General features: G+C 46.5%; 4 protein-coding genes and 1 long non-coding RNA gene across 19 annotated transcripts in view; 3 read left to right on the plus strand and 2 right to left on the minus strand.

Moving 5' to 3' along the window:
* Positions 1 to 34746: 34746 nt before the first annotated feature.
* upk2 (uroplakin 2) lies at positions 34747 to 43390 on the plus strand. Its single transcript, NM_001135982.1, is given in 5 exon segments — positions 34747 to 34775; positions 35017 to 35166; positions 35257 to 35341; positions 43079 to 43137; positions 43228 to 43390. Coding segments are annotated over 4 exon segments (354 nt in total). The 5' UTR covers positions 34747 to 34775; positions 35017 to 35093; the 3' UTR covers positions 43365 to 43390.
* Positions 42856 to 45889, minus strand: LOC147844440 (uncharacterized). Of its 2 annotated transcripts, none has more exons than XR_015491909.1 (2): positions 45761 to 45889; positions 42856 to 43365 (listed from the first exon to the last, which is right to left on the minus strand). It is a non-coding gene; the product is annotated as an uncharacterized LOC147844440 (long non-coding RNA). The 2 variants fall into 2 exon arrangements; XR_015491910.1 differs by lacking the exon at positions 45761 to 45889 and adding an exon at positions 44843 to 45602.
* Positions 45497 to 50946, plus strand: foxr1 (forkhead box R1). Its single transcript, NM_001103124.1, is given in 6 exon segments — positions 45497 to 45664; positions 45744 to 45848; positions 46581 to 46789; positions 49022 to 49290; positions 50307 to 50539; positions 50685 to 50946. Coding segments are annotated over 6 exon segments (966 nt in total). The 5' UTR covers positions 45497 to 45543; the 3' UTR covers positions 50714 to 50946.
* A 5503-nt stretch (positions 50947 to 56449) lies between these two features.
* cenatac (centrosomal AT-AC splicing factor) lies at positions 56450 to 70122 on the plus strand. 7 transcript variants are annotated; one of them, NM_001327927.2, is given in 11 exon segments: positions 56450 to 56654; positions 62065 to 62228; positions 62305 to 62403; positions 62494 to 62560; positions 63522 to 63584; positions 63770 to 63831; positions 65552 to 65663; positions 65755 to 65785; positions 66996 to 67091; positions 67859 to 67991; positions 69443 to 69992. In NM_001327927.2, coding segments are annotated over 11 exon segments (1050 nt in total). In that variant the 5' UTR covers positions 56450 to 56537; the 3' UTR covers positions 69549 to 69992.
* The window catches only part of arhgef12b (Rho guanine nucleotide exchange factor 12b), a 135190-nt gene continuing 134118 nt past the window's right edge, over positions 69692 to 70763 (minus strand). For all 8 annotated transcript variants that reach the window (XM_087254294.1, XM_087254293.1, XM_087254290.1 and 5 more), the window contains one exon: positions 69692 to 70763. This exon is cut by the window's right edge and continues 260 nt beyond it. The gene's annotated coding sequence lies outside the window, so the exon portion shown is untranslated.

Below are 70763 nucleotides of genomic sequence, written 5' to 3' on the forward strand. Positions count from 1 at the left end.
CCTGGGGCCTAACCTGCAAGTCCAGGGAGAGATGTGAACCCCTGGGTAGCTTGCTGGGGTACGAGGCCCCTAGGTGGAGGGCCAGTTGGCACCCTGGGGCCTCTACTGCAAGTCCAGGGAGAGTGGTGGACCCATGGGTAGCTAGCTGGGGTAAGAGGCCCCTAAGTGGAGGGCTAGGAGGTACCCTAGGGCCTCTACTGCAAGTCCAGGGAGAGAGGTGGACCCCTGGGTAGCTTGCTGGGGTCAGAGGCAACTAGGTGGAGGGCCAGGGGGCACCCTAGGGTCTACACAGCAAGTCCAGGGAGAGAGGTGGACAGCTGGGTAGCTTGTTGGGGTCAGAAGTCCCTAGGTTTAGTGCCAGGGGGCTTCCTGGGGCCTCAAGTGCAAGTCCAGGGAGAGAGGTGGACCCCTGGGTAGCTTGCTGGTGTCAGAGGCAACTAGGTGGAGGGTCAGGGGGTACCCTGGGGCCTATACTGCAAGTCCAGGGAGAGAGGTGGACCCCAGGGTAGCTTCCTGAGGTCAGAGGCCCCTAGGTGGAGGGCCAGGGGGCACCCTGGGGCCTATCCTGCAAGTCCAGGGAGAGAGGTGGACCCCTGGGTAGCTTGCTGGGGTACGAGGCACCTAGGTGGAGGGCCAGTGGGCACCCTGGGGCCTCTACTGCAAGTCCAGGGAGAGAGGTGGACCCCTGGGTAGCTTGCTGGGGTAAGAGGCCCCTAATTGGAGGGCCAGGGGGCACCCTGGGGCCTCTACTGCAAGTCCAGGGAGAGAGGTGGACCCCTGGGTAGTTTGCTGGGGTCAGAGGCCCCTAGGCGGAGAGACAGGGGGCTTCCTGGGGCCTCTACTGCAAGTCCAGGGAGAAAGGTGGACCCCTGGGTAGATTGCTTGGGTCAGAGGCCCCTAGGTGGAGGTCAAGAGGGCACCCTGGGGCCTCTACTGCAATCCCAGGGAGAGTTGTGGACCCTTGTGTAGCTTGCTGGGGTCAGAGGCCCCTGGGTGGAGGGCCAAGGGGCACCCTGGGGCCTATCCTGCAAGTCCAGAGAGAGAGGTGGACCCCTGGGTAGCTTCCTGGGGTCAGAGGCCCCTAGGTGGAGGGCAAAGGGGCACCATGGGGCCTCTACTGCAAGTCCAGGGAGAGAGGTGGACCCCTGGTTAGCATGCTGGGGTCGGAGGCAACTAGGTGGAGGGCCAGGGGACACCCTGGGGCCTATACTGCAAGTCCAGGGAGAGAGGTGGACACCTGGGTAGCTTGTTGGAGTCAGAAGCTCCTAGGTTTAGTGCCAGGGGGCTTCCTGGAGCCTCAACTGCAATTCCAAGGAAAAAGGTGGACCCCTGTGTAGCTTGCTGGGGTCAGAGGCCCCTAGGTGGAGGGTCAGGGGGCACCCTGGGGCCTATCCTGCAAGTCCAGGGAGAGAGGTGGACCTCTGGGTAGCTTGCTGGGGAAGGAGGCCCCTAGGTGGAGGGCGAGGGGGCACCCTGGGGCCTCTACTGCAAGTCCAGGGAGAGCGGTGGACCCCTGGGTAGCTTCCTGGGGTCAGAGTCCCCTAGGTGGAGGGCCAGGAGGTACCCTAGGGCCTCTACTGCAAGTCCAGGGAGAGAGGTGGACCCCTGGGTAGCTTGCTGGGGTCAGAGGCAACTAGGTGGAGGGCCAGGGGGCACCCTAGGGTCTACACTGCAAGTGCAGGGAGAGAGGTGGACCCCTGGGTAGCTTCCTAAGGTCAGAGGCCCATAGGTGGAGGGCCAGGGGGCACCCTGGGGCCTAACCTGCAAGTCCAGGGAGAGATGTGAACCCCTGGGTAGCTTGCTGGGGTACGAGGCCCCTAGGTGGAGGGCCAGTGGGCACCCTGGGGCCTCTACTGCAAGTCCAGGGAGAGAGGTGGACCCATGGGTAGCTAGCTGGGGTAAGAGGCCCCTAAGTGGAGGGCTAGGAGGTACCCTAGGGCCTCTACTGCAAGTCCAGGGAGAGAGGTGGACCCCTGGGTAGCTTGCTGGGGTCAGAGGCAACTAGGTGGAGGGCCAGGGGGCACCCTAGGGTCTACACAGCAAGTCCAGGGAGAGAGGTGGACAGCTGGGTAGCTTGTTGGGGTCAGAAGTCCCTAGGTTTAGTGCCAGGGGGCTTCCTGGGGCCTCAAGTGCAAGTCCAGGGAGAGAGGTGGACCCCTGGGTAGCTTGCTGGTGTCAGAGGCAACTAGGTGGAGGGTCAGGGGGTACCCTGGGGTCTATACTGCAAGTCCAGGGAGAGAGGTGGACCCCAGGGTAGCTTCCTGAGGTCAGAGGCCCCTAGGTGGAGGGCCAGGGGGCACCCTGGGGCCTATCCTGCAAGTCCAGGGAGAGAGGTGGACCCCTGGGTAGCTTGCTGGGGTACGAGGCACCTAGGTGGAGGGCCAGTGGGCACCCTGGGGCCTCTACTGCAAGTCCAGGGAGAGAGGTGGACCCCTGGGTAGCTTGCTGGGGTAAGAGGCCCCTAAGTGGAGGGCCAGGGGGCACCCTGGGGCCTCTACTGCAAGTCCAGGGAGAGAGGTGGACCCCTGGGTAGTTTGCTGGGGTCAGAGGCCCCTAGGCGGAGAGACAGGGGGCTTCCTGGGGCCTCTACTGCAAGTCCAGGGAGAAAGGTGGACCCCTGGGTAGATTGCTTGGGTCAGAGGCCCCTAGGTGGAGGTCAAGAGGGCACCCTGGGGCCTCTACTGCAATCCCAGGGAGAGTTGTGGACCCTTGTGTAGCTTGCTGGGGTCAGAGGCCCCTGGGTGGAGGGCCAAGGGGCACCCTGGGGCCTATCCTGCAAGTCCAGAGAGAGAGGTGGACCCCTGGGTAGCTTGCTGGTGTCAGAGGCAACTATGTGGAGGGTCAGGGGGTACCCTGGGGCCTATACTGCAAGTCCAGGGAGAGAGGTGGACCCCAGGGTAGCTTCCTGAGGTCAGAGGCCCCTAGGTGGAGGGCCAGGGGGCACCCTGGGGCCTATCCTGCAAGTCCAGGGAGAGAGGTGGACCCCTGGGTAGCTTGCTGGGGTACGAGGCACCTAGGTGGAGGGCCAGTGGGCACCCTGGGGCCTCTACTGCAAGTCCAGGGAGAGAGGTGGACCCCTGGGTAGCTTGCTGGGGTAAGAGGCCCCTAATTGGAGGGCCAGGGGGCACCCTGGGGCCTCTACTGCAAGTCCAGGGAGAGAGGTGGACCCCTGGGTAGTTTGCTGGGGTCAGAGGCCCCTAGGCAGAGAGACAGGGGGCTTCCTGGGGCCTCTACTGCAAGTCCAGGGAGAAAGGTGGACCCCTGGGTAGATTGCTTGGGTCAGAGGCCCCTAGGTGGAGGTCAAGAGGGCACCCTGGGGCCTCTACTGCAATCCCAGGGAGAGTTGTGGACCCTTGTGTAGCTTGCTGGGGTCAGAGGCCCCTGGGTGGAGGGCCAAGGGGCACCCTGGGGCCTATCCTGCAAGTCCAGAGAGAGAGGTGGACCCCTGGGTAGCTTCCTGGGGTCAGAGGCCCCTAGGTGGAGGGCAAAGGGGCACCATGGGGCCTCTACTGCAAGTCCAGGGAGAGAGGTGGACCCCTGGTTAGCATGCTGGGGTCGGAGGCAACTAGGTGGAGGGCCAGGGGACACCCTGGGGCCTATACTGCAAGTCCAGGGAGAGAGGTGGACACCTGGGTAGCTTGTTGGAGTCAGAAGCTCCTAGGTTTAGTGCCAGGGGGCTTCCTGGAGCCTCAACTGCAATTCCAAGGAGAAAGGTGGACCCCTGTGTAGCTTGCTGGGGTCAGAGGCCCCTAGGTGGAGGGTCAGGGGGCACCCTGGGGCCTATCCTGCAAGTCCAGGGAGAGAGGTGGACCTCTGGGTAGCTTGCTGGGGAAGGAGGCCCCTAGGTGGAGGGCGAGGGGGCACCCTGGGGCCTCTACTGCAAGTCCAGGGAGAGCGGTGGACCCCTGGGTAGCTTCCTGGGGTCAGAGTCCCCTAGGTGGAGGGCCAGGAGGTACCCTAGGGCCTCTACTGCAAGTCCAGGGAGAGAGGTGGACCCCTGGGTAGCTTGCTGGGGTCAGAGGCAACTAGGTGGAGGGCCAGGGGGCACCCTAGGGTCTACACTGCAAGTGCAGGGAGAGAGGTGGACCCCTGGGTAGCTTCCTAAGGTCAGAGGCCCATAGGTGGAGGGCCAGGGGGCACCCTGGGGCCTAACCTGCAAGTCCAGGGAGAGATATGAACCCCTGGGTAGCTTGCTGGGGTACGAGGCCCCTAGGTGGAGGGCCAGTGGGCACCCTGGGGCCTCTACTGCAAGTCCAGGGAGAGAGGTGGACCCATGGGTAGCTAGCTGGGGTAAGAGGCCCCTAAGTGGAGGGCTAGGAGGTACCCTAGGGCCTCTACTGCAAGTCCAGGGAGAGAGGTGGACCCCTGGGTAGCTTGCTGGGGTCAGAGGCAACTAGGTGGAGGGCCAGGGGGCACCCTAGGGTCTACACAGCAAGTCCAGGGAGAGAGGTGGACAGCTGGGTAGCTTGTTGGGGTCAGAAGTCCCTAGGTTTAGTGCCAGGGGGCTTCCTGGGGCCTCAAGTGCAAGTCCAGGGAGAGAGGTGGACTCCTGGGTAGCTTGCTGGTGTCAGAGGCAACTAGGTGGAGGGTCAGGGGGTACCCTGGGGTCTATACTGCAAGTCCAGGGAGAGAGGTGGACCCCAGGGTAGCTTCCTGAGGTCAGAGGCCCCTAGGTGGAGGGCCAGGGGGCACCCTGGGGCCTATCCTGCAAGTCCAGGGAGAGAGGTGGACCCCTGGGTAGCTTGCTGGGGTACGAGGCACCTAGGTGGAGGGCCAGTGGGCACCCTGGGGCCTCTACTGCAAGTCCAGGGAGAGAGGTGGACCCCTGGGTAGCTTGCTGGGGTAAGAGGCCCCTAAGTGGAGGGCCAGGGGGCACCCTGGGGCCTCTACTGCAAGTCCAGGGAGAGAGGTGGACCCCTGGGTAGTTTGCTGGGGTCAGAGGCCCCTAGGCGGAGAGACAGGGGGCTTCCTGGGGCCTCTACTGCAAGTCCAGGGAGAAAGGTGGACCCCTGGGTAGATTGCTTGGGTCAGAGGCCCCTAGGTGGAGGTCAAGAGGGCACCCTGGGGCCTCTACTGCAATCCCACGGAGAGTTGTGGACCCTTGTGTAGCTTGCTGGGGTCAGAGGCCCCTGGGTGGAGGGCCAAGGGGCACCCTGGGGCCTATCCTGCAAGTCCAGAGAGAGAGGTGGACCCCTGGGTAGCTTCCTGGGGTCAGAGGCCCCTAGGTGGAGGGCAAAGGGGCACCATGGGGCCTCTACTGCAAGTCCAGGGAGAGAGGTGGACCCCTGGTTAGCATGCTGGGGTCGGAGGCAACTAGGTGGAGGGCCAGGGGACACCCTGGGGCCTATACTGCAAGTCCAGGGAGAGAGGTGGACACCTGGGTAGCTTGTTGGAGTCAGAAGCTCCTAGGTTTAGTGCCAGGGGGCTTCCTGGAGCCTCAACTGCAATTCCAAGGAGAAAGGTGGACCCCTGTGTAGCTTGCTGGGGTCAGAGGCCCCTAGGTGGAGGGTCAGGGGGCACCCTGGGGCCTATCCTGCAAGTCCAGGGAGAGAGGTGGACCTCTGGGTAGCTTGCTGGGGAAGGAGGCCCCTAGGTGGAGGGCGAGGGGGCACCCTGGGGCCTCTACTGCAAGTCCAGGGAGAGCGGTGGACCCCTGGGTAGCTTCCTGGGGTCAGAGTCCCCTAGGTGGAGGGCCAGGAGGTACCCTAGGGCCTCTACTGCAAGTCCAGGGAGAGAGGTGGACCCCTGGGTAGCTTGCTGGGGTCAGAGGCAACTAGGTGGATTGCCAGGGGGCACCCTAGGGTCTACACTGCAAGTCCAGGGAGAGAGGTGGACCCCTGGGTAGCTTCCTAAGGTCAGAAGCCCCTAGGTGGAGGGCCATGGGGCACCCTGGGGCCTATCCTGCAAGTCCAGGGAGAGATGTGGACCCCTGGGTAGCTTGCTGGGGTACGAGGCCCCTAGGTGGAGGGCCAGGGGGCACCCTGGGGCCTCTACTGCAAGTCCAGGGAGAGAGGAGGACCCCTGGGTAGCTTGCTGGGGTCAGAGGCAACTAGGTGGAGGGCCAGGGGGCACCCTAGGGTCTACACTGCAAGTCCAGGGAGAGAGGTGGACCCCTGGGTAGCTTCCTAAGGTCAGAGGCCCCTAGGTGGAGGGACAGGGGGCACCCTGGGGCCTATCCTGCAAGTCCAGGGAGAGAGGTGGACCCCTGGGTAGCTTGCTGGGGTACGAGGCCCCTAGGTGGAGGGCCAGGGGGCACCATGGGGCCTCTACTGCAAGTCCAGGGAGAGAGGTGGACCCCTGGGTAGCTTGCTGGGGTCAGAGGCAATTAGGTGGAAGGACATGGGTACCTTGGGGCCTATACTGCAAGTCCAGGGAGAGAGGTGGACCCCTGAGTAGCTTCCTGAGGTCAAAGGCCCCTAGGTGGAGAGCCAGGGGGCACCCTGGGGCCTATCCTGCAAGTCCAAGGAGAGAGGTGGACCCCTGGGTAGCTTGCTGGGGTACGAGGCCCATAGTTGGAGGGCAAGGGGGCACCCTGGGGCCTCTACTGCAAGCCCAGGGAGAGAGGTGGACCCCTGGTTAGCTTGCTGGGGTCAGAGGCCGCTAGGTGGAGGGCCAGGGGGCTTTTTGGGGCCTCTACTGCAAGTCCAGGGAGAGAAGTGGACCCCTGGGTAGCTTGCTGTTGTCGTAGGGCCCCCAGGTGGAGGGCCAGGGGGCTTCCTGGGGCTTCTACTGCAAGTCTAGGGAGAGAGGTGGACCCCTGGGTAGCTTGCTGGGGTCAGAGGCCCCTAGGTGGACGGCCGGGGGGCTTCGTGGGGCCTCTACTGCAAGTCCAGGGAGAGAGGTGGACCCCTGGGTCGCTTGCTGGGGTCGGAAGCCCCTTGGTGGAAGGCCAGGGGGCACCCTGGGGCCTATACTGCAAGTCCAGGGAGAGAGGTGGACCCATGGGTAGCTTACTGGGGTCAGAGGCCCCTAGGTGGAGGGCCAGGGGGCACCCTGGGGTCTACACTGCAAGTCCAGGGAGAGAGGTGGACCCCTGGGTAGCTTCCTAAGGTCAGAAGCCCCTAGGTGGAGGGCCATGGGGCACCCTGGGGCCTATCCTGCAAGTCCAGGGAGAGATGTGGACCCCTGGGTAGCTTGCTGGGGTCAGAGGCAACTAGGTGGAGGGCCAGGGGGCACCCTAGGGTCTACACTGCAAGTCCAGGGAGAGAGGTGGACCCCTGGGTAGCTTCCTAAGGTCAGAGGCCCCTAGGTGGAGGGACAGGGGGCACCCTGGGGCCTATCCTGCAAGTCCAGGGAGAGAGGTGGACCCCTGGGTAGCTTGCTGGGGTCAGAGGCAACTAGGTGGAGGGCCAGGGGGCACCCTAGGGTCTACACTGCAAGTCCAGGGAGAGAGGTGGACCCCTGGGTAGCTTCCTAAGGTCAGAGGCCCCTAGGTGGAGGGACAGGGGGCACCCTGGGGCCTATCCTGCAAGTCCAGGGAGAGAGGTGGACCCCTGGGTAGCTTGCTGGGGTACGAGGCCCCTAGGTGGAGGGCCAGGGGGCACCCTGGGGCCTCTACTGCAAGTCCAGGGAGAGAGGAGGACCCCTGGGTAGCTTGCTGGGGTCAGAGGCAACTAGGTGGAGGGCCAGGGAGCACCCTAGGGTCTACACTGCAAGTCCAGGGAGAGAGGTGGACCCCTGGGTAGCTTCCTAAGGTCAGAGGCCCCTAGGTGGAGGGACAGGGAGCACCCTGGGGCCTATCCTGCAAGTCCAGGGAGAGAGGTGGACCCCTGGGTAGCTTGCTGGGGTACGAGGCCCCTAGGTGGAGGGCCAGGGGGCACCATGGGGCCTCTACTGCAATTCCAGGGAGAGAGGTGGACCCCTGGGTAGCTTGCTGGGGTCAGAGGCAATTAGGTGGAAGGACATGGGTACCTTGGGGCCTATACTGCAAGTCCAGGGAGAGAGGTGGACCCCTGAGTAGCTCCCTGAGGTCAAAGGCCCCTAGGTGGAGAGCCAGGGGGCACCCTGGGGCCTATCCTGCAAGTCCAAGGAGAGAGGTGGACCCCTGGGTAGCTTGCTGGGGTACGAGGCCCATAGTTGGAGGGCCAGGGGGCACCCTGGAGCCTCTACTGCAAGCCCAGGGAGAGAGGTGGACCCCTGGGTAGCTTCCTAAGGTCAGAGGCCCCTAGGTGGAGGGACAGGGGGCACCCTGGGGCCTATCCTGCAAGTCCAGGGAGAGAGGTGGACCCCTGGGTAGCTTGCTGGGGTCAGAGGCCCCTAGGTGGACGGCCGGGGGGCTTCGTGGGGCCTCTACTGCAAGTCCAGGGAGAGAGGTGGACCCCTGGGTCGCTTGCTGGGGTCGGAAGCCCCTTGGTGGAAGGCCAGGGGGCACCCTGGGGCCTATACTGCAAGTCCAGGGAGAGAGGTGGACCCATGGGTAGCTTACTGGGGTCAGAGGCCCCTAGGTGGAGGGCCAGGGGGCACCCTGGGGTCTACACTGCAAGTCCAGGGAGAGAGGTGGACCCCTGGGTAGCTTCCTAAGGTCAGAAGCCCCTAGGTGGAGGGCCATGGGGCACCCTGGGGCCTATCCTGCAAGTCCAGGGAGAGATGTGGACCCCTGGGTAGCTTGCTGGGGTCAGAGGCAACTAGGTGGAGGGCCAGGGGGCACCCTAGGGTCTACACTGCAAGTCCAGGGAGAGAGGTGGACCCCTGGGTAGCTTCCTAAGGTCAGAGGCCCCTAGGTGGAGGGACAGGGGGCACCCTGGGGCCTATCCTGCAAGTCCAGGGAGAGAGGTGGACCCCTGGGTAGCTTGCTGGGGTCAGAGGCAACTAGGTGGAGGGCCAGGGGGCACCCTAGGGTCTACACTGCAAGTCCAGGGAGAGAGGTGGACCCCTGGGTAGCTTCCTAAGGTCAGAGGCCCCTAGGTGGAGGGACAGGGGGCACCCTGGGGCCTATCCTGCAAGTCCAGGGAGAGAGGTGGACCCCTGGGTAGCTTGCTGGGGTACGAGGCCCCTAGGTGGAGGGCCAGGGGGCACCCTGGGGCCTCTACTGCAAGTCCAGGGAGAGAGGAGGACCCCTGGGTAGCTTGCTGGGGTCAGAGGCAACTAGGTGGAGGGCCAGGGAGCACCCTAGGGTCTACACTGCAAGTCCAGGGAGAGAGGTGGACCCCTGGGTAGCTTCCTAAGGTCAGAGGCCCCTAGGTGGAGGGACAGGGAGCACCCTGGGGCCTATCCTGCAAGTCCAGGGAGAGAGGTGGACCCCTGGGTAGCTTGCTGGGGTACGAGGCCCCTAGGTGGAGGGCCAGGGGGCACCATGGGGCCTCTACTGCAATTCCAGGGAGAGAGGTGGACCCCTGGGTAGCTTGCTGGGGTCAGAGGCAATTAGGTGGAAGGACATGGGTACCTTGGGGCCTATACTGCAAGTCCAGGGAGAGAGGTGGACCCCTGAGTAGCTCCCTGAGGTCAAAGGCCCCTAGGTGGAGAGCCAGGGGGCACCCTGGGGCCTATCCTGCAAGTCCAAGGAGAGAGGTGGACCCCTGGGTAGCTTGCTGGGGTACGAGGCCCATAGTTGGAGGGCCAGGGGGCACCCTGGAGCCTCTACTGCAAGCCCAGGGAGAGAGGTGGACCCCTGGTTAGCTTGCTGGGGTCAGAGGCCGCTAGGTGGAGGGCCAGGGGGCTTTTTGGGGCCTCTACTGCAAGTCCAGGGAGAGAAGTGGACCCCTGGGTAGCTTGCTGTTGTCGTAGGGCCCCCAGGTGGAGGGCCAGGGGGCTTCCTGGGGCTTCTACTGCAAGTCGAGGGAGAGAGGTGGACCCCTGGGTAGCTTGCTGGGGTCAGAGGCCCCTAGGTGGACGGCCGGGGGGCTTCGTGGGGTCTCTACTGCAAGTCCAGGGAGAGAGGTGGACCCCTGGGTAGCTTGCTGGGGTCGGAAGCCCCTTGGTGGAAGGCCAGGGGGCACCCTGGGGCCTATACTGCAAGTCCAGGGAGAGAGGTGGACCCCTGGGTAGCTTGCTGGGATACGAGGCCCCTAGGTGGAGGGCCAGTGGGCACCCTGGGGCCTCTACTGCAAGTCCAGGGAGAGAGTTGGACCCCTGGGTAGCTTGCTGGGGTCAGAGGCCCCTAGGTGGAGGGCCAGGGGGCACCCTGGGGCCAACACTGCAAGTCCAGGGAGAGAGGTGGACCCCTGGGTAGCTTGCTGGGGTCTGAAGCTCTTAGGTGGAGGGCCAGGGGGTACCCTGGGGCCTATACTGCAAGTCCAGGGAGAGAGGTGGACCCTTGGGTAGCTTCCTAAGGTTAGAGGCCCCTAGGTGGAGGGCCAGGGGGCACCCTTGGGCCTATCCTGCAAGTCCAGGGAGAGAGGTGGACCCCTGGGTAGCTTGCTGGGGTACAAGGCCCCTAGGTGGAGAGCCAGGGGGCACACAGGGGCCTCTACTGCAAGGCCAGGGAGAGAGGTGGACCCCTTGGTAGCTTGCTGGGGTCAGAGGCCCCTAGGTGGAGGGTAAGGGGGCACCCTGGGGCCTCTACTGCAAGTCCAGGGAGAGAGGTGGACCCCTGGGTAGCATGCTGGGGTCGGAGGCAATTAGGTGGAGAGCCAGGGGAAAACCTGGGGCCTATACTGCAAGTCCAGGGAGAGAGGTGGACACCTGGGTAGCTTGTTGGGGTCAGAAGCCCCTAGGTTTAGTGCCAGGGGGCTTCCTAGGGCCTCAACTGCAAGTCCAAGGAAAAGGTGGACCCCTGTGTAGGTTGCTGGGGTCAGAGGCCCCTAGGTGGAGGATCAGGGGGCACCCTGGGGCCTATCCTGCAAGTCCAGGGAGAGAGGTGGACCTCTGGGTAGCTTGCTGGGGTACGAGGCCCCTAGGTGGAGGGTGAGGGGGCACCCTGGGGCCTCTACTGCAAGTCCAGGGAGAGAGGTGGACCCCTGGGTAGCTTGCTGGGGTCTGTAGCCCATAGGTGGAGGGCCAGGGGGTACCCTGGGGCCTATACTGCTAGTCCAGGGAGAGAGGTGGACCCCTGGGTAGCTTCCTGAGGTCAGAGGCCCCTAGGTGGAGGGCCATGGGGTACCCTGGGGCCTATACTGCAAGTTCAGGGAGAGAGGTGGACCCCTGGGTAGCTTGCTGGGGTCAGAGACCCCTAGGTGGAGGGCCAGGGGGCACCCTGGGGCCTCTACTGCAAGTCTAGGGAGAGAGGTGGACCCATCGGTAGCTAGCTGGGGTAAGAGGCCCCTAGGTGGAGGGCCAGGGGGCACCCTGGGGCCTCTACTGCAAGTCCATGGAGAGAGGTGGACCCCTGGGTAGTTTGCTGGGGTCAGAGGCCCCTAGGCGGAGGGACAGGGGGCTTCCTGGGGCCTCTACTGCAAGTCCAGGGAGAAAGGTGGACCCCTGGGTAGCTTCCTGGGGTCAGAGTCCCCTAGATGGAGGGCCAGGAGGTACCCTAGGGCCTCTACTGCAAGTCCAGGGAGAAAGGTGGACCCCTTGGTAGCTTGCTTGGGTCAGAGGCCCCTAGGTGGAGGTCAAGGGGGCACCCTGGGGCCTCTACTGCAATCCCAGGGAGAGTTGTGGACCCTTGTGTAGCTTCCTGGGGTCAGAGGCCCCTGGGTGCAGGGCCAAGGGGCACCCTGGGGCCTATACTGCAAGTCCAGAGAGAGAGGTGGACCCCTGGGTAGCTTCCTGGGGTCTGAGGCCCCTTGGTGGAGGGCAAGGGGACACCCCGGGGCCTCTACTGCCAGTCCAGGGAGAGAAGTGGACCCATGGGTAGCATGCTGGGGTCGGAGGCAACTAGGTGGAGGGCCAGGGGACACCCTGGGGCCTATCCTGCAAGTCCAGGGAGAGATGTGGACCCCTGGGTAGCTTGCTGGGGTATGAGGCCCCTAGGTGGAGGGCCAGGGGGCACCCTGGGGCCTCTACTGCAATTCCAGGAAGAGAGGTGGACCCCTGGGTAGCTGACTGGGATCGAAGGCCCCTAGGTGGAGGGCCAGGGGTACCCTGGGGCCTATCCTGCAAGTCCAGGGAGAGAGGTGGACCCCTGGGTAGCTTGCTGGGGTACGAGGCCCCTAGGTGGAGTGCCAGGGGGCACCCTGGGGCCTCTACTGCAAGTCCAGGGAGAGAGGTGGACCCCTGGGTAGCTTGCAGGGGTCAGAGGCCCCTAGTTGGAGGGCCAGGGGGCACCCTGGGGCCTATACTGCAAGTCCATGGAGAGAGGTGGACCCCTGGGTAGCTTCCTAAGGTTAGAGGCCCCTAGGTGGAGGGCCAGGGGGCACCCTGGGGCCTATCCTGCAAGTCCAGGGAGAGAGGTGGACCCCTGGGTAGCTTGCTGGGGTACAAGGCCCCTAGGTGGAGGGCCAGGGGGCACCCTGGGGCCTCTACTGCAAGGCCAGGGAGAGAGGTGGACCCCTTGGTAGCTTGCTGGGGTTAGAGACCCCTAGGTGGATGGCCAGGGGGCACCCTGGGGCCTCTACTGCAAGTCTAGGGAGAGCGGTGGACCCATGGGTAGTTTGCTGGGGTCAGAGGCCCCTAGGCGGAGGGACAGGAGGCTTCCTGGGGCCTCTACTGCAAGTCCAGGGAAAAAGGTGGACCCCCGGGTAGCTTGCTTGGGTCAGAGGCCCCTAGGTGGAGGTCAAGGGGGCACCCTGGGGCCTCTACTGCAATCCCAGGGAGAGTTGTGGACCCTTGTGTAGCTTGCTGGGGTCAGAGGCCAAAGGGTGGAGGGCCAAGGGGCACCCTGGGGCCTATACTGCAAGTCCAGAGAGAGAGGTGGACCCCTGGGTAGCTTCCTGGGGTCAGAGGCCCATAGGTGGAGGGCAAGGGGGCACCCTGGGGCCTCTACTGCAAGTCCAGGGAGAGAGGTGGACCCCTGGGTAGCTTGTTGGGGTCAGAAGCCCCTAGGTTTAGTGCCAGGGGGCTTCCTGGGGCCTCAACTGCAAGTCCAAGGAGAAAGGTGGACCCCTGTGTAGCTTGCTGGGGTCAGAGGCCCCTAGGTGGAGGGTCAGGGGGCACCCTGGGGCCTATCCTGCAAGTCCAGGGAGAGAGGTGGACCTCTGGGTAGCTTGCTGGGGTACGAGGCCCCTAGGTGGAGGGCAAGGGGGCACCCTGGGGCCTCTACTGCAAGCCCAGGGAGAGAGGTGGACCCCTGGGTAGCTTGCTGTGGTCAGAGGCCTCTAGGTGGAGGGCCAAGGGGCACCCTGGGGCCTATACTGCAAGTCCAGGGAGAGAGGTGGACCCCTGGGTAGCTTGCTGGGGTACGAGGCCCCTAGGTGGAGGGCCAGGGGGCACCCTGGGGCCTATACTGCAAGTACAGGGAGAGAGGTGGACCCCTGGGTAGCTTCCTAAGGTCAGAGGCCCCTAGGTGGAGGGCCAGGGGGCACCCTGGGGCCTATCCTGCTAGTCCAGGGAGAAGGTGGACCCCTGGGTTGCTTGCTGGGGTACGAGGCCCCTAGGTGGAGGGCCAGGGGGCACCGTGGGGCCTCTACTGCATGTCCAGGGAGAAAGGTGGACCCCTGGGTAGCTTGCTGGGGTCAGAGGCAACTAGGTGGAGGGCCAGGGGGCACCCTAGGGTCTACACTGCAAGTCCAGGGAGAGAGGTGGACCCCTGGGTAGCTTCCTAAGGTCAGAGGCCCCTAGGTGGAGGGCCAGGGGGCACCCTGGGGCCTATCCAGCAAGTCCAGGGAGAGATGTGGACCCCTGGGTAGCTTGCTGGGGTACGAGGCCCCTAGGTGGAGGGCCAGGGGGCACCCTGGGGCCTCTACTGCAATTCCAGGAAGAGAGGTGGACCCCTGGGTAGCTGACTGGGATCGAAGGCCCCTAGGTGGAGGGCCAGGGGGCTCCATGGGGCCTCTACTGCAAATCCAGGGAGACAGGTGGACCCCTGGGTAGCTTCCTGGGGTCAGAGTCCCCTAGGTGGAGGGTCAGGAGGTACCCTAGGGCCTCTACTGCAAGTCCAGGGAGAGAGGTGGACCCCTGGGTAGCTTGCTGGGGTCAGAGGCAACTAGGTGGAGGGCCAGGGGGCACCCTAGGGTCTACACTGCAAGTCCAGGGAGAGAGGTGGACCCCTGGGTAGCTTCCTCAGGTCAAAGGCCCCTAGGTGGAGGGCCAGGGGGCACCCTGGAGCCTATCCTGCAAGTCCAAGGAGAGAGGTGGACCCCTGGGTAGCTTGCTGGGGTACGAGGCCCCTAGTTGGAGGGCCAGGGGGCACCCTGGGGCCTCTACTGCATGCCCAGGGAGAGAGGTGGGCCCCTGGTTAGCTTGCTGGGGTCGGAAGCCCCTTGGTGGAAGGCCAGGGGGCACCCTGGGGCCTATACTGCAAGTCCAGGGAGAGAGCTGGACCCATGGGTAGCTTACTGGGGTCAGATGCCCCTAGGTGGAGGGCCAGGGGCACCCTGGGGCCTCTACTGCAAGTCCAGGAAGAGAGGTGGACCCCTGGGTAGCTTGCTGGTGTCAGAGGCAACTAGGTGGAGGGACAGGGGGTACCCTGGGGCCTATACTGCAAGTCCAGGGAGAGAGGTGGACCCCTGGGTAGCTTCCTGAGGTCAGAGGCCCCTAGGTGGAGGGCCAGGGGGCACCCTGGCGCCTATCCTGCAAGTCCAGGGAGAGAGGTGGACCCCTGGGTAGCTTGTTGGGGTCAGAAGCCCCTAGGTTTAGTGCCAGGGGGCTTCCTGGGGCCTCAACTGCAAGTCCAAGGAGAAAGGTGGACCCCTGTGTAGCTTGCTGGGGTCAGAGGCCCCTAGGTGGAGGGTCAGGGGGCACCCTGGGGCCTATCCTGCAAGTCCAGGGAGAGAGATGGACCTCTGGGTAGCTTGCTGGGGTACGAGGCCCCTAGGTGGAGGGCGAGGGGGCACCCTGGGGCCTCTACTGCAAGCCCAGGGAGAGAGGTGGACCCCTGGGTAGCTTGCTGTTGTCAGAGGCCTCTAGGTGGAGGGCCAAGGGGCACCCTGGGGCCTATACTGCAAGTCCAGGGAGAGAGGTGGACCCCTGGGTAGCTTGCTGGGGTCTGTAGCCCATAGGTGGAGGGCCAGGGGGTACCCTGGGGCCTATACTGCAAGTCCAGGGAGAGAGGTGGACCCCTGGGTAGCTTCCTAAGGTCAGAGGCCCCTAGGTGTAGGGCCAGGGGGCACCCTGGGGCCTATCCTGCAAGTCCAGGGAGAGAGGTGGACCCCTGGGTAGCTTGCTGGGGTACGAGGCCCCTAGGTAGAGGGCCAGGGGGCACCCTGGGGCTTCTACTGCAAGTCCAGGGAGAAAGGTGGACCCCTGGGTAGCTTGCTGGGGTCAGAGGCAACTAGGTGGAGGGCCAGGGGGCACCCTAGGGTCTACACTGCAAGTCCAGGGAGAGAGGTGGACCCCTGGGTAGCTTCCTAAGGTCAGAGGCCCCTAGGTGGAGGGCCAGGGGGCACCCTGGGCCCTATCCTGCAAGTCCAGGGAGAGATGTGGACCCCTGGGTAGCTTGCTGGGGTACGAGGCCCCTAGGTGGAGGGCCAGGGGGCACCCTGGGGCCTCTACTGCAATTCCAGGAACAGAGGTGGACCCCTGGGTAGCTGACTGGGATCGAAGGCCCCTAGGTGGAGGGCCAGGGGGCTCCGTGGGGCCTCTACTGCAAATCCAGGGAGACAGGTGGACCCCTGGGTAGCTTCCTGGGGTCAGAGTCCCCTAGGTGGAGGGTCAGGAGGTACCCTAGGGCCTCTACTGCAAGTCCAGGGAGAGAGGTGGACCCCTGGGTAGCTTCCTGGGGTCAGAGGAAAATAGGTGGAGGGCCAGGGGGCACCCTAGGGTCTACACTGCAAGTCCAGGGAGAGAAGTGGACCCCTGGGTAGCTTCCTCAGGTCAAAGGCCCCTAGGTGGAGGGCCAGGGGGCACCCTGGAGCCTATCCTGCAAGTCCAAGGAGAGAGGTGGACCCCTGGGTAGCTTGCTGGGGTACGAGGCCCCTAGTTGGAGGGCCAGGGGGCACCCTGGGGCCTCTACTGCAAGCCCAGGGAGAGAGGTGGGCCCCTGGTTAGCTTGCTGGGGTCGGAAGCCCCTTGGTGGAAGGCCAGGGGGCACCCTGGGGCCTATACTGCAAGTCCAGGGAGAGAGGTGGACCCATGGGTAGCTTACTGGGGTCAGATGCCCCTAGGTGGAGGGCCAGGGGCACCCTGGGGCCTCTACTGCAAGTCCAGGGAGAGAGGTGGACCCCTGGGTAGCTTGCTGGTGTCAGAGGCAACTAGGTGGAGGGACAGGGGGTACCCTGGGGCCTATACTGCAAGTCCAGGGAGAGAGGTGGACCCCTGGGTAGCTTCCTGAGGTCAGAGGCCCCTAGGTGGAGGGCCAGGGGTTACCCTGGGGCCTATCCTGCAAGTCCAGGGAGAGAGGTTGACCCCTGGGAAGCTTGCTGGGGTATGACGCCCCTATGTGGAGGGCCAGGGGGCACCCTGGGGCCTCTACTGCAAGTCCAGGGAGAGGGGTGGACCCCTGGGTAGCTTCCTGGGGTCAGAGTCCCCTAGATGGAGGGCCAGGAGGTACCCTAGGGCCTCTACTGCAAGTCCAGGGAGAGAGGTGGACCCCTGGGTAGCTTGCTGGGGTAAGAGGCCCCTTAGTGGAGGGCCAGGGGGCACCCTGGGGCCTCTACTGCAAGTCCAGGGAGAAAGGTGGACCCCTTGGTAGCTTGCTTGGGTCAGAGGCCCCTAGGTGGAGGTCAAGGGGGCACCCTGGGGCCTCTACTGCAATCCCAGGGAGAGTTGTGGACCCTTGTGTAACTTCCTGGGGTCAGAGGCCCCTGGGTGGAGGGCCAAGGGGCACCCTGGGGCCTATACTGCAAGTCCAGAGAGAGAGGTTGACCCCTGGGTAGATTCCTGGGGTCTGAGGCCCCTAGGTGGAGGGCAAGGGGACACCCCGGGGCCTCTACTGCCAGTCCAGGGAGAGAAGTGGACCCCTGGGTAGCATGCTGGGGTCGGAGGCAACTAGGTGGAGGGCCAGGGGACACCCTGGGGCCTATCCTGCAAGTCCAGGGAGAGATGTGGACCCCTGGGTAGCTTGCTGGGGTACGAGGCCCCTAGGTGGAGGGCCAGGGGGCACCCTGGGGCCTCTACTGCAAATCCAGGGAGACAGGTGGACCCCTGGGTAGCTTCCTGGGGTCAGAGTCCCCTAGGTGGAGGGTCAGGAGGTACCCTAGGGCCTCTACTGCAAGTCCAGGGAGAGAGGTGGACCCCTGGGTAGCTTCCTGGGGTCAGAGGAAAATAGGTGGAGGGCCAGGGGGCACCCTAGGGTCTACACTGCAAGTCCAGGGAGAGAAGTGGACCCCTGGGTAGCTTCCTCAGGTCAAAGGCCCCTAGGTGGAGGGCCAGGGGGCACCCTGGAGCCTATCCTGCAAGTCCAAGGAGAGAGGTGGACCCCTGGGTAGCTTGCTGGGGTACGAGGCCCCTAGTTGGAGGGCCAGGGGGCACCCTGGGGCCTCTACTGCAAGCCCAGGGAGAGAGGTGGGCCCCTGGTTAGCTTGCTGGGGTCGGAAGCCCCTTGGTGGAAGGCCAGGGGGCACCCTGGGGCCTATACTGCAAGTCCAGGGAGAGAGGTGGACCCATGGGTAGCTTACTGGGGTCAGATGCCCCTAGGTGGAGGGCCAGGGGCACCCTGGGGCCTCTACTGCAAGTCCAGGGAGAGAGGTGGACCCCTGGGTAGCTTGCTGGTGTCAGAGGCAACTAGGTGGAGGGACAGGGGGTACCCTGGGGCCTATACTGCAAGTCCAGGGAGAGAGGTGGACCCCTGGGTAGCTTCCTGAGGTCAGAGGCCCCTAGGTGGAGGGCCAGGGGTTACCCTGGGGCCTATCCTGCAAGTCCAGGGAGAGAGGTTGACCCCTGGGAAGCTTGCTGGGGTATGACGCCCCTATGTGGAGGGCCAGGGGGCACCCTGGGGCCTCTACTGCAAGTCCAGGGAGAGGGGTGGACCCCTGGGTAGCTTCCTGGGGTCAGAGTCCCATAGATGGAGGGCCAGGAGGTACCCTAGGGCCTCTACTGCAAGTCCAGGGAGAGAGGTGGACCCCTGGGTAGCTTGCTGGGGTAAGAGGCCCCTTAGTGGAGGGCCAGGGGGCACCCTGGGGCCTCTACTGCAAGTCCAGGGAGAAAGGTGGACCCCTTGGTAGCTTGCTTGGGTCAGAGGCCCCTAGGTGGAGGTCAAGGGGGCACCCTGGGGCCTCTACTGCAATCCCAGGGAGAGTTGTGGACCCTTGTGTAACTTCCTGGGGTCAGAGGCCCCTGGGTGGAGGGCCAAGGGGCACCCTGGGGCCTATACTGCAAGTCCAGAGAGAGAGGTGGACCCCTGGGTAGATTCCTGGGGTCTGAGGCCCCTAGGTGGAGGGCAAGGGGACACCCCGGGGCCTCTACTGCCAGTCCAGGGAGAGAAGTGGACCCCTGGGTAGCATGCTGGGGTCGGAGGCAACTAGGTGGAGGGCCAGGGGACACCCTGGGGCCTATCCTGCAAGTCCAGGGAGAGATGTGGACCCCTGGGTAGCTTGCTGGGGTATGAGGCCCCTAGGTGGAGGGCCAGGGGGCACCCTGGGGCCTCTACTGCAATTCCAGGAAGAGAGGTGGACCCCTGGGTAGCTGACTGGGATCGAAGGCCCCTAGGTGGAGGGCCAGGGGGCTCCGTGTGGCCTCTACTGCAAATCCAGGGAGACAGGTGGACCCCTGGGTAGCTTCCTGGGGTCAGAGTCCCCTAGGTGGAGGGTCAGGAGGTACCCTAGGGCCTCTACTGCAATTCCAGGAAGAGAGGTGGACCCCTGGGTAGCTGACTGGGATCGAAGGCCCCTAGGTGGAGGGCCAGGGTCTCCGTGTGGCCTCTACTGCAAATCCAGGGAGACAGGTGGACCCCTGGGTAGCTTTCTGGGGTCAGAGTCCCCTAGGTGGAGGGTCAGGAGGTACCCTAGGGCCTCTACTGCAAGTCCAGGGAGAGAGGTGGACCCCTGGGTAGCTTCCTGGGGTCGGAGGCAACTAGGTGGAGGGCCAGGGGGCACCCTGGGGCCTATCCTGCAAGTCCAGGGAGAGATGTGGACCCCTGGGTAGCTTGCTGGGGTACGAGGCCCCTAGGTGGAGGGCCAGGGGGCACCCTGGGGCCTCTACTGCAATTCCAGGAAGAGAGGTGGACCCCTGGGTAGCTGACTGGGATCGAAGGCCCCTAGGTTAAGTGCCAGGGGGCTTCCTGGGGCCTCAACTGCAAGTCCAAGGAGAAAGGTGGACCCCTGTGTAGCTTGCTGGGGTCAGAGGCCCCTAGGTGGAGGGTCAGGGGGCACCCTGGGGCCTATCCTGCAAGTCCAGGGAGAGAGGTGGACCTCTGGGTAGCTTGCTTGTGTACGAGGCACCTAGGTGGAGGACGAGGGGGCACCCTGGGGCCTCTACTGCAAATCCAGGGAGAGAGGTGGACCCCTGGGTAGCTTGCTGGGGTCAGAGGCCTCTAGGTGGAGGGCCAAGGGGCACTCTGGGGCCTATACTACAAGTCCAGAAAGAGAGGTGGACCCCTGGGTAGCTTCCTGGGGTCAGAGGCCCCTAGGTGGAGGGCAAGGGGGCACCCTGGGGCCTCTACTGCAATCCCAGGGAGACTTGTGGACCCTTGTGTAGCTTGCTGGGGTACGAGGCCCCTAGGTGGAGGGCCAGGGGGTACCCTAGGGCCTCTACTGCAAGTCCAGGGAGAGAGGTGGACCCCTGGGTAGCTTCCTGGGGTCAGAGTCCCCTAGGTGGAGGGCCAGGAGGTACCCTAGGGCCTCTACTGCAAGTCCAGGGAGAGAGGTCGACCCCTGGTTGGCTTGCTGGGGTCAGAGGCAACTAGGTGGAGGGCCAGGGGGCACCCTAGGGTCTACACTGCAAGTCTAGGGAGAGAGGTGGACCCCTGGGTAGCTTCCTAAGGTCAGAGGCAACTAGGTGGAGGGACAGGGGGTACCCTGGGGCCTATACTGCAAGTCCAGGGAGAGACGTGGACCCCTGGGTAGCTTCCTGAGGTCAGAGGCCCCTAGGTGGAGGGCCAGGGGGCACCCTGGGGCCTATCCTGCAAGTCCAGGGAGAGAGGTTGACCCCTGGGTAGCTTGCTGGGGTATGACGCCCCTAGGTGGAGGGCCAGGGGGCACCCTGGGGCCTCTACTGCAAGTCCAGGGAGAGAAGTGGACCCTTGTTAGCTTGCTGTGGTCAGAGGCCCCTAGACGGATGCCAAGGGGGCACACTGGGGCCTATACAGCAAGTCCAGGGAGAGAGGTGGACCCCTGGGTAGCTTGCTTGGGGTCAGAGGCACATGGGTGGAGGGCAAGGGGGCCCTTTGGGGCCCAGACAAGTCCAAGGAGTAAGGTTTTCCCCTGGGTAGCTAGCTGGGGTCAGAGACCCCTAGTTGGAGAGCAAGGGGCCCCTCTGGGGCCCAGACTGCAAGTCTAGGGAGAGAGGTGGGCCCCTGGGTAGCTTGCTGGTGTCAGGGACAAGCAGTCCTCCAAGCCCCTATTAAGCGCCCTGTGTGACTGATTCCTCGGTCGGTGCCCTTATGAGGGACCCCGTAGTTTGAGGGTAAGGGGCGCTATGGGGCCCAGACTGCAAGTCCTGAGAGAGAGGTTAGCCTCTGGGTACCTTGCTGGGGTCCGCAACCTCCTAGGTGGAGGGCAAGGAGTCCTCTGGTGCCCTGACAGCAAGTCCAGGGAGAGAGGTGGACCCCTGGGTAGCTTCCTGAGGTCAGAGGCCCCTAGGTGGAGGGCCAGGGGGCACCCTGGGGCCTATCCTGCAAGTCCAGGGAGAGAGGTGGACCCCTGGGTAGCTTGTTGGGGTCAGAAGCCCCTAGGTTTAGTGCCAGGGGGCTTCCTGGGGCCTCAACTGCAAGTCCAAGGAGAAAGGTGGACCCCTGGGTAGCTTGCTGGGGTCTGTAGCCCATAGGTGGAGGGCCAGGGGGTACCCTTGGGCCTATACTGCAAGTCCAGGGAGAGAGGTGGACCCCTGGGTAGCTTCCTAAGGTCAGAGGCCCCTAGGTGGAGGGCCAGGGGGCACCCTGGGGCCTATCCTGCAAGTCCAGGGAGAGAGGTGGACCCCTGGGTAGCTTGATGGGGTACGAGGCCCCTAGGTAGAGGGCCAGGGGGCACCCTGGGGCTTCTACTGCAAGTCCAGGGAGAAAGGTGGACCCCTGGGTAGCTTGCTGGGGTCAGAGGCAACTAGGTGGAGGGCCAGGGGGCACCCTAGGGTCTACACTGCAAGTCCAGGGAGAGAGGTGGACCCCTGGGTAGCTTCCTAAGGTCAGAGGCCCCTAGGTGGAGGGCCAGGGGGCACCCTGGGCCCTATCCTGCAAGTCCAGGGAGAGATGTGGACCCCTGGGTAGCTTGCTGGGGTACGAGGCCCCTAGGTGGAGGGCCAGGGGGCACCCTGGGGCCTCTACTGCAATTCCAGGAAGAGAGGTGGACCCCTGGGTAGCTGACTGGGATCGAAGGCCCCTAGGTGGAGGGCCAGGGGGCTCCGTGGGGCCTCTACTGCAAATCCAGGGAGACAGGTGGACCCCTGGGTAGCTTCCTGGGGTCAGAGTCCCCTAGGTGGAGGGTCAGGAGGTACCCTAGGGCCTCTACTGCAAGTTCAGGGAGAGAGGTGGACCCCTGGGTAGCTTCCTGGGGTCAGAGGAAAATAGGTGGAGGGCCAGGGGGCACCCTAGGGTCTACACTGCAAGTCCAGGGAGAGAAGTGGACCCCTGGGTAGCTTCCTCAGGTCAAAGGCCCCTAGGTGGAGGGCCAGGGGGCACCCTGGAGCCTATCCTGCAAGTCCAAGGAGAGAGGTGGACCCCTGGGTAGCTTGCTGGGGTACGAGGCCCCTAGTTGGAGGGCCAGGGGGCACCCTGGGGCCTCTACTGCAAGCCCAGGGAGAGAGGTGGGCCCCTGGTTAGCTTGCTGGGGTCGGAAGCCCCTTGGTGGAAGGCCAGGGGGCACCCTGGGGCCTATACTGCAAGTCCAGGGAGAGAGGTGGACCCATGGGTAGCTTACTGGGGTCAGATGCCCCTAGGTGGAGGGCCAGGGGCACCCTGGGGCCTCTACTGCAAGTCCAGGGAGAGAGGTGGACCCCTGGGTAGCTTGCTGGTGTCAGAGGCAACTAGGTGGAGGGACAGGGGGTACCCTGGGGCCTATACTGCAAGTCCAGGGAGAGAGGTGGACCCCTGGGTAGCTTCCTGAGGTCAGAGGCCCCTAGGTGGAGGGCCAGGGGTTACCCTGGGGCCTATCCTGCAAGTCCAGGGAGAGAGGTTGACCCCTGGGAAGCTTGCTGGGGTATGACGCCCCTATGTGGAGGGCCAGGGGGCACCCTGGGGCCTCTACTGCAAGTCCAGGGAGAGGGGTGGACCCCTGGGTAGCTTCCTGGGGTCAGAGTCCCCTAGATGGAGGGCCAGGAGGTACCCTAGGGCCTCTACTGCAAGTCCAGGGAGAGAGGTGGACCCCTGGGTAGCTTGCTGGGGTAAGAGGCCCCTTAGTGGAGGGCCAAGGGGCACCCTGGGGCCTCTACTGCAAGTCCAGGGAGAAAGGTGGACCCCTTGGTAGCTTGCTTGGGTCAGAGGCCCCTAGGTGGAGGTCAAGGGGGCACCCTGGGGCCTCTACTGCAATCCCAGGGAGAGTTGTGGACCCTTGTGTAACTTCCTGGGGTCAGAGGCCCCTGGGTGAAGGGCCAAGGGGCACCCTGGGGCCTATACTGCAAGTCCAGAGAGAGAGGTGGACCCCTGGGTAGATTCCTGGGGTCTGAGGCCCCTAGGTGGAGGGCAAGGGGACACCCCGGGGCCTCTACTGCCAGTCCAGGGAGAGAAGTGGACCCCTGGGTAGCATGCTGGGGTCGGAGGCAACTAGGTGGAGGGCCAGGGGACACCCTGGGGCCTATCCTGCAAGTCCAGGGAGAGATGTGGACCCCTGGGTAGCTTGCTGGGGTATGAGGCCCCTAGGTGGAGGGCCAGGGGGCACCCTGGGGCCTCTACTGCAATTCCAGGAAGAGAGGTGGACCCCTGGGTAGCTGACTGGGATCGAAGGCCCCTAGGTGGAGGGCCAGGGGGCTCCGTGTAGCCTCTACTGCAAATCCAGGGAGACAGGTGGACCCCTGGGTAGCTTCCTGGGGTCAGAGTCCCCTAGGTGGAGAGTCAGGAGGTACCCTAGGGCCTCTACTGCAATTCCAGGAAGAGAGGTGGACCCCTGGGTAGCTGACTGGGATCGAAGGCCCCTAGGTGGAGGGCCAGGGTCTCCGTGTGGCCTCTACTGCAAATCCAGGGAGACAGGTGGACCCCTGGGTAGCTTCTTGGGGTCAGAGTCCCCTAGGTGGAGGGTCAGGAGGTACCCTAGGGCCTCTACTGCAAGTCCAGGGAGAGAGGTGGACCCCTGGGTAGCTCCCTGGGGTCGGAGGCAACTAGGTGGAGGGCCAGGGGGCACCCTGGGGCCTATTCTGCAAGTCCAGGGTGAGATGTGGACCCCTGGGTAGCTTGCTGGGGTACGAGGCCCCTAGGTGGAGGGCCAGGGGGCACCCTGGGGCCTCTACTGCAATTCCAGGAAGAGAGGTGGACCCCTGGGTAGCTGACTGGGATCGAAGGCCCCTAGGTTAATTGCCAGGGGGCTTGCTGGGGCCTCAACTGCAAGTCCAAGGAGAAAGGTGGACCCCTGTGTACCTTGCTGGGGTCAGAGGCCCCTAGGTGGAGGGTCAGGGGGCACCCTGGGGCCTATCCTGCAAGTCCAGGGAGAGAGGTGGACTTCTGGGTAGCTTGCTTGTGTACGAGGCACCTAGGTGGAGGACGAGGGGGCACCCTGGGGCCTCTACTGCAAATCCAGGGAGAGAGGTGGACCCCTGGGTAGCTTGCTGGGGTCAGAGGCCTCTAGGTGGAGGGCCAAGGGGCACTCTGGGGCCTATACTACAAGTCCAGAAAGAGAGGTGGACCCCTGGGTAGCTTCCTGGGGTCAGAGGCCCCTAGGTGGAGGGGGCACCCTGGGGCCTCTACTGCAATCCCAGGGAGACTTGTGGACCCTTGTGTAGCTTGCTGGGGTACGAGGCCCCTAGGTGGAGGGCCAGGGGGTACCCTAGGGCCTCTACTGCAAGTCCAGGGAGAGAGGTGGACCCCTGGGTAGCTTCCTGGGGTCAGAGTCCCCTAGGTGGAGGGCCAGGAGGTACCCTAGGGCCTCTACTGCAAGTCCAGGGAGAGAGGTCGACCCCTGGTTGGCTTGCTGGGGTCAGAGGCAACTAGGTGGAGGGCCAGGGGGCACCCTAGGGTCTACACTGCAAGTCTAGGGAGAGAGGTGGACCCCTGGGTAGCTTCCTAAGGTCAGAGGCAACTAGGTGGAGGGACAGGGGGTACCCTGGGGCCTATACTGCAAGTCCAGGGAGAGACATGGACCCCTGGGTAGCTTCCTGAGGTCAGAGGCCCCTAGGTGGAGGGCCAGGGGGCACCCTGGGGCCTATCCTGCAAGTCCAGGGAGAGAGGTTGACCCCTGGGTAGCTTGCTGGGGTATGACGCCCCTAGGTGGAGGGCCAGGGGGCACCCTGGGGCCTCTACTGCAAGTCCAGGGAGAGAAGTGGACCCTTGTTAGCTTGCTGTGGTCAGAGGCCCCTAGACGGATGCCAAGGGGGCACACTGGGGCCTATACAGCAAGTCCAGGGAGAGAGGCGGACCCCTGGGTAGCTTGCTTGGGGTCAGAGGCACATGGGTGGAGGGCAAGGGGGCCCTTTGGGGCCCAGACAAGTCCAAGGAGTAAGGTTTTCCCCTGGGTAGCTAGCTGGGGTCAGAGACCCCTAGTTGGAGAGCAAGGGGCCCCTCTGGGGCCCAGACTGCAAGTCTAGGGAGAGAGGTGGGCCCCTGGGTAGCTTGCTGGTGTCAGGGACAAGCAGTCCTCCAAGCCCCTATTAAGCGCCCTGTGAGACTGATTCCTCGGTCGGTGCCCTTATGAGGGACCCCGTAGTTTGAGGGTAAGGGGCGCTATGGGGCCCAGACTGCAAGTCCTGAGAGAGAGGTTAGCCTCTGGGTACCTTGCTGGGGTCCGCAACCTCCTAGGTGGAGGGCAAGGAGTCCTCTGGTGCCCTGACAGCAAGTCCAGGGAGAGAGGTGGGGCCCTGGGTAGCTTGCTGTGGTCTGAGACAAGCCATCCGCCAAGCCCCATTAAGCGCCCTGTGGGACTGGGTCCTCGGTCAGTGCCCTCATGAGGGCCCCTTTATGTGGAGGGTAATGGGCGCTATGGGGCCCAGATTGCAAGTCCAGGGAGAGAGGTTGGCCCCAGGGTAGCTTTCTGGGGTCAGGGATCCCTTGGATGGAGGGAAACAGGGCCCTAAGGAGCCCAAACTGCAAGTCCCGGGAGAGAGGTTGGCCTCTGGGTAGCTTGCTGGGGTCAGAGACCCATTTGGTGGAGGGCAAGTGGGCCCTCTGGGGCCAAAACTGCAGGTCCAGGGAGAGAGGTTGGCCCCAGGGTAACATGAGGGAGTGAGGGACCCTTTTGGTGGAGGGCAAGGGGTCCTCTGGGGCCCTGACTGCAAATCCTGGTAGAAAGGTTGGCCTCTGGGTATGGAAAGAGGTTGGCTCCAGGGTAGCTAGCAACCCACTGGGATCAGAGACCCTCTAGCTGGAGGGCAATGGACCCCCTTAAGAGCAAAACTGCAAGCCTTGGGATAGTGGATGACCCTTGAGGCAACCTACTGGGGTCAAAGAGCTTGCAACTGGAGGGCAAGGGGACCTTATGAGCTCAAACAGCAAGTCCAGGGAGAGTGGCTGGCCCCAGGGAGAGCTTGCTTTGGTCGGAGGCCTTGTGGGTTGATGGAAAGGGGGCCTCAGGAGCCAAGACTGCAAGAAAAGCTTGCTGGGAGCCATCCACTCTCTCTGAGCTTGCAGTTTGGGCTCCTGTGGGCTTCTTACCTTCCAGCTACAGGGCCTCTGGCCCCAGCAAGCTGTCCCTGGGGCCAGCCACTCCTAGGCTCAAGAGGGGCCCTTGGCCTCCACCTCATGGCTCTCCGGCCTAGCGAGCTGTCGCTGGGGCTACCCACTCTCCCTGGCCTTGCAGTCTGGGTTTTTGAGGGCCCCTTGCCCTCCAGCTGCAAGGTCTTTGACCCCAGCGGGTTGCCCCAGGGGCCGGCCATTTTTCCTGGATTGTAGTCTGAGCTCCTGAGAGACCCTTGCCTTCCAACTACAGGCCCTCTTACTCAGAGAGCTGTACCGGGGCCCAGCGACTCTCCCTAGGCTTGCAGTCAGTTCTCTTGAGTGCCCATTGCCCTCCACCTCAAGGCTCTCTGGCCCAGCGAGCTGCCCCAGAGGCCTGCCACTCTCCCAGAGTTTGCAGTTTGGGCTCTTGATGGCCCCTTGCCCTCCAGCTCCAGTGTCCCTGACCCCAGCTGGTTGCCCCAAGGGCCAGCCACTCTCCTTGGGCTTACAGTCTGATCTGTTGATTGCCTCTTGCCCTCCACCTCAAGCTTCTCCGGCCCATCAAGCTGTCTCTGGGGCCAGCCACTCTCCATAGGCTTGCAGTTTTGGCTCTTGAGGGCCCCTTGCCATCCAGCTGCAGGGTCTCTGACCCCAGCAGGTTGCCCCAGGGGCCAGCCACTCTCCATGGGTTGTAGTTTGGGCACTTTATGGTCCCTTGCCCAGGGTCTCCTGGGGACAGCCACTTTCCCTGGACTTGCAGTTTGGGCTTCAGAGGGCCCCTTGCTCTATTTCTACAGGCTCTCTGAACCCAGCAAGCTTTCCCAGGGTTCAGTCACTCTCTCTGGGCTAGCAGTTTGGGCTCTATAGGGCCCCTTGCCCTCCAGCTCCATGGTCTTTGACCCCAGTGGGCTACCCCAGGGGCCAGCCACTCTCCCTGGGCTTGCACTCTGGGCTTTAGAGGGCCCCTAGCCCTCCTTTTCCAGACTCTCTGACCCCAGCAAGCATTCCCGGGACCAGACACTCTCCCTGTGTTTGCAGTCTGGGCTCTTAAGTGACCCTTGCCCTCCAACTCAAGGTTCTCTGGCTCAGCAAGCTGTCCATTGTCCAGGCACTCTTCATGGGCTTGCACGCTGAGCTCTTGATGGCCCCTTGCCCCCCAGGTCCAGTATCCCAGACCCCAGCGGGTTGCCCCAGGGAACAGAAACTCTCCTTGGGCTTGCTGTCCAGTCTGTTGAGTGCCACTTGCCCTCCACCTCAAGGCTCTCTGGTCCAGCGAGTTATTCTTGGGGTCAGCCACTCTCCTTGGGCTTGCAGCTAGGGCTCTTGAGGGCCCCTTGCCATCCAGATTCAGGGTCTCTGACCCAAGCAGGTTGCCCCAGGGGCTAGCCACTCTCCTTGGGTTGAAGTTTGGGCACTTTATGGTCTCTTGCACTCCAGCTGCAGGGTCTCTGACCCCAGTGGGTTGCCCCAGGAGACAGCCACTCTCCCAGGGCTTGCAGTCTGGGCTCTTGAGGGCCCCTTTGCCTTCCACCTACAGGTCCTGTGACCCCATCAAGCTGTCCCTGGAGTCAGACACTCCCTTTGGGCTTGCAATCTGGGTTCTTAAGGGCCCCTTGCCCTCCAGCTCAAGGTTCTCTGGCCAAGCGAGCTGCCCCTGGGGACAGCCACTCTCCCTGGGCTTGCAGTTTTTGCTCTTGAGTGCCCCTTGCTTTCCACCTCCGGGGTCTCTGGGCCAGCAAGCTGTCCCAGGGGCCACCCGAACTCCCTGGACTTGCAGTTTGGGTTTCAGTGGGCCCCTTGCTCTATACTTCTAGGCTCTCTGACGCCAGCAAGCTTTCCCAGGGATCTGTCACTATCCCTGGGCTTGTAGTTTGGTCTCTTCAGGGGCCTCTTCAGTTTGGACCATTGAGCCCTCCAGCTCAATGGTCTCTGTCCCCAGCAAGCTGCCCCAGGGGCCAGTTACTCTTCCTGGGTTTGCACTCTGTTCTTAAGAGGGCCCCTTGCCCTCCAAGGCTCTCTGACCCCACCAAGCTTTCTCTGGGACCAGACACTCTCCCTTGCACTCCAGCTCCAGGGTCTCTGACTGCAGTGGGCTGCCCCAGGGGCCAGACACTCTCCCTGGGCTTACATTCTTGGCTTCTGAGGTCCTCTGACCCATCAAGCTGTCCCTGGGGTCAGACACTCTCTCTGGGCTTACTGTTTGGGTCCTTAAGGGCCAGCCACGTTCCCTAGTCTTGCAATCTTGGCTCTTGAGTGCCCCTTGCTCTTCACCCCAAGGCTCTCTGGCCCAGCGAGCTGCCCCAGGGGCCAGCCACTCTCCTTGGGCTTGCAGTTTGGGCTCAGAGGAACCACACTTACCAGAGGGATGGAGCCCATCCTCTTCTGTCTTGCACATTCAGCAAATTTATGACTATATTGTAAACTACAAAAATTGTATTACAGTGAAAAGATATAAGCTTGTGAAACGTGAACTGCTTGATACTATTTTCCTTTAGGTCACAGCTTGATTTGAGAAGCTGGTTAAAGGAAGCAAACACAACTGAAAAGCTTAGATCGACCAACTGATAGTAATATTCAAAATGACTGAACGATAATTTATTTTTACCTTAGTTCTTGAATCTCCAAATAAAAGTGGTCAAATTTGCAATATACAAAGCCGTAAACATTAAAATATACATAAAAACGACAGATAAACTGCAATTTCCTTACCTTAACCACATAGTTACATCAAGCTGTGAAAATAACCACTCGCTTTGCAGAAACACTTCTCGAACTGTTTTAGAACGTGGTACATGTTCCAGGAACTCAACATGTATACATTAACCAAAATAATTTAATAAATAAACAAAATTAATGAACAAATAATGAAAATCATCTATTTTGTTGATCATTGTCTTTCTTCCATGTTCAATAGTCTAATTTGGCCAAAACTAATACAACCAAATGCGTAGTTTGCAGAGGGATAAGTTAGGCGGGAGGTAACCATCAGAGATCACCCCAGTGTTCAACGCTTAATTACAAAACACTTATATCTAACGTGATCATAATAAATTGTTTAGAATCAGCATATTTTACAACTTTATTTTCAAATACACTCTGAATCCATTGCGAGTTTGCTTAACGTACTAACGGTAAGAACCCCTACATTGCTCAAAAATGGAAATGTCCAACTCTTGCTCATAATTTTGTATAAAATATTAAATACAATTAATACATTAGACAGGGAACATTAGATAATGTAATCAAACTGAACCTGGTTTCAACATTAAATAGCCTATAACAGCAGTTTTTAACTCGAGTTTAGGCAAATTTGGGTTTTCATACTTCAGAAAGTCTGAAAAAATAGCAGGATGTAATCTCATCTAAAGTCACAGTAAGTATATATATAGTATATAGTTGGCTTAACTCAATATAATTGTACTTCAGCTGAATTGATCTAATGTGCTGCAAAATGTGTTTATATTTGAAACGTAATATGGCACCTGTGATTGAACAGCTCAATGATTGTCATAGTTTTTAACAGGTCTGTCAGCATCACCTACTGGCAGAGAATGATTTAGCCAGTCTTTTTTCTGAAGGTGGGATTTATGTAGGGCGATGCAGTGGTCCAGTAGGTAGTGCTGTCGCCTCACAGCAAGAAGGTCGCCGGGTCGCTGGTTCGAGCCTCGGCTCAGTTGACGTTTCTGAGTTCTCACATGTTCTTTCACATGTTCTCCCTGTGTTCGCGTGGGTTTCCTCGCAGTCCAAAGACATGCGGTACAGGTGAATTGGGTAGGCTAAATTGTCCGTAGTGTGTGTGTGTGAATGTGTCTGTGGATGTATCCCAGAGATGGGTTGCGGCTGGAAGGGCATTCCCTGCATAAGAATGTGCTGGATAAGTTGGCGGTTAATTCCGCTGTGGCAACCCCTGATTAATAAAGGGACTAAGCTGGCAAGAAAATGAATGAATGAATGAATGAATGAATGAATGAATGAATGAATGAATGAATGAATGAATGAATGGGATATATGTAACTTAATTTCACAAAGTCAAACCATTTTGTGTTAACCAATGTACACCCCTGAGTATGAATTTTTTTAGTAGAAATGCGTGTGACGGAATATCTTTAGGAAGTTAAAAAGCATTCATTTCTTCATAGTTTATACAGTGCTCAATATATATACGCACACCCCTCACAAATCTATCTTTTAAATTCATATTTTTAATAGGAAACAATCTGGAGCTTATGTAACAAAAATAACTTTTGATAACGTTCCAAAAACTAGTACATCAAAATTTATATATTATAGAAAAACATTAAATACAAATTTTGAAAAAAGAGGAAAAATCAAGAGAAGCAAAAAATGGAAAATTTAGTAGATTTTTTTTGCAATATTTTGCTTAAATTTAATTGTATTATCTTTCAATTTCTAAAGATGTTTGTAGACTAAAATATTATTTTAATAAATATGTCTGTTTAATAAATCTGCTGTTTAAATGCACCAAAATGCATCACCTTTATTCACTGAGAAATAGATAAAAAAAAATCAATTTTTAATGGGGTGTTCTCAATTATGCTGTGCACTGTAGGTACTACAGTCTAAACAATGTAGTTGAAGGTACAAACTAAAGAAATAAGCTATTATCTCATTAAATTTGCACCAATTTGCATAAACTTCGAACTTTGGATAAAGTGAGGTTCATAATTGTTGTTTAATTCTATAGTGATTTACAATTTTATAGTGATGTAGTACACAATCTGCACCTTTTGTAAATCTGCTTATGAACCATATATATATATATATATATATATATATATATATATATATATATATATATATATATATATATATACATATATATATATATATATATATATATATATATATATATATATATATACATATATATACATATATGTATGTATATATATATATATATATATATATATATATATATATATATATATATATATATATATATATATATATATGGTTCATAAGCAGATTTACAAAAGGTGCAGATTGTGTACTACATCACAATCAAACTCAGAAAAAGTTAAGGCATGCATAGGGTGCTCAGTACAGCCATCATTGGTGTACATATTTAAATATAATCTGCAGTTATACAATATAATGTACTTCTTTAACAAAAAAAGGGACAGGGTATAGAGGGAAAGGGTATAGAGAGGAAAGAATGTGTTTCCTACATGTGGTTTGTTAAGCCCACTGACCTGTTTGTAGCACACTCAGATTTCTGCAATGATCTGTGAGGGTATTTTCGTGACAGGTTCATTAAAAAGATGGTGTTTTTGCCTTAAATTAAAATTAAAAACTGCTAGATTGTTTACACCGACATTAGTCAAATGTGAAACACCAGCGATCTAACCCTTATAGATAGACTACAATACTGTCACCATATGGCCCAATTCTACTGAGTGGTACGGTACGGTATGGCTTGGTACGCTTTTATAGATATTTCTACTGTAAAAAGGCGTATCGAACCAAACCGTACCGAGCAAGTTTTGCAGCACCCTTTGCAAAGGATATCAAGGGTACCAAAAGGCGAAGCTAGACGCACAACTTAATGCTATTGGTTTACAGAGATACGTCATTTGTTCGAGCAAATAGCCAGAATGAAATCAAAGGAACCGTCATATTTTAAAAATTTTAAAGATTGACCTGAGCTCAACCAAATCTTATCGTTGTCTTGATGAACAGCCACAAAGCAAAGAAAAACAAAATCTCTTGTGCCCTGTTGTTGTTTTACGACTGGGTCTAAAAGTGCAAGAAGTTTCACTCTGACCAGAGAGCTTGCGATCGTGTCTATATTTGAAATAACTAACTTTTTGAGTTCATATTAATAATGTGCTCATTATCATTGAAGCACTCTGATATCCGATCCTGTCAGAAAGAGACAAACGCAAGAGTGAAGCATGAAAAAACAAAGGAGAAGCCGGAAAAAACAGCAGCAAATGATGTGTCTGCAACCTAAAACATGAACAAGCTGCCATGTTTAACTATTATCATCACATTTTGGACTATTATGAACTCAGAAGATGGAATTACCTTCTAACAAGATGTTACATGTGCTGCTGAAGATTAAAGACATATATGAAAGGTTTGCAATTACTGTGGGCTATGTTGGATGTTATTTTTGAACCTAAATAAGGACTAAATGTATGCTTTGTGTAGTTTATCTGTAATTGGTAAGGTATTGGAGACTGTAAGTCTGTATGTGTTCATATATGTTGCATTTATTTATTTCATTTAATTGCAGACGTTACAGTATTTCACACTGTCATTGATCTGCAGTTATAATCTAATCATGATTATAAAAAAGTTAGTAATAAACATTTGTACAGAAGTATTTAAGTATATAAAGCATCTGTTTTGTGAGAAGTGCTTCTCATATGATATGGTAATGACATGTGCAGCTTTACTGTAGACATTTCCTCAAGTGAAAATGGCATTGTCTAAAACTTTCTCTCGTACACCACGCCCACCAAAAGAGTACCACTGGTACCCTTTTAGCAGTGGAAATGCAAGCCCAATAAAGGTGACCCGAACTGACCCGTACTGTACTGTACCACTCAGTGGAAACGGGCCAATAGAAACTACAAATTCTGTCATGCACCATACACACAGTGGTTCCAGTTCTCATTTGATTACACACACAGAGCTGGGAGCTGCACAAGGACTAATTACACAGACTATATAAACTGCTCACATTGACACATTGTTCAGTATTTTATTTTTTTGTTTTTGTTTCAGAGCATCTCGTAAGCGGTTTCCTTGCTTTATTTAGCTGTGTTTTGACCCTTGCCTTGTTTTATCGTTTTTATTGATTCTTTTCCACATGATCTTATATGTGTTTTTGACTACAATTTTGGATGACCTTTATGCTTCTGTTTGCTACCTGTTTGACCGTTGCCTGCCTGACTACTGTTCTTAATAAAACTGGATGTGGATCCTCACCTCTATTATCCCAGACCCTTAGGTGACAGATATGCTTATTGACATGCTCTCTCTCTATATAGACAATCCATAAAATAGTTAGTACTTGTAATTAAAAGTTTAATTTTCAAATACTTTTTAACACCTGAAAAGTAGACAGTATAGCAGCATTTTAGACAACACATAACTCAAAATATCCAAACACTACTTGAAAATAACCAGGACAGTTGGAGTAGGAACAGACTGATAATCCTCAAAGCAACATTAAGTTATTGACATTCATAGTGTGGAAAATATCATGTATATACTTACTTTATATTGCGTATTTTATTTGTGTTCAGCAGAAGAAAAAATTCATAAAGGTTGGAAACAAGTGGATGATGTTGACGTCTGTGTTTTTGCAGAAGTTGCAAAGTCTTTAGTTGCATACTGTAGGTTGTGGACGCATAAAATCTGTCTGTTTTCTCTACCAGCCACATTTTCAGACTGCAGAACTTAAAGGTCTAAATAATATGTAAACCATTTTCATTCTGTTTTCACTTTTATTGATTTGGACATGGCGAAGCAGTGGCACAGTAGGTAGTGCTGTTGCCTCACAGCAAGAAGGTTGCTGGGTTGCTGGTTCGAACCTCAGCTTAGTTGGCATTTCTGTGTGGAGTTTGCATGTTCTCTCTGTGTTCGCGAGGGTTCCCTCCGGGTGCTCCGGTTCCCTCCGGGTGCTCCGGTTTCCCCCAAAATCCAAAGACATGCGGTACAGGTGAATTGGGTAGGCTAATTTGTCCGTAGTGTATGAGTGCATGTGTGAATGTGTGTGTGGATGTTTCCCAGAGATAGGTTGCGGCTGGAAGGGCATCCGATTCCGCTGCGTAAAAATGTGCTAGATAAGTTGGTGGTTCATTCCGCTGTGGCGACCCCTGATTAATAAAGGGACTAAGCCAACAAGAAAATGAATGATTGAATGAATGAATGAATGAATGAATGAAACGATGCCATGAAGAATATCGGAAGGTTGTTAAATTAGATTTCAAATAAGTCCAGTAGGTGGCAACAGACATGTAGAGTCCAAATCATTTGCAAATTACACTTTTAATACTTATATCTGGCGAGGCAGTGGCGCAGTAGGTAGTGCTGTCGCCTCACAGCAAGAAGGTCACTGGGTCGCTGGTTCGAACCTCGGCTCAGTTGGCGTTTCTGTGTGGAAAAAGACATGCAGTACAGGTAGGCTAAATTGTCCGTAGTGTAAGAGTGTGTGTGTAAATGTGTGTGTGGACTAAGCCGACAAGAAAATCGATGAATGTACAAATGAATGAATCAATGAATGAAAGAATGAAAGAATGAATGAATGAATGAATGAATGAATGAATGCTTATATCAGTAATCAACCAACTTGAAGAGTGAGTGTAGATTGTACAATAGCATAATGTGTTTTAAAATGAGAACGGGAACAAATACATAATATAAAGGAGAAAGAATAAAAAAGTAGCAGAACAGTACAGTAATTCAAAAGTTTATAAATTTACATCCTGTCCAAGGTTATTTACATCTTGTTTTCAAAGAATAATAAAATGTAAATTAAACATTTTATACATAACTGCTTGTCTTTAATAGTTTCTTTAAAAAATAGACAGCACATTTGTGTTTCAAAAACATGAAAAAGAAAAGAAGTAAGAAGGAAAGTCAAATAGGTTTGGAAAGCATGAATGTTAGCCAAACTTTAGTCATTGTTCCTCACCTACTCCTAATATAAAAGGATTTACCTTGTCAGTTAGAGCACACATTCCTGATTGAGGACCTCCCAAAGGTGTATCACAGGGAAGGGCTGTTATTTTATAAGCGCCTAGATAAACCGGTTATGTGTGCCCAGTGATTGGCTCAATCATTCAGTTCATTCCTGATTGTCTGGTTTCAGCTTTACTGTTATTTTATAATTTCCCATGCAACAGTTACATATAGAACACTCTTCATTCATACAAGGGAATTCTAAAGGACAAAATGCTGGCCTTACTTTTCATCTTGGGGGTGTTGTGTCCCCTAACCTTTGCAGGTAAAAAGAATATTTTTTTCTGTACATCACCTAAATTTGTGCAATAAATTATGTTGGCATGCATGTTACAATTATATATATATATATATATATATATATATATATATATATAGATAGATAGATAGATAGATAGATAGATAGATAGATAGATAGATAGATAGATAGATAGATAGATAGATAGATAGATAGATATAGATATAGATATATTTATTTATTATTATTAATTTCTTTTTTTTTTTAGAAATACCAATCAGTTTGCTGAATCCTAACACTGATGGGGTGCTGGCGAGTACATTCCCCAACTCTTTTCTACTCCAAATGCCTGACTGCTCAATTTATGGAAACCAAAGTGTTTTACTGCTGTACACAGAAGCGCCCACCAATCTAAACAGTATGCATCACTTTGTATACTGATTGTGTTTTGTAATATTCCAGTGGTTATATAGCCTCATGACAGCATCATGATTTGCTTGTTGTGCAGATACAGTGAATTTCACCGTTCAGCCTTGTCCTGTTAGTCAGTCGTGGTACCTTCTGGGAAACCTCAAAAATGGCACAACATACAGGTAAGAATATATATGTGTGTGTGTGTGTGTGTGTGTGTGTGTGTTTGGGGGGGGGGGGGGGGGGGGTTAATTAACTGTAATATGTGCAGGGATGGGCCAAAATGCATTGAAATGTTAAAATAAAATACCACATACCTCCTTTTTAGGTGTATCAAAATAAACTAAAATTACAGCAGCCACAAATTTATTTAAATAAAGTTCGGTATTTTTGTATTATGAAAATGCTACAAAATACTTTTACAAGTATGCATGAACCTTTTTCCCAAACCTTCCATGAATAGGCCTATTCTATCAATCCCTTGTTCCTGATAAACGTGTAGCAAATTTGATAGCAACAGCTTTTCTCTGAGCAAGTTTAACAGATTCTCTGCCACCTCGTTCATCTCTGCTCCTGTACATGAGTAGCCATCTGCACATTTTTTACTTGTTTTTGTTTATTAGGTATATTTTTTGTGAAAAAAAAAACATACAGAAAGCCCTGTTTAACGCAGATAGTAAGTTAGAATGTAGTATTTTATCTGTTGATTATGTTTCCACCCATTGTGAAAACTGATATAATCTTGGTAAAAGAATTTTTCAACCTCTTAAAAAATTAAATATTTAAAAAATATGTATAAAGTGTTAATACATTTTTATTTTTTACAAAATCTTTCGTAAATCTAGTTTTATGGAACTATTCAATAAGCCTACTTAACGTAATTCATGATTTCTGAAAACTAGAAATTCCAGTTTTAGTAATTTCCATATAGACCATTTCGATGTGGTCATGTCATTGGCCCATGAACATTTCCTGCTTGTTATCAAGCTATTTTATAACTCAATGTTAAAACCGCTATCGTGTATTATTTATCAATATATGGCTCTTTTTAGATTCTTGAGAGCTATAGAAATTCATTCATTCATTTTCTTTTCAGCTTAGTCCCTTTATTAATCCAGGGTCGCCACAGCGGAATGAACCGCCAACTTATCCAGCAAGCGGATGCCCTTCTAGCCGCAACCCATCTCTGAGAAAGTGTAACGAAGTGGCTGACACAGAGGGATCCATTTGCAGTATTTTTATTAAACACAGTTTAATAACAAATAGCACACAGATGTTGTGCATGTGCAAACTCACATCAAACACAGTAGTATATCGTTGTTGGGCTGGCGGCAAGTAAACACAGGATGAGTATGCAGGCATGGATCAGAGGCAGGCGGCTAGTATCAGAGTCGGTAAGCAGGCTAGAGTTCAGAGGCAGGCGGCGAGGATCAAAGTCGTGATACAGGCTGAAGTACAAGGCAGGCGACAGGCAGGACTGGGTGAGTAAACGAAGCAGGATCACAACGGGAAGGCAGACAAGGATGAGAAACGCTCAGTAGTGTTAGCTGGGGCAGAACAAGACTTTGCAATGAAGCAGCGTGTGTGTGCTGCTTATATGTGTGTGGGGAGTGATTACTGGATGCGCTTCAGGTGTGTCTGCAATCAGTGTAAGTGGATGACGTAATGTCAATAGTCCGGTGATGATGACCTCTGCTGGCCAGTGAGGGGAACGACTGGGACCGAGTCGGTGACAGAGCCCCCTTCCTGCGAACGGCTCCTGAAGTGAGGGGCGTCACGATGCCGGGAACTACCACGGGGACGAGAGGCCGGCATTTCCGTATGTAGACGATGAAACTTTGGGTTGGGTCAAGGATGTCCTTGCGGTTGATCCACGATTGTTCCTCCGGGCCGTACCCCTCCCAGTCGATTAGGTTTTGTAGATGTCCCCCCTGGCGTCTGGACCTCAGGATCACACGGATCTGGTACGCCCCCTCTCCATCGATGATGATTGGTTGGGGACCCTGATCACCGGCTGCCACCTCCCTATCCACCTCGGCTGGACCAGCAGCTGGCTTGAGCAGTGATACATGGAAGGTAGGAGAGATGCGATATTGATTAGGCAGGTTTTGTCTATAGGATACAGGTGTAATTTGACAATCAATCGTGAATGGACCAACGTACCTTGGACTGAGCTTTTTGCAGGGGAGTTTGAGACGAAGGTCTTTAGTGGATAGCCAAACCCATTGTCCAGGAGTGTAAGTGGGACTGGGGCGGCGATGACAGTTGGCCTGCTCCTTAAATCTTCGAACAGCATGGGAGAGATGTGTATGGGCTGCGATCTAAGTTGTCTCACACTGTTGAAACCAGTGATTGAGGGCTGGGAGTTCGGATAGTTCGCCAGACCATGGGAACAGGGGGGGTTAAAAGCCTAGGATGACTTGAAAGGGCGTTAGACCAGTGGCTGCTTTCCACAAGGAGTTTTGGGCGTATTCAGCCCACATCAGAAAACGACACCAATTTGCTTGATGTTGATGTCAGTAAGTTCTTAGGAATCTTCCAATTTGCTGATCCAGCCGCTCTACCTGACCATTGGACTGGGATGATAGCCGGAAGTTAGGCTGATATTGACGTCAAGGTTTTTGAAGAATGCAGACCATACTCTTGAGGTAAATTGGGGACCTCTGTCAGACACGATATCTTTTGGAAGTCTATAGAATCGAAAAACTTGGTTGCATAGGAGCTCAGCGGTTTCTAATGCTGTGGGAAGCTTAGGTATGGGGATCAGCCTGCAAGCCTTGGAAAAGCAATCGATAACGGAGAGTATGGTAGTGTGACCCATAAAAGGGAAAGATCGGTGATAAAGTCAATGGCGATGTGTGAGTTTCTTTCGGCTGAGTTTAACTTTCGGGAAAAGAAAGCACACGGGTGAAGCTTGTTGGATGTGGCTTGCTTCTGAGATAATACAGCGCCTATGCCTGTATTGGAGGCGTCAATTTCAAGGGTGAAAGGGAGCTTTGGATCAGGGTGACAGAGGATGGGTGCTGAGGATAATCGGGTCTTCAGGAGATTAAATGCTCTTTCGGCATCTGGATTCCACTTGAGTCTGGGGTTGCTTGATTTAACCAGGGAGGTGAGTGGTGCAGCTACTGAACTGAAGTTGCGAATGAACCTTCTATAAAAATTTGCTAATCCCAGGAAGCGATGCATCTCTTTCACAGTTTTCAATCTTGGACAATTCAACACAGCATTTACCTTGCTTTCATCCATAGCGACTCCATCTGTGCTAATTATGTACCCCAGGAAGGATGTGCACGTCTGGTGAAACTCGCATTTGCATAACTTGGCATAAAGCTGGTTCTTGATTAGCCTCTGGAGGACAGCTCGCACGTGATTATGGTGGTCTTCAAGCGTCTCTGAGTAGACTAGAATGTCATCAATATGCACAATGACCCATTGATTCAACATGTCCTGAAATACCTCGTTGCCAGGCCGAAGAGCATCATCCAGTATTCATAGTGCCCGGTGGTCGTTGAAAACCCGGTTTTCCTCTCGTCGCCCCGCCTGATGCGTATGAGGTTATAAGCACTGCGAAGATCAAGCTTGGTAAAGTATTTGGCTGAGCGTAATTGTTCCAGAGCAGCAGGGACTAGAGGCAAAGGATACCTGTACTTCACTGTTATTTCGTTCAAACCTCTGTAGTCGATGCATGGGCCTTGTACTCATCGGGAATCATAGAAATCTCAGAGGTATCAGGGCAGGTAACCATATTATTGAGCTGAACAGGCACGATAGAACACAAACAATTTTCAATACATGAATCGCTCTATTTTGTGATCTCACCAGTTTTCCATGAAATGAATGGGTTATGTGCCTGCAGCCACGGTAAACCAAGAATAATGGGATGTTGCGGGGATTTGGTGACTAGCAGATCCAATTCTTCCTTATGAAGAGAGCCAGTTTGTAATGATAGAGGAACTGTGCGGTAAGTGATCTTTCCATCGGCTACTGCCGTGACTGCTAGGGGTAAAAATCACAGGAAGTTAGTGGGATGTTGTTATTGTGAGCGAAAGCCTCATCCATGAAGCTGAGTCAACTAAGACGACAGTGTTAATATTGGTGTTCCTGTAACATATCACAATGTGGACAACCATAGCGCTTTTATTAATGGCAAGAATTGAGGTTGCACTAACCGATTCTGGTTTGGAAGGAGGCTTATTGGACATTTGAGCTTCGTATGACCACCAAGACCGCAATACAGGCAGAGGTTACTCTTAATGCATCTCTCACGCTCTTCCGGGGACAGATGGGCTCGACCCAGTTGCATGGGTTCACCTGAACTGGAGGAAACTGGAGTGGATTCCTGGCTGGGACAGGAGAGAGCGACAGGTGAGTGTTTTTGGGTGCGAAGCAGATTATCCAGCCTGATTGAAAGTTTAATAAGTTGGTCGAGTGATTTGCCATCATCTCTGCACGCTAATTCGGTCTGTAATTCAGGGTTCAATGCTATGCGGTAGAGAGTCTTTAAAGGATCGTCAGCCCAGCCAATTTGTGCAGCCAAAGTGTGAAAATTGAGGACTGTACTCCGCCGCTGGTTGATAATTTTGCTGGATAGATAAGAATTCTTCGCCTGCGTTTCGACCTCCCTCGGGATGATCGAAGACCACACAAAATCGCTGGAGAAACTCTTTGAATGTTGGGAAAGTGGGGGTGTTATTCGGCCAGACTGCAGTAGCCCAATCCAGGGCTTTTCCAGAGAGCAACGAGCAAACAAAGGCGATCTTGCTGTTTTCATCAGTAAAAATATGGGGTTGTTGTGCGACAAACAGCTTGCCCTGGAGCAAAAAACCTTTAAAATTGGAAGGGTTACCATAGAACTTGTCAGGGAATGCCAGACGGGGACTGGTATGATGAGGAGTAAAGGTTACCGGAGGTTGATGAGTTGATTAACTGGCGGTGGGTTGCGCTGGGGTAAAAACTTTCAAATTTCGCATGGTACTCACAAGTTCCTCCGTTAGCTGCGTGAGATGAGCAAGCTGTTGCTGGTGGGTCGCTAGAACTTGAGCTTGGGTTGTGAGTTCGTTGGAAAGGACCTGCAGGGCTGCGGGATCCATGTCTGGCGAAGTCTTCTGTAACGAAGTGGCTGACACAGAGGGATCCATTTGCAGTATTTTTATTAAACACAGTTTAATAACAAATAGCACAGAGATGTTGTGCGTGTGCAAACTCACATCAAACACAGTAGTATATCATTGTTGTGGTGGCGGCAGTTAAACACAGGATGAGTATGCACCTTTGTTTTGTTTACTTCCCTCAACATAAAAACATGGAATCTCAAAAGTACAAAAAATTGAGTTATCACTTTTTGTAAATAAACTCTTCATATATATCCTGCTCATGCTATATAACCGGAGTCTGACTAGTCTGTATAGACTAAATTGCTGTATTATTAAATATTAGTGCATCATACATAGTCCCTTTAACACCTTTAGGCAGATTTCCTCTTTATTGACTATACCACTGCCAATTTAAACAGCTGTGAATTATTGTAAGTATCGCCATGATGTGATGCATAATTTCCTTCCATAGTCTAAGCATTATCCACCTTCTTTAATATAAATCAATTTTCTGTTTTGATCTAATTCTTGGCAAATAACTGAAAAAGCTCCAATTAGAGGCCGCATACAGTATTTGTCATCATGTAGACTTCTTACAAAGTATTTTCCATTATTTTCCAGTATTTCCATTATTTTCAAAATACAAAAATACAAGACACTAAAGTATTTTGATTATAGGTGGGTATTGATAATGTTTTAAATCTAGATGAATCTCACTGTAATCTTGAAATTAATCTACATTAATCTAGATTAAAATGGCTCATTTAAATTCTGCAAAAGGCATTAAGAATATGTGTGCCTGGTGCCGCATTAGGACAGGGGCTCATCTCCTGTTTCCAAAATGCATCACAAATTGCTTGAGAAACTGTTCTACTATGATAATTGGGGATGTTCAATAAGATGTACTTGTTTTTACTAACGGTTTATTCATTTAAACATTAATTTTAAACTGTAGGCCTACATAAGCTCAAAACAGCGATTTTTGATAACTAAAGTCAAAACTGAACTAAACAGAAATGGAATTAAGATGTGGAGTGGGCATATAGTATAGTGACATTATTAAAGTAAACACCGCAGTCATACTAGTACCGTCATGTAGGAGTTTTCACTGTATTTTCCAACAAGATCCATACATGCGGCTGTCAGTAAAGGACCGCACAAAAACGCGAAATGCAGAAGTTTTTTTCTTTCCATTTGACGTGTTATTAAATTCCATAACACTCTCACCAGTCCTTACCTTACTCCTCATTGCGTCTAATACCCAAGTTTGTCACAGGGCATGAATGAAATGTTCATGAGTTAAAGTGAAACTGCTAAACTGTAGTTAAGTCAGCCAAAATGACAGGAAACTCTTACATGAAAGCACTTCACGTAAACACCTTAATTATATAATTGCCAATAAGGCAAATAACTAGATAACAGATGTCCATGTAAACAAAGTCAGAAGTAAGTGAAAGATCCAGAAGGACATCTTGCTGATTTGATTCAGAAGGACACTTTTTTTTGTTAGACGGCTCACCGATCAGGTATACATCCGTGCTAAAATATCAAGGTGAAAGTCATCATAGCTTGCATAGAATAGACCCAGCTCCGAACCGAACTTTGAGAATAGATTAACGAATAAAATAGATTTTTTTTTTAATCCCGCGATAAGTCTCGAGTTAACACAGCACGGTAACGCTGATAACGGCCCACTACTAATTTTATTACAAAATATTAACCCACTTTCATTAACCCCATCAAATCTAAATTACAAAATACTATTTTGCATTTAAAATAACTATTTCAAATACATGTATCATAAATACTGCCATCCCTGAGTATAAGACATTTAAAAATACAGGTAGCTTAAATTATCTCAAACCTGGACGTTGACAATTCTTAGAATTCACAAGTTTCATTCAATTCAGAGCAAATGCATAAATTAACATTAACACGTGAACTTACAACTTAAAGAAAAGGCAGAATTGGAGGGAAAACACAGCGTTAATGCATATTTGTTTTAAAAAGTATCATTTGTGAGATATAAACTGAAAGAGTCATAATTGTGAATCTATTCTGATTCTATATACTGAAATATCATGAGAATTGTGAGTCAGACTTACAAGACAAACTGTCAGAGATATTGTGAAATATGAAATCACAGTCGCTAGAGCAGGGGTGTCCAATCTTGGTCCTGGAGGGCCGGTATCCTGCATAGCTTAGCTCCAACTTCCTTCAACACACTGACCTGGAAGTTTTAGTATACCAAGGAAGAGCTTGATTAGCTGGTTCAGGTGTGTTTAATTGAGGTTGTAACTAAAATATGTTGGACACTGGCCCTCCAGGACAGAGTTTGGACACCCTTGCACTAGATATAAAACTTAGAATTATTAGAAATAGTCAGGACTGCAACTATTTTTTACAAGTGTGTATATATTTTTATTTTAATTTGGCATTTTTATGTGTATCGTTGTTTTTAGAAAATGATGTGGGCTTTCATAAACTTTCTGGCAACAAATGTTTTGTTGCAATTTTGATTCTATGTTTTAAAAAATATTAATATGACAAACTCTATAGATAGATATAGATATACATTTATATTAGGCAAAAGTCAGAACTGTGAGTGTATAGTTGTTTCTGGAATTTATTTTTCTCACAATTTCAAAGCTTAAAAATAGATAGAAACTAGCTTCTATGGAGACTTTATAGGGATCCACTATTTAAAAAACATTAGTATAAAAACCCATATTAGATTTATATCTGTTTATATCTGTTTGTCTCATTATATCAGAGCAGTTACTTGAAGATTAACCAATAAACTCAAATGTTATTCTCCTTCAGCATGTCTTATAAAATTGGAAATGACACAAGCTCAGTTTTGACTAATACAACTACCAATGGTAAGGGCTTTGCATTAATAAAAAAGATTTTAAATAAGTGTCTTGTAATATAGGCCTATGATAGTAATTTAATTAGTCTTTTTTTTTCAGTCAATGATTACCAGCAGATTGACACTGGTCTTCGGGCACGCAGTGGAGCAATGGTGGTGATCACTGTCATCCTGTCTCTGGCCATGGTGTTCCTCCTGGTTGGCATTATTCTCGTCTTCTTCTTCTTCTCTGGCTGAGCTGAACATGATCAATATTTTATCAAGTTATTTCTTTTTTTTTAAGACTAGACATGTATTTCAAATAAACTGAAATCTCAGAGACAGGACAACCAAAGAATTCTAATGCTGCGACACATTTTAATTAAATAAATCATGTTGTTTGATATAGATTTCAAGACTTGTTTTTTTTTTACACATAAATGCATTTCTATGCCATAACTGGCAAAATAATTTGAACTGAAAAGTTTATCTGTACAGGAGAGACAGTTTATTTAAAGAAATCATGGTTTTACATTAAAAATATGGCTATTGTAGGTAAATCATGGTATATACAACACAAAGCTTAAAAAATTAGTGAGTTTCACAAGTCATTTTCATCATTTTTACAGGTCACAAAAAATGTTGTTTGTCTGCTAACTAGAAAAATAGCATTTGTATAAAACAAAGGTTCTCAATCCTGGGCATGAGGACCCACATTGAGAAACACTGGTGTAAAACAAAGAGATGCAGGTAGTGAGGAAAATATAAAGTCAAATTTCCAGCACATTCAGTTAGAAGTCGTTCAGCGAAAAGGGACACAATCCAATTAAGTTTTAAATATAGAGATTATGACTTTGATTTCATGCAGCAGGGCTCCAAATCTTTTATGAACCCACACAGAGTATTTTTTTTTTACTCTTTCAGCTAAAAATATATAGCAACGAGAAAAAAAAAAAAAAAAAAAACGTGCTCATTGATTACATTAAATACTTTGCCTTCAGAGACAGCATTCAAAGGGAGGAAGGCGTCAATAAAGGGTCAGAATCCAAATACTGCACCACTTAAATCACTGGAGCTTTTTTCTTTTGATTGAATTTAGAAGTTATCATATGTCCTTCACTGCTTTTCATATCCCACAATCCAGTGAATTTCTTTTCGGTAACACTTTATTTTGATTGTCCATTTGAGTATTAGTAGACTGTATGCCTAATATCTGTTGATAACGATCCTTCAACACACATTTAACTGGCTATAAGAAACTTTGCAAGTACATGTCAACATACACTAACCCTAACCCCAACCTAACAGTTTAATTATAATCTATTGAGAATTAGTTGGCATGTAAATGCAATGTAACTTAAATTCAACAAACGAACCATCAAAATAAAGTTTGATCTTTTCTGACAGTTGACCTAAAAATTAGTAGTAATAATTAGTAGCTGTAATTAGTTTTGTAGTGAGAATATATTCCCTTAGTTATCACCGAAAGTCTCTACAGCTGAAAAGAACATAATTAAATTGTATTGTTAGTTTGTTTGTTTGTTTACACGTTTTATTGTCCCCAATGGGGAAATTTGTCTTGGACCCTAGGCCCACATTTGCATACACCGAACAAAAACAGACGACACAAACATTTAATCAACACAAATATTACATATTTAAAAGTCTAACTGACAAATAACATTTGAATAGTTTCATCAAGAATTGATAGCTCATAGGACAATTCCAATGATTACCTTTTCCCAATGATTCTCATTGCTGACTTCAAAACCACCAAACCTTCAAAGATTGGCTTTAGATTGAACTATTTCCATATCAGGCAGTAAATCCATAACGTATTATGCTTTCAATCTTTGTAAAATAAAGTCTTAACTTTTTGCTGTACCACAAAAACTCAGTAAAAAAAAAATGCAATCTGACCTGAGTTATGCTGCCTCAGAAGTCTGTCTAAAATCAGTTTGAGCCTGGTGCCTTCATGCTGCCTGCAAAGGCACTGCCTAAAAACAAGGCAACAAGTTAAGCTGCCAAAGATTTTTAAAGCTGCCATTGTTTTCTAAAAGAGTAATATGGACCATGCGAATCGGCTTCATGACGAGTTACATTTTGCCATGTTTTCTAACTCTTAGGGGTAGGCAAAACCAGTGCAAATCACCACAAAAAAGCTGGTCGTTTTATAACACACCTAGTACTAAAATAATCCAAAAATAATAATACAAAAAAACATCTTACAAACACTATGAGAAATTTTTGAATCGTTGTGATCAGCGAAAGCTTGTCGAATACTGTTGAATCCTAATGAAGCTTAATGATTACCACCTGTGGAAATTAACCACAACATCGCATATCTTTCTTAATACTATAATAACCATATATCGTTGGATAAAAGAGATTATAAGTTAGCGAACGTTTTGCTGAATGTTTTTTCATAGTCGATAAAATGTTTTTACAACTTCAGTCTAAAAGCAAGTTTCTCGAACTTCATTTAACCAGCGGCTTACACGACTGGGATATGAATGAGGAAATAAAGCTGACGACGACGACCGATCAATTTTACCACGGTAAATTAACCCATTGAGTGATTGCGTTAGAAGTGTGTGTGATTTCCAGTTGTCTGAATGAAGTGTGTGGCCTTGTCAGATGAGAAGCGGACTGACCAGTATTTGGCGCAGTGGCATTACGCCAGAATCTCGAGAAGATCCTCTTTACCAGCCGCGCACAGGAGCCTCGAACTCCCCCACAGAGGTGTGTGTCTGTTGGCTAAAATCACTGCACCACCTCTGCAGTTTATCATACACAAATCACCCAAAGCAATTTCTTCCTTATGTCAGAGGATTTAATTTTTATAATGAGGCGCAAATATGATGGTTCACTTACGAAGATTGTTTATTTATTTAGGCTTTTAATTAATAAATATTTAATTTTTCTTTGAAAGTTTCTATATTTTGTAGTGAATTTAATCTGTGAGTGTTCAATTTGTTTGTTTCTATTTGAATTCTATTTATATATTTTAGCTTTTATTTGAGTGTTTTTATTTTGGTCATTTAGTTTGAAACGAGCTTTATAAATATATTACTTAAAAAAATCAGTTATTGTTTAAATGCTTTATTTTTTTGTATATGTAATAATATGGTTTTAAATTGTATTAATTAACTTTAGTTTATTTTTATACTTATTTAGTTGTGTTATATTTATGTATTTCATTTATTTAGTTTTGTTGTTGTTGTTTCCTATTTTATTTTTATCATTTGTAAATATTTTGGTTAGCTGTAAACTATAAACTATATGTATAAAACTCTGTTTTAGGCCTTCAAGAATTACAAATTATCCTGTAAAATCGCACTGGATTCTCTAAGAAAGAATATAAGAATGCTGTTTGCACATTTTCTAGTTTTGTTTAATCCCCCCAAACATCTTGTTACTGTGCACTTCAAACATTGTATTTTCATTGTTTCTTGCCATTTTTGTCCTCTAAAGATCCTGAAATCCAGCCAAATCTATGGTTGATGGTGAATCCTAGTTTAGCTTGCCCCATAAAATACCCTAGTAACCTACCAAAAATGACAACCCCACCAAAACCAGCAGTGCCAAGAAGCAGCACACCTGTTTCCGACCCGCCGCTGCTGCCTGACGAGACCTGTCTGAATGAGTCTGTGCAGGACACCTCTGTCTCCAGCGAATACCAGGTGTGTTTTTAAATGCACAAACACACCCAGAACTCCATAAAATCAGCTTCTTGAAATAACCATATAGCTGAATTAAAAATGATTTGCCTCCTGTAAATGTCTTTTTCTTTAAATATTTCCACATTAAAATTGGACAGAGCAAAAAATTAAAAACAGTATTTTCGATAATATTTTTTCCTCTGTAGAAAGTCTTATTTGTTTTATTTCAGCTAGGATGAAAGCAGTTTTTAATGGGTTTTTAAGCTATTTTAAGGTCTATATTATTTGCTCCCTTAAGCAATCTTTTTTTCTTTCTACAGAAAAAATCATTGTGGCTTGCCTAATTACCCTAATTTGCCTAGTTAAACTTATTAACCTTTAAATTGCACGTGCCTTGGAATAGAAGTGTCTTGAAAAATATTATTTACTGTCATCATGGCAAAGATGCAAAAAATCACGTTATTAGAAATGAGTTATTAAAACTATTATGTTTAGAAATGTTGAAAAAAAATCTTTCCATTAAACAGAAACTGGGGGAAAAATAAACAGAGGGACTGATAATTCAGGAGGGCTAATAATTTTGACTTCAACTGCAAATCAATAAATCACAAGTAAACCATGTTTAAAATATTTTAATAATAAATCATAATTATTTAACTTGCCAGGCTTTAATTTATGTTAGTTATTGTTTTTATCATTACAGCTTTATTTAATGGTTTGGTACTAATTTTTATAAGTAAGTTGTACATTTTCAATTTTGTTTGTAAAAAGGTTAGATCAGTTTAAAGTTTTGTTTTATGCAGATTGTGTCAAGGATGAAGTAAAATACTTTAAAGTGAAATAAAATGATACCACTAGGTATTCTTTTAAAACATGATAAGGATTGAATTGTAGTTGCACATATTTTCATTCCACATAATTGTTTACCCCCCAGAAAATAAGGTCATGTTGATATTATGTTTTGGAGATTAAATCAAATAATCTCAATAAATAATACAATCTTTCTTTCAACTTAATACTTTTAACAATCCATTCTTTCAGTTGCAAACAATAAAGAAAATACAGGTTTCAAATCACCCTCGATGCTGAATAAATGTTACTGTGCGGTGAAACCGTAAACACAGCCATCACTACATTACACTCGTTCACTGACAAAAAGCTTATATTTATTTATTTATTTATTTTACATTATTCCGAGACTGTAATTTTGTAAAGTAGCTAATTAATTTGACAGTAACTATTAATATTACAGTTTGGCAGTAACTTGCCCAATACTGCATTGTAAAAATAATGGATTTATTAGATAATGAGTAGTGTGGATTTTTTAAAATGTATTTAGTATAATTTTTTAGGAGACTTGTTTACACACTTGCCTCTATTTAGTTTGATTTTATAGTTCAAATGTAGTATTTATTTCGATTTTGTTTTATATTTAGAGTTTGATTTTTTAAATAATTATATTTTAGCTATTGATAATATTATTTATTATATTTTATTTCTGAAATTAGCATTTCTATTCATTTCATTTGTTTTATTTAATTATATTTTGAATTGTTTAGTTTTGCTTATTTTACTCATTTGATTTGGTTTTATTTTCTTTTTTTGCATATATGTGTTTCTCTAATATTATAATTCTATAATTCATTCATTTATTCATTCATTTATTTTTCTTTGGTTTAGTCCCTTTATTCATCTAGGGGTCACCACAGCGGAATGAACTGCCCTTTATTATTATTATCAATATTATTATTATTATTATTATTATTATTATTATTATTATGTGGGGACGTAGTGTCGCAGTGGGTAGCGCTGTCACCTCACAGCAAGGAGGTTGCTGGTTCGAGTCCCGGCTGGGTCAGTTGGCATTTCTGTGTGGAGTTTGCATGTTCTCCCTATGTTCACATGCGTTTCCTCCAGGTTTCCCCCACAATACCAAAGACATGTTGTATAGGTGAATTGGGTAAGCTAAATTGGCTGTATAGTATATGGGTGTTTCCCATTGACGGGTTGCAGCTAGAAGGGCATCCGCTGCGTAAAACATTTGCTGGATAAGTTGGCGGTTCATTCCGCTGTGGCAACCACTGATTAATAAAGGAACTAAGCCGAAAAGAAGAAGGACAACTTAATTGTTTTATGTTCCATTCATTTAAAAGCAGTCAAGCTAACTTAATAGGTTGGTTAAGACAACATAAAGGAATTATGTGGAATCACAGTGTAGCTAGTCTATAATGCATCCCCACTATGTCACCTCAGCTGACAGATGAAGATGACGCTTCGTCTGTGGATGTGCCAATCTGCCGGAAGGTGAAGGGCACTCGTAAGGGAAGGACCCCGAAGGCAAACACTCGTAGGCTGGGTTTGACTCAGAGCCGACGTCTCCAGAGAGCCCTGCAGGACAGCATGAGCCTGAAGAGCGGCGTCTGGCCTCGACCTCCTGTCAACTACTGCATCCTCATCGCCATGGCCCTCAGCAGCAGCCGCAGCGGCAGCCTCAACGTCCAGCAGATCTACAACTTCACCAGGTCTCCGAGCGCTCCATACACAAACACACACATATGCTTACACATAAACACTAAACTAAGGGGATTAAACAGAGATCCAGGGTACAGTGGAGTGTGTGTGTGAATAATAATTGAAGAAAACCTTTCACGTTTTTTATATTTAGATCATTTATTATATTTGTATTTGAATCAAACAATAATCAAAGTTAAGTTAAATCAATTTATTATTATTTCTAATTTGTAAAATATGTTGTTGTAGTTTATTCAATTGTTTGTTCTTTTATTTATTTATTTAAAAATAATTTGCCATTTAAGCATTTTAACTGGTCCCCCAATTAATATAATATAATATTACAATATTTAATATTTATTATAATGTTTCATATTATAATAAAATAAAAAATAAAAACTCAATCTTTTGAAAAGAATGAAATGTGTACATTATAATTAATAAATTCACTTTGGATTTTACTTTATTTATGTTTTTTTTATATTTATGTTAATATATTTAATAAAATTATTATAATAATTAAAACCAAATGTTTGGTTAATTTTAATTCAAATAAAACAATTCCGTTTCATAATACTTTTTTAAAGGAGGACAAACATACTTTAAAAATAAATAACTTTGTATTTTTAATAATATTTATTATTATTATTATTATTATTATTATTAAATTATTATTTAACCTTATTTGTAGGATAGTTGAGAAATGTATTTGGTCTTATTTTATATTAATTATTATTTAAATATAATACTATTACTATACTAATATATTAAAATAGGATATTATTACTATACTAATATTTAAATAGGTAAGTAAATGAATATAAAATACAATTCATATGAATTAAACAATCAATACAGATAAAATGTAACAGTTGTACAAGTTGTGGGTGTGCATAAATAGTTTTAATCATCATTTTATTAAATTTCATTTTTAATACAGTGTAAAAACACAAAAAATTGTTATAAAAAAAATCACCAATTAATTCCCTGCCTCTGATCATTCTTTTTTTCTGCTCTGTCTTTCTAGAGAGCACTTCCCCTTTTTTCTGACTGCTCCGGACGGGTGGAAGAACACAATCCGCCATAATCTTTGCTTCAGCAACAGCTTCAAGAAGACACCGCAGCAGGTCTCTGGAGATGGAAAGAGGAAGTCCTGTCTGTGGCACCTGACGCTGGATGGCCGGCAGAGACTGAGAGACGAGATCCACACTCTGACTGAGGACTCCTTTAGGTTACTCAGGAGGAGTATGAACTACCCCGGTCAGTCTTTAGCAAACACACACACACACACACACACACACACACACACACACACACACACACACACACACACACACACACACACACACAAGCACACAGCTGATGCTGAACTCATTTCACTCTACACACAATCTCTGTCTTACAGATATGATTCCAGCCTTGTTAGAGCTGTGATCCACCAATCACATCATCAGGCTGGAGAACTGAACCTGCCAACGTTTTTTTCCCCTTCACAAGCTTGTGAATGTTTGCATCTTTTCCTCTATTATTATTATTATTATTATTATTATTATTATTATTATTATTATTATTATTATTACTATTATTGTTATGTAATTTTCTTTTTGTGTCTGTTTTCATTTCCTCTGTGATTTAAATGCCTTATAAAATAAATATAAATGCATCAACATGTTATTGTAGTTTGTGTTTTGTTAATGTAGCCAAAAAGGAGTGGTCTATGTGCATATGTGTGTGTTTTATTAATGTGTTCTTAGGATTTAGTGTCTTTAACTTTTATACCTGTTGTTTCTGTCACTTTTGATTTAGTTATTGCTGATAATAATAATATTTTTCCAGAGCATCAAACCAGATATAATGATTTCCAAAAGCTTGTGTGTGTGTGTGTGTGTGTGTGTGTGTGTGTGTGTGTGTGTGTGTGTGTGTGTGTGTGTGTGTGTGTGTGTGTGTGTGGAATGTAGATGCGCTGTTTGAAGGTAGTGTTTAAGTTTCAAATAGAATAGTTCACCCGAAAAGTTCCTTATTTAATTGAAATCAGTAGATCTAAACTTTATGATTTTTTTTCTTCTAAATAAACACAAAACAAGAGCTGTGTCCCAAACTCTGTACTTATGCACTATTCTTCACCATTTTGTAGTATAAATGGAATACAGTAAGTAGTGCATTCACACTTAAAATTTAAAATGTGTGGATTATTGAGCATTTTTGCTCACAACAGTTGCAGATTTGCTCACAAAGAAGCTGATGATGAAGGGGAGGAGTTATCGGTTCTAATGTTGGACTAATTTTCCAATGGGGATGATTGTGCCACTTCCTGATATTCTATGTGTTAGTTCACGGGTGTCAAAGCCAGTTCCTGGAGGGCCGCAGCCCTAAACCGATCCAACCCTAGCTGCTTCTTAGATTGCATAATTCTGCATATGTCGCTGCGAAACGGGGAAAATTAAACAAGATAATTAGACTTTTTAAAAGTGAGCTATTGTTCTATATTTTAAATTTTTGTCCAGAGAGGTCATGTTTTGATCCTCGATTGGTCTCATGCAGTCAAGTGATGTGATTTCGCAGGTCAGAGTTCACCAAGTTTGAACTTTGCAACGCAGCAAACTGCAAAACTTGTTGCACAAGCTTGCGTTTCTGGTTTGACGCAGTTGTGTGTGTTATATGGGAGTCTATGGGTAGTGATGCAGCTTGCATCATAAAGGCTGCATCCAGATACTATTGGCAGCTTTACAGCTGTACGCACTGTGTGTACCTACCCTGAGAGGGCGAGAATTAATGCCGCTTTTTATTTATTTATTTAAGACACAATTTAAATAGATTATTATACAGGATACACTACAGCTGCCTGCTTTTCCACTATCATGCCAAAATCATTCTAAGAACAGTTCGGTATGGTTATGGTTGTTTCTCCACTGACCCTGGAACGGCATGTTACGATTGCAAACCATTCTCGGCCTGGAATTTTCCGTGCTGAACTTTGCCAACAGATCCTGTGTGTTGACGTCGTGGCTCTGTTGCCAAGCTACCACAGCTAGCTTAGCGGAAGCGCGCTAGTTATCAGACATCCACAAGTGAACAACACAAAATTTAATATAAAAAATTATACAGGTCTAAACAATACAGTTTAAAAAGGGTTTTGAAACCATAGAGCAGTCTCACTGGCCCACCACATTCTTATGAACATATTTTATTTATTACAGTTATTTCATTGACTTGGATAAAACTATATATAATAAAAAATTATTAACCCGTTATCTAAAATCTTAAAATAATAAAATAGCCTATTTTATTTGTGGCTAGAGCTTGATTAATTTGATTAACATCCTAGGCAATAAGACCTTTACTTTGCCTGACTGAGTGTGAGTTTATTGCATGCAGCGCTGTATTTGGCACAAAAACTCGCTCTGATCTGGGCGAGAACTTTACCAACAGCTACATGCACTACTGAAAGACTTTTTTTTCTGCTGCACATTGAATAAACACATGCTTAACATCATCGATGTCCACAATCCACAACATCCTATATTAATGAAACACAAACTGTCAATAACGACAAGGAAATAACTGCATTTCAGTCAAGCCAGAAGGCTTGTTTTAATGCCGGCTATACCACCTGAAGGACAGTTACGGCATGTTGTGATGTCGGCCATCACCAAAGAAAGTCAAATCTTCCTTTACTTTTTTGGACTTTTATTTGAAAGCTTTACTGGCACTGTAGCTGTCCAATGTACTGTTGTATGGTTTAAATTATAGAAAATATAAGCACCAATAAACATGTCAAATTAATGAGTTAAAATAAATAAATATCGATAGTTAAATGCCAGTATTGTTTTTCCTCAAAAAAAAAAAAAACACAAAAAAACAAGATGATTAGACATTTAAAAAAAGTGAGCGATTGCTTCATTTTTTAAATTTCTGTACAGAGAGGTCATGTTTTGATACTGAAGTCTATGGGGAGAACAGTGCAGTATATGTGACCGCAGCTTTACCTGTAGGTTTTCAACAAGCCTGCTGAATTATTTAGTAAGTGTGTGTTCAAACTAAACACTGCAGAGCTCCCTGCTGAAAAATCCAGCTTAAACCAGCCTAGGCTGGTTGGCTGGTTTTAGCTGGTTGACCAGGCTGGTTTTAGAGGGGTTTTGGCCATTTTCAGGCTGGTTTCCAGCCATTTCCAGCCTGGTCTTAGCTGGTCAGGCTGGAAAATTACCAGCCAAATCCAGCTGAAGCCAGCTTGACCGGCCTGGTTTAAGCTGGATATAGCTGGTTTTGGCTGGACTCCCAGCTTGGCTAGGCAGGTCAAGCTGGTTTTAGCTGGTCATCTCCCAGCCTGACCAGCTAAGACCAGGCTGGAAATGGCTGGAAACCAGCCTGGAAATGGCCAAAACTCCTGCGAGGAATTAAAAAACAATGGCAATATCCAGTGTTAAAAGCAGGGGAGGAATTAGCGAGTACAGAAGAAGGAAAAGCAGAAATGATTGCAAAAGAAATTGTTAAAGTATATAGTTCAAATAATTTGACAGAAAAGGGACTGAGAAGTAGAGAAAGAACAAAAGCAAAATATCCAGGCATAAGTGATAAAAAAGAGAAAACAGATAGTTCAATGGATGCTCCGTTTACTTTAGGAGAACTGAAGAGGGCATTAGAAACATTTCAGGCAACAGCACCAGGTAAAGATAATATATGCTATGAGATGGTAAAACATTTAGATGTATTAGCTATGAGTAAGTTGCTAGGATTGTATAATAAGGTATGGGAGGAAGGAAAAATTCCTATGAGCTGGAAAGAGGCTATTATTATTCCTATTAGAAAACCAGGAAAGGACGCTACAAATCCAAGTAATTATAGACCAATAGCACTTACTTCTCACATTGGAAAAATTATGGAAAGAATGATAACAGAAAGACTAAACCATTATGTAGAAAGCAGAGGTTTTATATCAATGTATCAAAGTGGATTCAGAAGAGGAAGAAGTACTATGGATCCTATAGTTTATTTAGAAACAGAAATTAGAAAAGCTCAGGTAAACAAAGAGGTAGTATTGGCAGTATTTATTGATATAGAGAAGGCATATGATATGGTATGGAAAGAAGGAGTATTGATTAAATTAAACAAATTAGGAATTACAGGAAGAATATTTAACTGGATAAAAGACTTTTTATTTGGAAGAATTATTCAAGTTAGAATAGGTAAGGTATTATCAAAAAGATATGTGGTAGAGAATGGAACCCCACAAGGGAGTGTAATAAGCCCAATTCTCTTTACAATAATGATAAATGACATATTTTCCAATATTCAAAGTGATATCGGACGGTCACTGTTTGCAGATGACGGAGCTCTGTGGAAGAGAGGAAGGAATGTTAAACATGTTAAACAAAAGATACAAGAAGCTGTAAAGTTAGTGGAGGAATGGTCATATTCATGGGGTTTCAAGTTATCAGTTGAAAAGACAAAAACTGTATTATTTACTAGGAAAAAAATCTGCGACATAGAAATTAATATGTATGGACAGAAACTGGAGCAGGTAAAGTCATTTAAATTTTTGGGAATGTGGCTTGATACAAAACTAACTTGGAATGAACATATTAACCAGCTAGTTAACAAATGCAAAAAAGTATTAAATATAATGAGGTGTCTGTCTGGAACTGAATGGGGAGCGAGTAGAAATGCGTTAAGAAACATATATATGTAGCATTGGTTCGATCAGTATTAGACTATGGGTGTTTCATATATGGAAGAGCTTCTAAGTCTAATCTGCAAAAAATAGAAGTTATACAAGCCCAGGCATTAAGAATATGTTGTGGAGCTTATAAAACTACTCCAATCTCAGCACTTCATGTAGAAATGGGAGAAATACCACTGGAGCTAAGAAGGAAACAAATAATGATGAATTATTGGATAAATCTACAAGGGCAGGAAATAAATAGTAATCCAGCAAAAAGAATTCTTATTCCAAGATGGGAATATGAAAAAAACAAAACTCTCTTTTTTGGAAGAGATAGCATGGAAGTAGCTAAAGAGATGGAATTTATTGATAAAGGCTTTAACAAAACAGTACCAATAGCAACAACACCACCATGGTTATATCCTTTAGGATTAGTTGATTTGGAATTACTTAGCAATAGCCAGGACTATAGAAACATCGCTAATATGTCTGGAATAATTGAAGATAAAATTATGACAAAATATAAAAAATATACAGAAATATACACAGATGGGTCAGTAAATTTGGATTTGGGCAGAACAGGGTTTGGTGTATTTGTACCAAAATTAGACATATCAATTAAGAAAAGAACAACCAATTACCTAACAATATATACAGTAGAACTGATGGCTATAATTGCTGCGCTTTATTGGATAGAGGAAAGTGGATTAAAGAAAGTAGTTATATGTTCAGATTCCTATTCAGCATTAAGTTCAATCAAGTCAATGACATCAAAGAACAGACAGGATTGCATATATGAAATATATGAAATTTTATTTAGACTTCAGAGAGCAAATATTAGAACAGTATTTATGTGGATTCCAGCACATATAGGAATTAAAGGAAATGAAACAGCAGATTTTTTAGCTAAGGAAGCATGCAAACTAGACGAAATTATGAATATCTTGTTAAGTAAAACAGAAGCAAAAGTTATAGTGAAGAAGAATATATTAAAACAGTGGCAGTATAATTGGGATAGGGATATAACGGGTAGACATTACTATAGATTACAAGAGAAAGTAGGAAATTGGAGGAAAGGTAAAGGAAATAATAAAATAGAAGGAATAATAACACCGTTAAAAATGGGACACACAGGCTTAAATAAAACATTACATTTAATAGGAAAACATCCAACTGGATTGTGTGATGATTGTCAGGAGGAGGAATCAGTTGAACATGTTTTATGTTGCTGCAAGAAATTCATAATAGAAAGAGAAATATTAAAGAAAGAAATTATAAAACAAAACTTTTCAGAAATCAGCGTAAAAATTATACTTGGAAACGATAACAATGAAAGTTTAGTAAAATATCTAAGGAAAACAGGATTAATTAACAGGATTTAAAAGAATATAGATGTAGGTAAAAAAAAAATATTTTTTATTTTATTATTATTTTTTTTTTATTAGGCAATAGTATCCTTGAAGGGGAAAATGCATTTTTTCATCCCAACCACCAGATGGCGCTATTACAGACTGAACGGCACATTACGTCGCTGTTTGGAAAACACAACGCGAATGTTAGCGTGGGCTTTCGCTGAAGAAACGAACTCTTTGCAGACAAATGGGTCCATTTTATTGCTCAATCTGCGGAAAAACGGACTTTTCCGGAAAAGGACACATTTATGGGAAAAGCCACCAGAGCAAACTTAAAATAATTCTTGTCAAATTCACAGAGAAGGTGAGTGTGCTAATCTGCCAGCTATTAGCTAAAGATGCAGCCACAGTGGCTCTAAACAATTTCAACTTAACGGTAGCGTTTATTTTCCCAATTCTGACGGGCATTAAGCAACATAACAGTTATTTTTGATGATTGTGTCTATGCGAGGTCGAGTAAGTGATTTATTTCACAAGAAATGGTTTGGCGCTGGTGACGACGCTTAATGCTTCTTTTTCCGGTCCGTGTACGTTTTGTTCATTTGTTTTCCATTTTCAAACGGAATAAAGGAAATGGAGAAAACGGCCGTTTTTCTTTTGCTTACGAGAAAACGAAAAAACGAGATTTTGGCTGGATTTTCGTTTTTTGGTTTAGGGTAGGAAAACGGATAAACGACTTTAAATTTCATTTTACACATGTAGGCGGTGCTGAAACGCCCACTTTCCTCTAATTGGTTAACCAAATCTGCGCTCGTGACGTCGTCCTTAAAATAAAAGCCTTACACGCAGGCTTTTAATTATTATTATTTAATTATATATATAAACAAAGTTTACATATTCTATCATTTGAACCACGCACAGTTAGCAGGCTTACATTCATTGCGTATGTATAAATTAAATAAAAACGTAAATTAGCAGTATTCTTAGACATTTGTCATTAAAATAAGGTCATAGTTCACTGCCAAGCTTCTTGCTGCTGTGCACCTGATGCTGAGCAAAGAAAGCCATTTCCGAGCAGCACCTGGTTTGTATGATTGTTTCAGAGCAAGGGCTTTATAATAATAATTATTATTATTATTACTATAATAATAATAATAATAATAACAATTATTATTATTATTATTATTATTATTATCACTTACTAGTGTTTTTATTGTTTCTTTTTTTTTTTCTTTTTAATAGTTGTTAGCAGAACCAGAATAAGAACACATTGGGCCCTGCTATAAAAACAAAGGGTACCATTTGTTTTTATTTTATTTCTTCCTGTTTTAATTATATATTGTAATTATTTATTTTATAAATAATGCTATTTTATTGCAACGCCAAAGACCTGTTTAATTATTTTTTGTAATTTGCTGTTATTGTTATTGTAGGCTACATGGCAGGCTTTGCAAAATATTTTAAATAACATTTACTCATAACCTTACTAATTTGAGAGCCGAACCTAAAAAAGTTTAAGTGCAATAAGCCTGTTCTTTTTAACTCAACAATTATTGCTGGAATAATTAAATTAATTTCAAATTAACTAATTAAACACATTATAGTTGATAAAAAATAGTGTCTAGTAGTTCCGACAAACCAACACAATAGATGAGCTTGCTGCATGTGCGTTGTGCTAATAATTTGACATTTGCTCTTCTTGAGAAAGTTCTACAGCGGGCCCTGCTATTTCACATATAAGGTTATTGATACGTATTTTAAAATAGTATTGCACATTATTTATTCATTTTCTTGTAGGCTTAGTCCCTTTATTAATCTGGGGTCGCCACAGCGGAATAAACCGCCAACTTTTGTTTTTACGCAGCGGATGCCCTTCCAGCCACAACCCATCTCTGGGAAACATCCACACATACACACCCACACTTATACACTACGGACAATTTAGCCTACCCAATTCACCTGTACCACATGTCTTTGGACTATGGGGGAAACCGGAGCACCCGGAGGAAACCCTCGCGAATGCACTACACTACTGAATTAGAGGACACAATCTCAAAAAAACTTGATGCTTATTTTCATTATCTGAAGTCATTTCTTACGAGGTAGGATCTGTTGTTGTATTATATATTTTCGTTTTAATATGCAAATAATTTTCTTTAATTTGTAATAGGCCTATTGTCCCTCATTGCATAAAATAACCAGCCTTTGTATTCAATATATTGTAAATTGTCCATCCAGTTTGACGCAAGCTAAACAACATTTTGGCCTGTTTTGCTTATTAAATGAGTGATTTTCACAGAGAAACAAATCAACCATCCACACAGTTTTGTATAGGACCTGTGTGAACAAAAATATACACTTCATCATAGCCTATAGGAAAATGTATCTGTTTAGAACCAATTTTGTTTTGTATAATTAAAAATATTAAAAATACAATAAAAATAAAAAGAAGGAATAACATTTGAAGTGCAATGCTTCAAAATAAGATCCACAATACGCTGCATGCAGCGCCAAAACACAAACTGGTTTGTTTGTTTAATAAAATAATAATGTGAAATTAAAGTGAAATATTCATAGTTCCATAACCTGTATTATAACTGTATTCACTCTAAATGACAAATCATCCGTTGCGCCGGTCAGTTTCATCTTTAATCAAGAATGTGCCAGAACCAAATGAGAATATTTACAGATTACCTCGGAATAAGACCTCGGTCTGTGAAGGATGCAGAACACAGAAACTCGTTGACAATGGAGATGCATGTTAGATGTTTTATATCCCTTTAGATATTGTAAATAAACAACAAGTTTTTATTGAGATTGTGTCATGTCTTTTCTTTGACGCACGCGCTGAACAGCCCCGAAAAGGCGCCTTTATTTAGCCTGTAGCCTAAATAATAGTTTAGATTTTATAACATATAATGTTCCATTACTTTAAATGTATAATATTTTTTAATATTTATGGATTATATAAAATATATAGTTTATATAAATGCGCTCTGATCATTCAAGGATCATAATGCGTTGCATATTCTTCTTATTCTTCATTAGGCTTGATCCGTAAATTGTGTATTTTATAAACTGATCGTTTATAAGGACTAAGCTATTAATAACTGTAATTCCTCGAATGGAAAAGTCTTGATTAAAGAAAAAGAGAACTCAATTCGACATATGCATATAGTGTGCTTATTTCTGCGCGCATTGCGCGCTTTACCGAATTACCTTTTTTATTATTTTTTTATGCAATATAAATGCATCTGGCAGCACCAAAAAGAGCAAATGGCAAGTTATTAGCGAAGCGCACAGACAGCTAACTTTTCTGTTAGTCTGAACCAGGGGTTTTCAAACTATTCATTGCACATCCACCGATCCCATTGTATTTTATTTAGGATAAACCACTTATTTAAAATTAATTAATTAAAAGGTTGCCTGCGTACTCTCCAATACACCACTGAATTATAGTGTCATAATATCTAATAATTTAATAATTATAATTAAGATAGACACCTGATCTCCATTTAATAAACACTTTATTTGCCATACTCTGTTAATTTGAAGTTTAAAGTTTAAGTTAAATCATTTAAGTTAAACTTAAGTTATTTAAAAACTTAACTTACATTTAGTCATTTAAGACATTTCAAGTCATAAGTTTACATACTTTGCACGTTGCATTTAGTGGGCCTATTCTGGTCTAAATAAGCCTTTTGCATCTTAGGTGTTTACACACAAATTAAGTAGTTTATACGTACATTTAATGTTACTTTGAAATTACTTTTGATGCAATAAATAATCCTAAATAGTTGAAAGTGTTAACATATTCTTGAAAAAATTTAGTTATTTTATAACTATGAAATTTATTACTAAACAAAGTGAATCATTATGAATTTGCCAAGAAATAATCCACTTTACCACTGTAAAGCAATGCCCCACACTCACTAGAACGGTAGAACCTGGACTGTATGATATGTTCTGTAGATAAAATAGAGAAAATAAGCAAGATGCGCAGTCTCATGCAGCCTTAGTTAAATATAGCGCGTCACAGCAATGAACTGAAAATAAAACCACCCTTGAAATGCTGGCGATCTTAATTTTTTCAGCCTACACTGACTGAGAATAATGTTGCACTATTTTATTAACAAATAATTTGAATGTTTTTTTTTCCTTCAACACATTCATCATTACTTTTGCCTGTGCAAGTTTTTTTGCGCGCGCTTGAGCGCAAAGGCATCTATTTTCAGGTGTAAGATGCCACTTTGGGTGGCACCAGCACACTCTGCCACACCTGTGGCTATGTGCCTGCTACAATAATAATAACACCAACAACAGCAACAACAACAACAAAATAATAACAAAAAATAATAATAATAAGCAGGCCTACTTTGACGTTGCAATAAAAAAGTATTAATTATCAAATAAATATTTACAATAGGCTAAAGGCATATATTAAATTAAAATAGGAGAAAATCCAATAGAAACAAATGGTACCATTTATTTTAGCCCCATGCAGGGTCCAATGTGTTCTTACAACCAATAACTAAGTAAATAATAATAATAATAATAATAAATTATTATTTTATACAGAGTAGGCTATTATTTAGGCCTACAATAGCTCTGAAACAATCATGTAAGCAGGTGCTGCTCGGAAACGGCCATCTTTGCTCAGCATCTGGTGCACAGCAGCAAGAAGCTTGGCAGTGAACTATGACCTTATTTTAATGACAAATGTCTAAGAATACTGCTAATTTACGTTTTTATTTAATTTATACATACGCAATGAATGTAAGCCAGCTAGCTGTGTGTAGTTCAAATGATAGAATATGTAAACTTTGTTTATATATATAATTAAATAATAATAATTAAAAGCCTGCGTGTAAGGCTGTTATTTTGAGGACGACGTCACGAGTGCAGATTTGGTTGACCAATTAGAGGAAAGTGGGCGTTTCAGCACCGCCTACATGTGTAAAATGAAATTTAAAGTCGTTTATCCGTTGTCCTACCCTAAACCAAAAAACGAAAATCCAGCCAAAATCTCGTTTTTTCGTTTTCTCGTGAGGCCGTTTTCTCCATTTCCTTTATTCCGTTTGAAAATGGAAAACAAATGAACAAAACGTACACGGACCTTTTCCCTTTGCAAAAGACACATTAACTATAAATTGGACAAATTAACTAATGAATCTATTTGGAGCCACTGTCTAATATGACGATAGGTCAATATAAAATTCCATAGTTTCAGACTTTATTAATTATAAAAAAAACTCTTTTTTTTTTTTTTGTAATAAAGTGACATTAGTTGTATCATGTAATAATGAATAGCACCTCAGAAAACAAAGTAACTCTTGTTATTTTATTAATAAACGGCTCTAAATAACAGCAACTGTTCTTCATTATCACTTCTTTAAATTTATTAGATATGAATTCTATAAAGGCATGATAACATTTCTATTAAATGTCAGTTACAAATACTTTTCTAGAGTTTTGTCTAAAACACATACCTAATATTGGTTACTGAAACCTATTACTGAATAATTTCATTTTTGTTTAATACAAAATTATGTCTATAATTAAAATGATCTAAATGATACTATTCTTATTTGACATTTTGAATACATGTTGTCATATATATATATTAAATCTAACACAAGTTAACACTTTACTCAAAACACATATGACATACCTATTCATTTAAATCTAGAGAGCCGACAGTAATTTTAATGTGATCTCTCATGTTTTTTTTTTTACCCCCAAAATGTATTCAACACTATCTGATGTTGTTCCAGGTCAAAGAAGCAAGGCGGACTATTAAAAGTCCTCAGGTGGAGAAGTACGGTCCTCATCATGACGTGAAGTTCTGGTGTTACTGCTGCACGCTGGAGGTTCAGAAACACGTGACTGACAGTAACATCACTGTGCTTTATGGAGGACTGCTAGAACACATGAGCACGTAAGATCATGCCTGAAAATACTGAAAAAACACATACAGACTCTGCAGAGATTTCACCAAGCGCTTCTCATTCCAGCCCAGAGCACCGCAAAAACACACACAAGTTCTGGTGGGACAATAAAGCAGATCCCAAACTACGAGACAAGTTTATCATAACACAAGAGGACACTGAGAGGTAGTTTGTGTTTGAAAACAATGCTTTCATAAATTGATATTGTAAATTATGTTGTAAAATCTAAATTAATGGGGCATTCTTTTTTTATAGATTCAAGTCTGAGGTTTCCAAAGCTCTTAAACAGTTTGAGGAAAAAGAGGATGTTTTTATTAAACAGGTAAAGATTTTTCAAACGTTTCCACACTGCTCTTCTAATCAATGTTTAGCTTTACATTATTGTTAACAAGATATTTCACCCTAAATTGAAAATTCATTCAGTTTTCTCACTCTAAAGTGAGTACTTGAGTTACTCACCTTCCAATCTTTCGTATTTGTCTTTATCTGAAACCGGTAGCCATTAACTTTCACAGTAGTAAATAAAAAGAGTCAATAAGCTCTATTTAACGACCTAGGCACAAAGCGCAGGGCGCAAAAGCATTAAGGGCGTGTTTGAATCGACTTTTGCTATTTTAAGGTGCCAGCAATGCGCCTTAACACGCCTCTTATCCCATTAGTCCACAAAGTGGTGCAAATGGATTTGCAATTTAAACAACGTGTGGGAAAACGGGAAAATTATGGTCTAAAAATAGCAACAAGTCATAGAAACGCGTCTTGCGCCTTATTGCGCTGGGTATATGATTTAGCCCAATGGCTGTCATTTACCAAAGTTGTTCATAATATCCTTTGTGTTCAAATTATTCTGATCATTGTGTGAACTGTTCCTTTAATTTCATATTTTAAATTAAATTTAAAGTCTTAATTTGTATTTACATTTACCAATGATTGATCATTAAAAAAAAAAAAAAAAACTATGTTTTTTTCTGTCCACAGTCGAAAAAAAAACCCTTCCGTACTGTAATAAATCAGCTCATTATTCATTTAACCAATACTCACTGTAAAAGCATTTTCTTTAGTAAAATTTACTCAACAAGAATGAAAATATGTTTGAATTTTCTGCAGTAAAAGTTGCATGGTCCATTTGAGCATTTTTGCCATTGCTTAAGAAAAGCATTGATGTAATTTGAAGCATATTAACCCAGAATAATGTGCTGCTGAAACAAAGAGAGCTGTTGTTGTGCACATTGTGAACAGTAAAGGTTAATGTATAAGTAAAAGTTTGTACTCTTCTTGATCTTTAGCAGGCTGTGGTGATTCGCTCTCAGGAGCAGCACAGGCTGGAGCTCCTCCAATCACTATCAGAGGTTTGTTTTCCTGCGATGCTCCAAGCGTATCCACATCTCACTAATCTTCTCTTTTGGTTTATTTTGATGGAGAAATGTTTATTTTTAGGCTCTGCTATTTTTAAAAAAAGAGTGCATGTTTGATAGAGTAATTCTTAAAAAGACAAATGGACCATTACTGTTGACTTTTCCTGAATCAAACTTAGCCTGATCCAGAACTGGAGCAACCTGCTGAACTGGAGCACTACAGCAATGCACACACATCCAGGTAAAATCTATGTTAGAATTATCAATGCTATCCTGAGTTTAGGGATGCACCAATACTCCTATAATTTTAAACATTCTCCAACATTTATAGCAAGTCTGCAGACAGTTTAGGAAGTTTAAAGAATATGTATATACAATTAAACAAATGAATGCTTCTTATACAACAGTAATCATTTAAAATCATCAAAAGTAACAGCAATGGCATTTTTTTATATTACCAAATTCTTCAGATGAAATTTTAACAGTTTGTGAAATTGATAAATGGTAAGTTTGTGGAAAAAAAATACTTTAAGCATTGGATCAGAATGTAAGAATGATTTATGAAGGATTGTGTGACTCTGAAGACTAGTGAAATTGTTATAATATTTCAAAATATTAAATTGTGTGTGAACTGGTAGTTGCTGCAGACACTTCGTCACCTTGGAATTACAGGGTTCTATCTGCATTCTAAATGATTTTGAGATGATGAGTTTTTTAAATAAAAAGTCTTAAAATGTAAACTTAAAAAAACCCATCCCATAATGTAAATAAGTTGTCATTTTATAAGAATGTCAATAAACTCAATTTTGACAAAAATGTCAGATAGAACCTTATAATTCTAAGGTGACGATTTATTTCAGTGTGTTTAGGTTAAAATCTATTGCGTATCTCTAACCCAGGCTGTCAATCACAGAATAACTGCTATTTTAGGCCCCGTTTATACAAATATGTTTTAGTTTTAAAACCGTATTTTAGAACAAGAATGATCCACATCCACACTGGCGTTTCACCTAACGTTTTTGAACAGATCTCAGTCAACGCTATACCATTAATAGGTATAGTATATGGTATAGTAGCCTACCATTTTTAATGAATTTATAAAAGCAATTTTTAATTTAAAAATTAACGTTTGATTTTGTTTGTTTGTCTTTTTACATATAAGCACAGTACAATGTTAATGTTCAAACTATTTATAATGTTTAAAGTGACTTATAATAATATATATTCTTAATAATAGTAGTTAATCTGCCACGTTTTTAAACTGTGCAGAGCTGTTGCTGCTTTACTGGGCCTGCTACACTACGTAATTTAATACTGGTCATTATGGTGGTACTTGGAGAGACAATTTTTTCTCAGGTGGTACTTGATAAAAAAAAGTTTGAGAACCATTGCTTTACTGTATTTTTCATTGTCATTTCAGACCTAGTTGGCAGAGAGACTTGTGTGATAAATATATATATATATATATATATATATATATATATATATATATATATATATATATATATATATATATATATATATATATATATATATATATATATAAAAAAAAACTTAGAATCAATGAAAGACATAATACATTTTCCATATAAGACTTGAATGATTTAGAATCTCTGGCATGTTCAGTAGATTTCTGTATTTGATATTTGTTAGACTTTGCAGAATGGATCAGTCTATCATTTTTATTTAATGATTTGTGCATCCCCCTACTTGTTGTTAACAAAAGGGTACCAACCAAATGTCTAAATGTCTCTATTTTTGTTTCAATTTCTGTTTTCTTCATAGTTATTGTTTTCGGAGTGATACATTTATAGATATGCATATGTCAACTTCTGGCTGGCACTAATGTTTACTTTTCCAGTACTGATGAGCAGAAATACTTTGTGATTAAATGCTGGTGTTGTAAATTTTTTTTCATAGGGCTTGTAATGTCTAATGTATGAGTTTTGATGTTTGGTAAGAAGTTCCCACAGAGGCTCTTATGAACCAGAGGCACAGGCCGGACCGAGCCATGAGGATCTGCACAGTCAGTGGAGGAAACCAGGACTCGGCTTAACTTTCGTTGGCTACCAGGTGATCAGTTTAACACTTTATACAGGCAACAGCTATTGAGTAGATACATAAACAAAGATAAGCATCATCTTTGTTTGGTGTCTGTTTGCAGGACTCTTCCAGCAGTGGAAATGTTCATACAGGTAAATGAAAAAATTCTGCTTTTAATCTTTAAGGAGGTAAAGTGCATGTACTCCGCTTCCTGCCTCATGCAGAGTATGGTCCATAATCTGAAATATTGTTATGGCTTTTGTTCTTTTTCTGTTCATTTATGTAAAGTAGATTTGACATTATTGACATTAACTGTTTCTATCCAAATTATATTTATATATTCATAACGTGAATAGTGCATAAAATATTTGCTAAGCACCAGACTAAGAGAATAAAATTGTCACTTATTGATAAACTGTCACCATTTACGGCATTAGGAGAAGTCACTGTGGGCCTTTTTTACTATAATTAATTACTTGCACCTCAGATAACTAAGGAGCAAAATAGTGAATGTGCAGTGGCTTTTGGAGGCGTAAGATTGTTCTTTAGGAGCTCTTTTGCTCAAGATTGTTCTTGGAGGTAATAATGCGGAACCACTAAGATGACGGATTTACTTAAAGAGCCCCTATTATGCAAAGATCATATTTTGGTTTTGGGGGTCTCCAAAACAGGCTGATATGCATGCATGGTCAAAAACACTTTTTTTTGTCTTATAATATGCATTTATTTTTATTTAATTATCCCAACGACTCCCATATGAATTCTTCTGCGATTTATTTGTACCCAAACCTCTCCTTTGTGTGAGGCTAATCTGCGATGACCCAGTCTATTGTGATTGGTTGACTGGGTTTAGTGTGAGACAGAGAGAAACGGCTATGAAGTAGCACAGAGTGAGAGCCAAATGATCTAAAATATATAAGTGATTGGAAGTTACAACACACAATTATATACATAATGTGCAAGCTACAGAAAACAAGGCAACAATTTTGATCCGGAGGAAGAAGAAACTGGTCCATGTGAACTGTAACAGTTACTGACAAAGTCCCATACATAATAGTCTCTGCTGCACCTTCCTTTAATAGCAAATGGCTGACGCATCACATGTTGCAGCCTAGGATATTGTATTAAAAAATGAGAAAAATGACAGGAATAAACACAGATAAAGTGTATCCTACTCTATTGTGCCCATGTTTCTTTATGCACATTTTCAAAATTTACGCGCATCTTGCCGTTTTCATAAAGCTTTTTTTATGCAGCATTCCAAAATGTCTGTAATCATAAATGGATAGAAACATGGCTTTAGTTAAAACACTGTAGAAATAAGCTGAATTAACTTGGAGAGGTGGTTGTGTTGAACTGTAGGAGCAGTACCGCCGTGGCTGCTGGATGACCCTGGTGATGAAGCTTCAGAAGGACAGCAGGAGATGAAGCCCTCAGTGCAGGAGTTTCTCAAACACAGTATGTGTTTCAGCCTCACCATCAAACCATTCTCTATCAATCAGTATGTTAAAGTGCATGACAATATTCTGGTATTAACACAATTGCTGTAAGACAACACCCTTAAGAATCTAACACATAAACAAGGGTTTTTCATTGTTAGCTGGCTAACAAGTAAACAAATCAAATAAAAAGGTTTCTTCACCCAAATTAATTAGGATCATGCTGTTTCCATTCCCTGAGACCTTCATCTTCAGGACACAAATGAAGATTATTTGGATTAAATCTTCCATAGCTTCCAGTGGTTCAACTGTAATCATACGAAGCAAAAAAACAACAGCTGCTTTAACTTTTGTCTTACCCTCTATGACAGCTAAGGGTTTGCGTTTACTATGGGTCACTATTTAATATTATATATTTACTATGGGTAACAGTTAAAATCAGAAGCACTACACACAGGTATCAAATTGCCCATAATAAACCCTTTTCAGATGTAGAAGAAAACAGTTATTTCAATAGTGTCTTTCTGATCATTGAATAATGTGGAGTATACACTACTAGCTACTTAATCCATACAGTTTTAAGCAATGCTGTATATGGAGGATCAGAGAGCTCTTGGATTGCATCTAAAATATATAAACTTTTATTCCAAAGATGAATGAATGTCTCGGGATAGGAATGACATGAGGGTGACCGCTAGCTCTTTAGTGCAATTTTTGTTCATGTATTTTGTTTTCTTGCAAGTGTTCTGTATATAACTGAGTGTTACAAATGCTCTGGATTCACAGAGGAGCAGGAGAAACTAAAGAAGCTTCCGCCTAATCGTGTGGGTGCAAACTTCGACCATAGCTTGCATACTGATGCCAACTGGCTGCCATCTTTTGGACGAGTGTGGAACAGCGGCAGGCGCTGGCAGTCTCGGTGAGCTCTAGAGCAGCTTTATCTATTAGTTCTGGGGGTGTGTAGACCTGATCCTGAAGGCCTCTTTTCAACAGAGTTTAATTGAAACATTTTGGTGGTAAACATTGAGGAGGTTTATATGGACACCAATAATCTGATTTTAATACGATAAAGACAATACTCTGATTAAGAGTCTACCATGTAAACAGTGATATTTGATTAAGGCCTTAATGGAACTAAAATCATCATACTCTACATGTCTTAATTCGATTTCTGTTTAGTCGCATTACTGAAGTGCTTTACAAACATGTAAACACCGCAATCAAACTACTAGCGTCGTGTAGGATTTTTCGCCGCATTTGGACAGAATAGTTTATACACACACAGCTGTTTCTCTGCACCTACCAAGTCAGTGAAGGACCACACACACACACAAATCACTAAATTTAAAATCCATTAAAACAACACTCTTCCAGCAGTTCATACTCTCATTCAATATCTCGTTTGTCACGGGGGCAACCATATATTAAGAAACTTGAATAGCTAGGCTACTATAATAAAAAATCTGCTCTAAATGTAAAACTAAATAAATTACTATGAGTTACTTGACATGTGAAAGTGTAAAGCCTGCAGCTCACAACAAAGGTGTAAAGTTATTGTGCATTACATAAAATTAATTTACTACCAATTTTATGTAATTTTGCTAACATGGATAATTGAATATTAATCAATGATGTCATTACACTGCTCTGCCGAAGATTGATAGATCAGTCCTTTACAACACACGCAGCAATCTCAGATCAGTTCATCCAGACATTTTAATCTGATTCACAAACTTGTTTGAAGAACTAATTTAGCCAAAGATCAGCTATCAAGATTAAAAGATCCAAGTATGAAGAACAGATCCCAGGAGCAGGACTGGATACCCTGATGTAGTTTTCATTGGCTGTGTTTACATGCACCAGTTTGTGAAATGGATTAAATCCGATAGCAAAATCTTGTGTACTAAACGTTATAATCCTATTCAAATATGTGTTTGTTTTCTAAACATTCCTATTCATTGTTTGTAAATATAAATCTGAATAAATGTAACATACATAAAGGCTATGTGTGCAAGTTAAGCATTTCTTTCTATATGTGGACGATAAATAATTTGATAGATAAAGTTTAGTTGAAATGTTTTTTTAAACCATGTTATTTGTTTGAAAATGGAAATACTGGTTTTAATTTGGAAACATTCTGCACACGTGCTTTCTTTGTATGCACATTATAAATTCATTACAATTTAACATTTAATAGTCTTGAATGACATTTTTATAAATTTAAGGCTTGTTGTTCATTAAGCAGCCACATGAAAATATCCAGCTAGCAGTTTAATGCATTTATCAATATGCACAGGCTAATGTATGTCAACTGATTCAGTTAACACCATCAATTTGATGCCCATGTAGACCCTTTTTTTTTCTCCTCAGGCATCAGTTCAGAGAAGAAGAGGCAAACACTAAAGGAAAGAGGAAGAGGAGAGATGATGGGAAATTCACAAAGAAGCCAAAAGACCTCACTAACGGAGAGAAATGAAGTCTACATCGCCAGTAGGGGGGACTTAAACAGCATGCACTGTCTTTCTCATATTGAGACTTTTCAACTCGCCTCAATTAAAAACCAGGACTATTTAAGGTAGGTTAGTGTTCTTGTGAGATGAAAAAAAATGAAACGCACTGTTTGTGTTTCCAGTTTATTGAATACATTTTTGCTACAGATGTTTGTGTAATTTCCTTTTTGGTCAAAAATCCAAAACATCCTTCCCACTCTCCGCAAAAGGTAAATGTGATAAAATGTAGACACAATGTGCAATATCTTCTTTCCATTTTGAACAATCCATCAGTTCAGTCAAATTGAATAGAATCTTGTCTATTAGAGCTATTTCATGTACTCAACAGAAAGCCAAGACCATATTAATGTTCAATAATATAATAAAATACCTCAAACGTCTAGACAGAATAAAAATACAGATTACATTAATATTAAAGGATACCTTGCAGTCTTTTATTTCTCCTTTCTTTTTTTTAGTAGTTTCTGTTAAAATAATACATGACTGAACGCTTTAGATGCAAAAGAAGAAAACAAAATAATAAATTGAGTCTCTGTAAGAGATGCAGTGTTGGTCATAATTGTACAAAACATTACATTTAAAATTGACCGTTAAGGGTCTTCATCAAGTTCCTGCACTGAAGCTTCTTTCTATTTAACTTCATTCTTAAAAACCAAGTAAATCTGAAAGACGGGCAGAGCTGAAAGTGTCACATCAGCCCCAACCCGACGACATTACAAAAGGTCTGCTTTTTCCCATGGCCACAAGCCCGAGAAAACGCTTTCAGTAGCTTCATTAAATAGCATGTGGTTTATTAAGAGAGGAGGAATGAGGAGAGACACCACCACAATCATCCTCGCGCTAGTTTCATTCGCCGTTAGTATTCTCCACATGCATTTAATCACCTGTTCTAGCATTACAGGACTTTTAACACCACTCGCCGCTCCTGTCAAATCAGGCACCGTCACATACACCGCATGCCTAACACTAGTCTGGCATTCAGTTTATGTGAACTAACTGCTTGTGAGATCTGTGGCACTACCTTACCAACCACTCATGCTGGACTTTCATTGGCTAATAATGATTAATGCCACCCAATCAAACTTCAGGAAAAACAATCATTCAACTTGGGGAGTTTTACAGATCAATGCTCAAGTTTGCCCTCAAATGCTGTGCTTTTCTTCTCCATTCAGCCTGGTTCA

The sequence above is a fragment of the Danio rerio genome, chromosome 5 (genome assembly GCF_052040795.2).
Source record: "Danio rerio strain M-AB ecotype USA chromosome 5, GRCz13ab, whole genome shotgun sequence".
NCBI lineage: Eukaryota > Metazoa > Chordata > Actinopteri > Cypriniformes > Danionidae > Danio > Danio rerio.

Excerpts from the sequence above, each read along its gene's own strand:
- cenatac (XM_087252853.1), top strand. The coding sequence starts at position 56,538 with ATGGGTCCATTTTATTGCTCAATCTGCGGAAAAACGGACTTTTCCGGA. Across the intron at positions 62,229-62,304 it reads CTGCTAGAACACATGAGCAC|CCCAGAGCACCGCAAAAACA; the intron begins GTAAGATCATGC and ends TTCTCATTCCAG. Across the intron at positions 67,992-69,442 it reads GGCAGGCGCTGGCAGTCTCG|GCATCAGTTCAGAGAAGAAG; the intron begins GTGAGCTCTAGA and ends TTTTCTCCTCAG.